Source organism: Cryptomeria japonica, chromosome 1, assembly GCF_030272615.1.
Source record: "Cryptomeria japonica chromosome 1, Sugi_1.0, whole genome shotgun sequence".
Taxonomy (NCBI): domain Eukaryota; kingdom Viridiplantae; phylum Streptophyta; class Pinopsida; order Cupressales; family Cupressaceae; genus Cryptomeria; species Cryptomeria japonica.
The window spans coordinates 596,049,642-596,121,730 of record NC_081405.1 but is presented as its reverse complement, the minus strand read 5'-3'; the positions used below and the strand labels follow the sequence as shown (position 1 = coordinate 596,121,730).

General features: G+C 34.4%; 2 protein-coding genes across 2 annotated transcripts in view; both read right to left on the bottom strand.

The window, feature by feature from the left end:
* Positions 1 to 176, bottom strand: part of LOC131856163 (extensin-2-like) — a 1,319-nt gene extending 1,143 nt beyond the window's left edge. The window contains exon 1 of the mRNA XM_059207593.1: positions 1 to 176. This exon is cut by the window's left edge and continues 1,143 nt beyond it. Within this exon, the coding sequence (XP_059063576.1) occupies positions 1 to 117 (117 nt within the window). The 5' untranslated portion in view covers positions 118 to 176.
* Positions 177 to 22,074: 21,898 nt separating this feature from the next.
* On the bottom strand, positions 22,075 to 30,300 carry LOC131028838 (extensin-2). Its single transcript, XM_057959202.2, has 3 exons — positions 29,716 to 30,300; positions 28,942 to 29,362; positions 22,075 to 23,171 (listed from the first exon to the last, which is right to left on the bottom strand). Exons 1-3 carry the CDS (start codon positions 30,298 to 30,300, stop codon positions 22,075 to 22,077), a joined length of 2,103 nt encoding a protein of 700 aa, XP_057815185.2.
* Positions 30,301 to 72,089: the final 41,789 nt, after the last annotated feature.

Below are 72,089 nucleotides of genomic sequence, written 5' to 3'. Positions count from 1 at the left end.
ATGCAAATGTTTAGGAATTGGAATTAAATGATGGTAATGAAGAGGTGGTAGGTAGTGATCGTCCTCAGCTGCTGCTAAGGCCATTAGAGATAGGACCAAAGCAATTAGAAAGGCCATAGTGTCTAATAGTGTAGCCTCCCAACACCCATCTGCTGCAGCACAGTGTAGTTTACTTATGGGTTTCTATTTATATATGTTGGTAGATCAACAAAGGCTTGCATTTCGGCTTGTGTGATCATCTCATCAATGTGGCCTGTACCTTTTATCTGTGGGCCATTATTAAACTTTTATATAAGATTAAATTTTATTGATCACCCATCTGCAGTTTTGAACAATTCTTTGAGAATGACTGAAGCAGTCTGTTCTGTTGGAGCTTCTGTACTGATTCATGTATTTCATGCAGTGAATTCCAGGTCATGTAAATTGAGTGGATGAAGGTACGGTAGAAGTATTCCTTACCATAACATGGACTAAAAATCACACTAGAAAAGCACCTCTATTGATTCTGGAATTGATAAATAGTGAGAAGATAATCTAAGAAAAACAAAATTATTGATTATAATGTCTTCATTATTGTCATCTGTTTGTTAACTGTATTGTTTTTTTAGGCTTGTGAGATTAGAATATTTCAGGGCAGGGACAACACATGCCTTATGAATGATACTACGACGACCAACTATAAGTAATATAACGTGAAAATATTCGTTCTACTTTGGGTGGACTGAAGGTGATAATATCGTGACAATGTTGATTTTATTTTGACATATTCTTTCTGCTTTCGTGTGGCCCTTGCTCTTATCTCATGAAATGACATCTTTATTGTCAACAAATTAATTATAAACAAAGCTTATTGTAAATACTATAACCATTACCAAATGGCTTTTAGTTTGTTGGTTAAATCGAATACTTTAAAACAAATATGTTTTCTATTTTAAAGGTATTTCATTAAAAAAAAAGGATATTATGATCGTGTTTATGGTAAATTTGGCAGAATCAATATTTTTATAGATTTAGCTTTAAGTTGGAGGAGGCAATATTTTGTGCATTCAATATCATAATTGAAAAATATATAGTTATCTTTATTTTATCATTATGTCGTTATACTCAAGTAACCTAAGCCCAATAATATATGAATTATATTATTTTTTTCATCTATATTTGGTAAATGGTTGAAAAAAATTTAGTCTTTTTATGTCTTGCTTTCTACAATTTTAATTTGCTGCCTCCATCTATAAAGACGACTTATCTACCTATGACTAGTTCACTATTTCTAGGTGCCTAAGCATGGACATTTAGGCTTCAGTGATGTTATTTGCTTACCTCTAAATGACCCTTATTTTTTTTTGGTGGGAAGGAACAAGTTATTAATATAATATTTTCACAAGCTTAATAGAATGTGTATTAAGAGAGTGCGATTGTAGATATTTTTGGAATAAAAGTTTAAGGTCTAGTATGTTTGTTAGAAGAATGTTAGGAATCAATAGAGAAAAGATGAATGTGAGGATAGTGACATCACTAGGAGACACCCACAGGGTGTTTTACAGGGTGATAGAAACACATGAACTATGATGCACAATATGCTCTAATGATTAAGTAGATGCTAAAGGTTTTAAAATTTCAAGGTCATCTTATTCTCTATTGGATGTATTAGAAATAAAACCAAAAATAGAAAATTAAACTTCTCTAGAGTGAAAAAATATCTTGACATATCTATTGTTAAAGAAAGAAACATTTACTAGTTTTAAACCTAAAATGATAAGATTCTAGTATTGAAAATATTTTACAATACTACAATTTAAGTGGGTGAATTACAAGAAAAACACTTGAATATAACAACTCTCAAACCCTCTTTTAATGCTACAACATTAATGATTCTTCTTGGTTCTAACAACATTAAGAGAGATAACATGCATATCACCTCTATGGCTAATTCTTTGGAGATGTATTTTGCTCATTCTCGCTTGTTGCATATTTCAAATTCTTCTTTCCTACCCCTCCCTCAGATGTTATTCTCTATTGCAGATCTTCCTAAGATTGATTTGGTGGTGGATATTTCATCTCCTAGTGGGGATTTCTCTTGGCCTAATGCTAGTCATTCAATGGCTATGGTTGGCGTTTTGTCTATTTCAATTTGCCCTAGTCAATTTCCTTCCTATGCAAATTTTCTCAAGAAAATCTTCTCTACTATTTTTAGTGCCAAGGTTGTTTCTTCTCATAAAATGAAGGGTTCTAACAAGTCGACAATACCATATGCTATTGTTGCTTCTATGATTCTTCTAGGGAAAACAGTACTAGATTGTGAGAACTATTTTGCCAAGCATGCGTTAATCTATAAGTTTTTCACTTTTGGCCTTCTTTTGCTGAATTGCACCACTAGGTTCAAGAGGTTTAGTCTCCTTTGGTTGAGGGTAAAAATATAGATTTACCCTTCTACTAGAGGTTTTTTTGTGGTGTGTTTTGATTTTAAGGATGATTGATAGGTTGTGCTTGATGATGGGCCTTGGTGGTGGGATTCTCATCCCCTTTCTATGCATCCTTGGATTTCTTCTTTCAATCCTTTAAAATATTCAGCTAACATTTTTCCTATGTGGGTAAGGTTGCCTTATCTTCCCCTTCATTTTTGGTGTGATGGAGCCTCTGAAGCTATGGACAATACTTAAGGTAGATTTTTGTAGGTGGACTATGTGATCAGTGTCTTTTGTCGTGCACTTGATTTTCTCGCATTCTTGTTAAAATGGATATTTCAAAAGCTTATCCTAGATAAGTTAATCTATCAGTTAATGATAGATGTTGGTGTTAGTTGTTGGACTATGAAGGGATTCCCTTCCATTGCAGGCGTTGTTTTTCTATGGGGTATTTGTCTTCTAAGTGCTCTTGTAGTGCTTCTAGGCATTCTTCCTCAACTTGGTGGAAGAATTCTATTTGTGACCATCCTACTATTTTTCCTTATGTTGCTGCTTCTAAGGATGATATTGTTTCAAAATATTCAAAACCACCAACTCTTGTTTCTTCTCCTCTTGGTTTTGCTGAGTTGTCTTTAGAGCTAGGGCCATCTCTTAATCCGGTTTCCTCTACTCCTTTCCATCTCACTACTAATTCTACTAAAAGTGTTTGCCAATCCAAATCTTATGTTAATGATAAAATGAGTGGTGTTGCATCTAGTGTCTTTCCAATCGATGTTGCTAATAATTATGCTATTTCTTCTTCTAGTATTGTTGTTGTCCCTAGTGTTCCTATTTCTACTGGTAATATTGTATCTCTATTGTTTTTTACCCACATTTTCTTGTGAGTCAAATGTGTGCTGTTTGTAACAATGGATCTACTCGAATAGTTATTCATTGTAATAAGTATCCTACCAACAAGTCTTTTCAGGGTAGTATGTTAAATAAGCAGTCTCAAAGCTCCATTTCAAATTAGGACATAACTTGTTTGGCTAGTTGCCTTGTTTTTCTATCTTTGCGACTGGTTTTGTTTTGTTTTTGGTTTTACATGGTTCATGCTAGATCTATAATGGGTTGAGGCCCTTCCTTACTTACTTTAATAAAAAACAACACTCATACCCTAAATGGATTTTATATCTATAGAAGGGTGAGAATAAGTTCTTAGAATCTAAATCCACACATCTTGGGCTTTAGTGTAAACCCAAATTAAGGGTAACGATGAAAAATATCCTACTTAACATTCACATAAGAATTTCTACAAAGTTACATAATCTAAACCTATTCAAAAGAAATAACTATAACATAAAATGTAACTAAAAGAAATTTGACACAAGTACCAAACCTCATGGTTGAAGTTTTATACTAATAATAGGAAATCATATTAATATAATAGAAGAATATTTATAAAACACAATGGAATTAAAATCTTATAATAGAGAAATAAATACATAACACAATATTTAATGTGGGAAATCCCTTTGCAAAGAACTTGCCAACAATAAAAACACACTACTTGCCTTTCACTTTTCATGATTTATTTGTTTACTTAGGATTGTGTGTTCTTTTTAGCAAAAGAGAGAAGATAAACTATATATATATATATATATATATATATATATATATTCTCTTTAAAGTTGTATTTATACCTTCTTTTTAAGGGGTAAGAAGAAGGTGATAACTTGCGAAATAAATTATAGATTAGTATAGTAGAATATGAACAAATAATTTGAATAATAGGTGCACACAAATTCATTATAGTCACATGGCATAAAACAATGATATAGAATCATTAGTATCTTAGTATATTTATATTTTATATAATATTATCTCAATTATATCATATGACGTGTCACATATATTTCATATCCACTTACATTTCCTTCTATGTTCTCCTATAAATATTTCCTCTCTTCTCTATGATCTATCCATGCTCCATACATGTGTTTTTGATTACCTAAGAAGGGAAAGGGCCCTGATCCCTCACAAAGAAAGATAATATGAGCAACAATAGAACAACAAATGACCTCACACAACCAGAGCCCAAACAAAAATCATGAAGCTAACTCACCACTAAGTAACCAAAAACACTAATTCCTAGACCCCAATCGACCCAGAAAGACCATCTGACCAAAATAACAACATATAAACATAAACAATCATAATACCATGCAGATTAAAGCTAAGATAAACACTACTAATAGTTACTGAATTAAAAAAAACCTTAGTCTTGGATGGATCATAGGCCTCATTAAATAAATTGTTTAGGGAAATTAACTTAGAAATACTATAGCTAATAAACCAAATCCCTAATAGGCTCCTAAAGCTATCAAAGATATCTATATCAACAAGCTTCAAAAAGACAACAAAAAGACCCATAAAATCTAGCACTCCATCATGAACCTTTTCATCATTTACTATTAAGGATGTCCAATTTCCTAGCAACTATCCTCATTTGGTCCTACCAATCCTCCTAGTTTGAGTATTCATCATTCTACTCCTTCTCTTGAGAGTTACCCCTTTCTGGCTATTTCTTGGACTTCCTCCTAAGTTTGATCTATCCAGAGATGAATCCCATTACACAACTTTCCACATGATACAATCAGTAATGGCATAGATAGAATTGAGAGCTTCACCCATTTGTCTTTTTCTTTCATGACATTCCTCAACTTTGGTTTCTAGTTTCATAACCTGAACCTATAGGTCAACAATTTGACCCTTTAATTTGGCAATGCTATCTTCTTACTTCATCAAGGGGAAATCATGAGAAACAAGCCCAATATCATCTTCCTCAGAATAAGTAAGGGATCGGGATCTTTGAGAAAACCTCTCACTATCTTCCTTAGGTTCATTAATGGCCTCTGAATTATCTTCACTCTTGTCTTGCTTCTCTTCAATATTCTGAAAAATCATCATCTTTTGAATCTTTAGAAGAGAGGTCCACATCCTCTTCTAATGCATAAACCTCAATAGAAACAAGGTTTTCCTCTTTAGTCTTTCCCTTTTTATACTTAGCAATTAGACACGTAGAGCATCTCTCACCCAAGCTACCATCCTATTTGTCAGTTTCTTTCTTGGCCTCTTCCTCATCTCTAGTCCTCAACTCATATAAATCAATTGTAATGCTTTTTTTCAAAGGTCCTTTAATGGTTTTCCTAGCCTTAGAAGGGATATTTTTGGGAGTAGCAATTTTCCTTTTATCTAGGGTAGTTTTAAGAAGCGCTACCTCCAGAGCTTCCATAACAAGGAATTTTTTTTAATCTTTTTACCTTTAACATTAGGAGTAGGTTTATTGCATTTAAAAGGAAGTGGTTTAGATTCTATTTAAGTACTATACGAGCCAAGTTGCGAGGAGCTTCCTCAAAGCCGCTAGGGTTTCCAGGGAAGGTTAACATGAAGCTTCAATGAGGGTAGTGATCAAAGCAAAATTGGTAGAGGGCATAAATTAACCCTTGATATAAAGGGGTAGAGGCCCCTTTAGAGATGCTAGCAGACAAAGAAGTGAACAGATAGAATGACAGGTCAATTTTTTCCCCATGATGAATATGATTTAAAATTGGGAAATGATACTCAATAATGATTGAATAATGAACTTCCGATGTAAAATATTTTATCACATGGAAACTCACCATTGCATATAGGTCTAGTAGGATGGAATGAATGTAGCTGTTATACAAAACCTTTTTCCTTTCACCTTTCTCAACGAATTTCATGAGAAATCCTTTATAAGCCACTAAAATTTTCTTCTCAACTTTCTATCCTTCACATTTCAAACTAGTGGCTTCCAAAATAATCTTTGTGGTGATTGTGAAATTGATGCTGCTATTGGTAACCACCCCCTTCTAGGAATTACAAAATTTAGTTGACAAAGCCCTATTATAGCCTTTCATGGAAAGAAAATAAGGAGTCATCCTCGTCTCATCAAAGAGATCCCACACTTCATCATTTTGTTGTATCTCATTACAATATTTGGGTTCCAAACATTTCAGGGCACCCCCCATTACAATATTTAACTCAACAACCATTGAAAGAGACAAATAGGTAGAGAGCAATTTAGGCCCACAAAGATTTCTATCATCGATATAAGAAAAAAATAGAAGTAATTAAGGTTTAAAGAGTGTCTAAAAAATTAGTCCAACTCACATATGCGAAGTGAACCTTTCATAAATAGCCATCCTTATGGGGATACAAATGCAAGGCACCGTCATCACCACAAATATTTTCACAACTGATGGAAATGAAAGATGAAGAAAAAAAAGGCTTGTTCGTAACATTCAACTCTTTAGAATCATTAACTCCCCTGTGCCAAGAAGAGTTTGTTGGCAAGAGACACTGCACAGGTCATCCGGTGTTGTCATTGATGGCAACCCAAGTCAGTTATCCCATCCAAACTTTGTGATTTGATCATACCGGAAGTCAGATTGGAGATTGGTTCGAGTCTGACAAGCTTGAACAGAGTATCCGACAAAGCTTAGGATTTTAATTGGTACATATTTTTAGGTTATCATTTTGTATTATGGATTTCAGGGAAGGTAGATGGATGTTTGGATTGCCCTATTCTAGATTTGTAGCCTTTGGTGGTGATTGGTTTGTGAGTTAGAAGCCTATGTGTATCAGTTTTCAGTTTGGCAGTGCAAAATGACAATCCTTATGCAGATTATGTGGATCGATTTTGGTGATGGTTTTTGTGATCTAGGTATTTTTTTTGAGGGTTGTGGTAGCGTGTGAATAATTTTTTTGTTCTGCATTGGTATTTGAGTTTGGATTGAGCTAACTATGTGGACACGTTTCAATAATGTTCTAAGTGTTCTTGAGCCGACTAGCGATGGATGTGATTTCTTGTTGCAGATATATAAGATTGATTATTCTGATCATTTTGGATATTGGTGGGTATGAAAAAGGTGTTGGTGGTCGATTGTGTGTAGTTTCACATGCGCAAGTCAGAGATTTGTGCTCCAGATTATTGCAGAATAGTGAATCAGAGCAGTATAAGGCAAAATATGAAATGTTTATAAAATATTCTTAACCGAAACTATAATAAAGTATTTGTAGATGCTATTATTTAGTTCATGTACTTCAGTGATCTATTGTAATTCATCTTTAGGTAGTGAGCCTCTCTTTCTTGAGTAGTGAGCTCTAGGCAGTGTGCCTGAATGCATGTTCATTCTCATTGTAAAAATTTATATTTGAGTATACTCATTTGTGGGTCTCATCCACACCATGTTTTTTCCCTTAACTGGTTTTCCACGTATAAAATATTTGTGTTATGATGTTGTAGTTTCTTGTATTGTGTTCTTGCATCTTTAATTTGATTAAATTCATTAAGTGGTTGAAAGATTAGGTTAAAATTAAAGTTTGCAGAACACTGATTGACCCTTCCTCTTAGTGTTCCTTGATTCCAACAATTGGTATCAGAGCCTAGTTCCTCAGAAGAAGTCTAACAACTTGAGGAGGATCCATGAAGGTGAGTCAATAGATTCCAATGGTCTTCAACATAAACTTCTTGTTGCACTAGAGATGATCTTGATCAGTCCAAAGCTGAAGTCCAGGAATTAAAAGCGAATCTTAAGGATGTTGAGAATTCCATTCAGTCATTGAAAGAGCAACTAAACAAGTCTAGGGAGAAGAGAAAGGAATTATACAATTAGATAAAGTAGAAATAAAGAAAAAATATGGATGGTGCTCACCTTAGTCAAGCCTTGAAAGAGAAGACAAAATAATGTGAGAAACTTGCAAAAGACAATGTAGTCCTGAAGCATGAGATGGAATCTATAGTGATGGGGTTGACCAAGGAGATTGAGGGAAGAAATAAAAATGAAGAGGATCTTACTCAATCCTTGAATGATAGATCTGATGAACGCTACAAACTTAATTGTGAGAATGATCAGTAAAATCTTGAATCACAACAATCCAAAAACAATGAGAAAGAGTTTGAAAGGTAGATTGCCATTCTTAGGGATGAAATTGCTACTGCAAATGAGTACAAGGAAAAGTTAAAGATTACCTCAGCTAAATTTGATGTGTTGCTGCAAAATCAAAAGAATGAGGATGACAAGCGAGGTCTTGGATTTGAGAAAGGTGAAAGTTTTGGATTTGGTCAAAGCAATCCTATGTCAGAAAATCAGAATCTAAAAAAAACTAAAAGGTCTCCGTTAAGACAACCTGATGCTCAAAATTTCAATGGCAATTGTTTTGTTTACAATTAATTTGGTCATAAAGTTAGTCAATGCAAAAGTAGAATGAATCAAAATAGTCCATCTTTCTTCGGTCAGTGTTTCAAATGCAATTAGTATGGACATAAATCAAGTGAATGCAAAAGTATGATGAATAACTCTTTCAATAAAAGGAATGTTAGATGCTATGCATGTGGTAGGTTTGGTCACATTGCTAATCAGAGCAGATCAAGAGGAAATCAAGGAAACAACAAATTTGGATAGAGAAATATTGTGTGCTATAACTGCAACAAATCCAGTCACATTGCAATATTTTGTAGAAGCAAGAATGTAGAGAGGAATGGTATGACAGACAAGAACAAGAATGTGTAGACAAATGATAAAAGAAAAGAGAAAGTGGATGGGATCAAGGATCAAATGAAGAAGACATGGGTAATGAAGAGTGATTCTGATTCAGGAAATGGATCCGCACTTGACTCTCGTGCTGGAAATTCCTTCAGGAATTAGTTTAAGGCCTTTGGCCTAGGGGGAGTTTTCAAGAAAATTTTATTCTCCCTTACCAGCAGTTGGTTCCGGAAGATCGACAAATTTTTAGTAGTTGTATTATGGTATTGCAAATATTTTGAAAGAATTTTCAAGAGAGATTGAGCATTATTGATGATCCGCATGAGAATTTTTGTGAGTAATCTGTGAAAGAAGGGTATCTGGAAGGTTTAGGGCAAATGCATTTATTATACCAAAAAGTTAGATATGTGAATGATAAAAAGCAACCTAGCCCTCCATTTGTCACTTTGCATTTGAAGAGAAAGAGGTTTAGAGAAATTTGCAAGAAGATTTCCCAATTATCAAAGTGTGAAGAAGATTTTTTCCTAAAAACCTAGTCCGACGAAGTAAGGTATTATTATGATCTTGTGAATTTGATATTTCTGGAAATGTATGTTCAACATTTATTGAGCAATTCCATTGATTCCTTTGAGGAGAGATTTGGCACTTTTGTTGAGAAGGATTTACAGTTGCATGCTCAGTTTAAGAAGCCAAAAATTATAAGGAAGGTGAGGAAGGAAGTGGATCATTATGCATAGAGAATTGGCAATACTGCTGAAGCAGTTCGAGAAGCTAGGAAGAGGAATATGCTAGCTACAAAGGAGACAATCAAGGTTAAGAAAGATAATCTGGAAGCCTCTTCCACAAAATCAAGACAATCTAGAAGCTTTGCACCCTCCTTCGATTCTCAAAAGCCAGCTAGCTCTGTAAAATTTGAAGCCAAATCATCTGGTAGAGAAGGGAAGAGAAAGAAAGATAAGGATACAAGGGTGTATATTGATATTCCTGATGATGAAGAGACCGAATTCAATGAAGATATGAAGAAGATGAAGTCCAAGGGCACCAAAGTATCAAAATTTTCTAAGAAAAAGCCCTTCGATGGAGAGAAAGCAAGTAAGAAGATGAAGACTAATTCTGACATGTCAGTTAGAGATGTGGAGAAAGCTATTATAGTGCAAGGTAACTTAAAACCACTCTTTGAATTCTATGGTAAGTCTGATGATGCTTGTCAAAGAACTCTAGAAGAAGCCATTATCAAATATTTTAACAAATTCAATAGAGCTCTTGTAGAGATAATGCCAAAAATTCCCAAAAGTTTATATGATGTCTTGGAGATGAGAAGAGTCAGTGCTTAAGTTGAGGACAATAGACTAAGAGAGTTTATCCTGGTCAATCCATGTCCAGTGATATCTGTGGAGGAAATAAATAAAATACTTAAAGAGGCCAAAAGGGAATTTAGAAGTAAGACAAGGATTAATAAGATTATGATTGGGCAATCATAGAAAGTGATCAAAGATATAGAGAAGATCTTAAGGTCAGTCCTGCTTAGGAATAATTTTGATGTTGTCTCAAAAGAAGTTCTTGTTGGTGGTGAGTCATCTGATCTGAAAGCTCATGGAGTGCAATCAAAAGATGAACATGTTGACGTGAATACTCATTCTATTCACGGAGAAGAAGAGTTGAATAAAGGTGGTAATGTATCGGTGAAAGCAGATACAATTGAGGATACTTAGAATCCTCCGATAGTGCAAGCTAAGAAATCTATGAAGAATGAAGTCTCAACAAAGGAAGAAGTAGAGAAGGTGTCTAAGGAAAAGAAGGTTGAGGCCAAAAAACTCGTTTCGGAAGCAAGAGACACTAAGGGGTAGTGAAGGAATTTTTGGAGAAGGATAAACATGAATTGTTCGATCTAGACTTAGCTCAAGGTCGTATAAATTTGGCCTCTCTATCCCCCACTCAAAAGATACAATTAGTATTATTTGCTCAGGATAAGGCAAATGAAGAGATTCTCAAATTCCACATTGAGGATAGTGAGCTGCTGAGTCTCACATCTGGTGTACTGGAAAAGATTATGCCTACATTTGTCAAGGATTCATTTGATACTTTCTTTGGCCAGCTAACAAACCTAATAAATGCTGTAAATACTCATTTTGAATCTTTTGAGAAATCGACAGAGGTCAAGGTCCAAAATGAGTTTGATGCAAAAAGATTCAATAAGTTAAAGGGAATGATTGCAAATGATAGATTTTTATTAGATACATATGTAAAGAGTATTCAAGATGCCTTATCTGAAAGAAGCAATGTCTATAAACCATGTTTGTCATTATCTAAGTTTATTGAGGATATTGAGATGCAGATTAAGGAGATGAAAAAAATTGGTAGGTATATCAAAATCTTTGATCCTTTGACTATCTCAGTGGCTAGTTGGGAAGGTCAAGCCATTTATTTGACAAAATTAAGAGTTTAATGCATGATAAGGATAAGGTTTTCAGTAGGATTGGTGAGCTCTTAAGTCTAATTGGTCCTAAGATGGAAACAATTCCTAATGCCTTAAAGGAAGCCCAAGATGCCATAACCACAAATGATCCCTCAGATCTTCAGTTAGCAGAGATGTAGACATGTCTTTTCAGTGGCCACATCTCAATTTTAGAGAATCTTAATAAAGGTTGGGATAATGATTTGAGCTTATACAAAAACATAAATTTGCAGATGCATTTAAGTTTTTGTAAATTGATGAAGTCTGTTTGTACATATGTGATCTGTTCATAAGCTTTTTGTACAAGTTTTGGTATGCGAAACCCCACCTTTGCCATTGATGTCAAAGGTGTAGTGTAGGGCAGTGAAAAATGTTATAATCATCTTAGGGGGAGCTTTGGAGTTTTGATTTTTGAGTTTTGCATTGTATGTTTATGTTGGTACCGATTCCGACACTTAGCCATTTTCACTAAGTGTTGCCATCAATGCCAAAGGGGGAGATTGTTGGCAAGAGACACTGCACAGGTCATCTGGTGTTGTCATTGATGTAAAACCGGGTCAGTTATCCCATCCACACTTTATGATTTGATCCTACTAAAATTTAGATTGGAGATTGGTTCAAGTCTGACAAGCTTGAACAAAGTATCCGATAGAGCTTAGTATTTTGATTGGTACATCTTTTCAGGTTATCATTTTGTATTGCATATTTCAGAGAAGGTATATGGATGTCTAGATTTCCCTATTCTAATTTTTATCCTCCAGTGGTGATTGGTTCATGAGTTAGAAGCCTCTATGTATTGGTTTTTAGTTTGGTAGTGCAAAATGACAATCTTGTGTTGATAATACTTATGCAAATTGTGTTGGTCAATTTTGGTGATGGTTTTTGTGATCTAGGTATTTTATACGAGGGTTGTGGTAGTTTGTGAACAATTTTTCTGGTTCACATTGGTATTTGAGTTCGGATTGAGCCGACTATGTGGACACATTTTAATAATGTTCTAAGTTTTCTTGAGTTGATTAGCAATGGATGTGATTTCTTGTTGTGGACATATAATATCAATTGTTATGATCATTTTGGATATTAGTGGGCATGAAAAAGGTGTTGGTGGTCGATTGTGCACAGTTTCACGTCCGCAAGTTAGGTATTTATGCTCCAAATTATTGCACAACAATGAATCAGAGCAGTATAAGGCAGAATATGAAATGTCTGTAAAATATGCTTAACCAGAACTATAATCAAGCATTTTAGATGATATTATTTAGTTCATGCACTTCATCGATCTGTTGTAATGCATCTGTAGGTAGTGAGCCTCTCTTTCTTGAGCAATGAGCTCTAAGCAGTGTGCCTGAATGCATGGACATTCTCATTGTAGAACTTTATATTTGAGTATAATCATTTGTGGGTCTCATCCCCACCATAGTTTTTCCCTTAATCAGGTTTTCCACGTATAAAATATTTGTGTTATGGTGTTGTGGTTTCTTGTATTGTGTTCTTGCATCTTTGTTTTGATTAAATTCATTAAGTGGTTGAAAGATCAAGTTAAAATTAAAGTTTTCAGAACACTGATTTACCCCCCCTCTTATTGTTCCTTGATTCCAACAATCACTAATATCATCCAACCTATCCCACAATCAAGAAGCCATGTCAACATCACATACTTCATCCAATTTTAAATTTGGAAAATGGTAGACCCTTTCCACCCCTTTATCTAATATTCATTTTGATCACCATGGTAAGTTTTATTAACGAAGGAAATAGAATCCTTTAGGTAACTTTGACCTCGAGGTCTCTAAAAATAAAATCTATTTAAGACTAGGACATTAAGAGAATGTTAGGAAGGTCTTTATAATCATCATACTTGAGGCCATGATCAGCCAAATGATCAACAACTCTATTACCTTCCCTATAAACATGCCTAACTTTAGATTGAGGGAAGCTATAAATCAAATCATTTTTGTCCTCCATATCTCTTTTCCACTTAAGTAGTCCACAATCAATTTGGAATCCCCTTTAATGATAATTTTTTGATAATTATTCTCCCTAATTCTTCTAAGACCCTGCCAAGTAGCAAAACCTTCCACTTGATTGTTGGAACCCTTGCCTAGATTAACACTATACCTTTCAATGAGGACTCCCCTGCTATCTCTAAGAACACCCCCAGCTCCAAGGATCCTTATATTTCCTTTAGAACAACCATAAAACTCACATTCCATCCACCTTTTCTTTGGAGGAGACCACTTGCATTCCTTTCCTAGGATCAAGTCATTCCAGTTAATCTTCATCAAATTATGATTGATCCCTCAAATTTGTTTCTCTAAGTTCTTGAACGTTAGGCATAGTCTTCGACAACCCAAAGGAAGAAACATTTACATTTTCCTTAATTTATTGTTTGATAACCTGGAATAACATATATCTCTTTCTTGAGGTTTCCCTAAAGATTTTGTTGTTTTTCTTCTTCTAGATATTCTACACCACGAATGGGGGAATTTGAGACCATAGATTTTTGATAATAGGATGTTTAAAAGGGAAACGACCCCAACGCTCCATTAAAATTATCATATGCTCAGGGAGGGGCAAAGAGATCATAAGAGACTATCAAGGTAGACAAAGCCTTAGACCAAACTTCATTGGTGTAGTGACAATGCAAAACAATATGATCAATATTCTCCGAGTTCATAAGAGAGAGGGAACATCTATTAACGAACAAAACATCCCCTTTTATTCAAATTATCTATGGTTAAAATATTGTTGTGAGTAGTGACCCACCAAAAATAATTAATTTTGGGAATGAAGCTAGTCACCCAAATATTGTGATGCAAGCGAATCCCCGGTTCATAGCAATCTTGCATCAACCAAAAATATTTCCTTTCTGTTTTGCTTTCTGTTTGAAGTTTCAACATTTCTTTCTGTGTGTCTCAGATTTGGCTCACCAGAACCTGTGGAGTTGTATTTTTCTTAAAGACTTGATCATCTTCCTTATTTACAAACCATAGAGCATTTGGGTCATTTTCTGGCAAGTTATCGCTACCGGTTTTTGAGACAATTTTTTGGTTACCGGTTGCCTAGACCTATTTGCATTAGTGATCTACCAGTTCACTTCCATACCTTGTGGAGCCCTGGGCATTGATTCCGATGTTCCTTGGCATGTGGCCGACCTTTTCCCTTGATCTACACTTCATCCTTTGGATTTTCTAGAGGAATTTCTTTGGCAGAGGCCGACCTTGTTGGTTTTGCATGTTAGGTCTTGTTCTTTAGGTTTTGATCCCTTTTTGGGATGACTGGATCCCCTTGGATCATATAAATCATTGTAACAGAGCATTAGAATGTAATCAAGAAGTTAGAATGAGCATAAAAGATAGATCTTAAGATTTCGGGTCCCGGTTGTGACTTGTTCTGTATTTTGAACATGTTTATTAAGCCTGTGAGCCGGTTTTTGTAACCTGGTTGTTATTGGTTGGTTGTAATCAGTTTTCATTATATAATCCAATCTATTTTGCATTGCCTTCATCATGTCCCCATGTTTCTGTTGTGTTTACTCTTGCCGACCGGTCTGGACTGATCTCTTTGAGGTCCCTCCTAGCCGGTGACTGCTTCAAGTGGTATCAGAGTGAGCTTTCATTTTGGAGATTGCATTGTTCTGAGAATTTTGTTGTAGAGTGGCAGACTCTGGATCCGACCTGCAGCTACAGAGGACTAGCGTAAAGATGACACGAAGAAGAACTAGAAATGGTGGAGCGCGTGGGAATGCAGTCCCTATTGTGATGGAAATTTTGCGAGGAATAACAGCCTGATTGGAAGTCATGGAGACAACCCACAGAAGAGGCCGACACATTGAAGATGTAAGTGAAGATGAAGGAGAAGAATCCCCGACAGAAAAAGTAAACCCACCGGCGGTTGATCCGGATGAGGAAAGGTTTTTGATGGTTTTGAGTAGGATGAATACTAAACCTCATTTTACCCCACTGGAATATGATGGAAAGTTGGATTCAGATGAATTGATGGATTGGATCTCGGAGATGAAGAAATATTTTGATTTTGAAAACACTGCAAAAGAAAGGAAGGTGAAATATGCCTGTATCCGGTAGAAAGGTCATGCATCTCTTTGGTTGGAGAATTCGTAGGTTGATAGACAAAGAAGAGGTAAAGAGAAGATCAAGACATGGGATCAGATGATTGCTAAGTTGAAATCAAAATTTATACTGATTATCAAGTGAATCTGTTCCAGAAGTTGCAGAATTTAAGACAAAAGGAATCTAGTTTGAAGGAATACACCGAAGCATTTTACAAGGTGAATATTAGATCCAGAACTGTTGATGATGAAGTTGAACAAGTTTCAAGATATTTGAATGGATTGTGGGTGTCTATACAAGATGAACTCAGTTTGATCAAATTGTAGAGTGTTGAAGAGGCTTACCAGTATGCCCTGAAGGAATAAGAGAAGCTAAACAAAAGACATGAGTAGAGGCAGAGAGATAGAGGTGTAAGGTTTTCCAGAGGAAGATTTCAAGGAGAAAGAGGATATATCGAAGGTAGAGGAACCTGTATAGATTAGAACAAGGACAAAGAAGTGAGCAAAGAAGGTAATTCATACCAGAAATGTGATAGAAATTTCTATCGAAGGAGAGAACTAGATGGCTACCGGAATGAGAATTTTGGAAGACAAGACATGAGAGTGTTTAGAGGAACTTTCTATAAGTGTGGAGGAGAAGGACATCATGCTTTCGAGTGTAAGAAGATAGAGAATACCAAAATCTATGTTCATGAGTATCCTTTAGTTACCATTGATGTTAGCTTATTTTGGCTTACATGTATATGATTGTGTAATTTGGATCATTATATTCTAGATGTTATGGTTAGGAATGCTTATGATTTTTTTTTCATGTTTTCATGCAATTTGTTATTTATAGTATGGAGGAACCTTTTGGAAGTAATTGAGGAATGGATCTAAATGTTTCCTTATGTAAAATGTTGTTATTTTTTTAAAAAAAAATCAGTACATATGAATGCAATGAATGCATAATTATCTAATTCCATGAGGCTCCTTGTGGGGGACATTACAAATATTTTTTTATCTTGATTTTTGTGGAGAGTTGGTAATTTTATTATTTTTAATTTTGGCTGTGATGAGAAATGATTTTTGGGTAATTTTAATATGGAGAATGTCATTACTAGGAGGTTCCTTCTAGTTGGAGAATTTTGGGATTTCTAGATTTTGATCTTGGAATGGATTTTTTTTGCGAATGCTTGAGAATTGAAGACTGGTTTTTGAAACTAGGATTTTGGTTGTGGTTGCGTTGGAAGGATTGGTTGGTTGTGGACTATTTTCTTGGCTATGCTTTCTCTTCCATGAATTTCCTTTGTCCATTTCTTCATTTACTAGGTTAGTGGTTCTGAACTATTCTTTATGCATTTTTCTTCAAGTAAAGATTGTTTGCAAAATATTGCTTGTTGTGTGGTTGGGGAAAATCCTTTGTATTCTGGATTTTTGTGGTATTATATTCTTCATATCTATTGTTGAAGGAGGGATTTGATTGCTATCTCCTAGAAGGGACTGTGTCTGAAATATTTTGGCTCTGAGTTTACCCTTCTTTGTATCTGTTGTTGGTGTTTCCTTTGGGGACTTTATTTGTATTACATTTCTATGTTTTGATTTTCAATCTTTGGATTGTTGGGAATGAAGTATTGTATGATGTCGGGAGATATTTGTCTTTATGCCTTTCTGTGTCTTTTTTGAAGTCAATATTTACATTCAAGTCTAACCTGAACTTAGTCAATTATTTTAATTTGCACCTATGTCATTTTTTGCTCTTTGTTGCATATGTGTCATTCTAGTGAATGAATGCACTATTTAATCATTTGTATGCACCATTTTAACTTGTATATGTGTTGTTCTGAGAGTCATAAACACTAGTCTGAGTGATATATGTGCTACTTTGTTCTGTGAATGTGCCATCTCATGTTTCATAAGTGCTAATTTGGGTTGTAGAAATGCCAAAAGTTTTGGTATAGGCACCATAATAATGTATGAAAGCACCAGAAGATTCTGTAAATGCACTAGAGTATATGGTAAATGCACAAGATAATTATGTAAAGGTGTTGTTCTATCATTTTGTCTTTCTAGTTGATTCTCTATATCAATTTTGCAATCTGTTCGACCAAAGGCTTGATTTTTAAGATTTTTGTATTTCCCTGTAATTATTTCCAACATTGATTTAATTGATTTTGAGGATTTTGGTTATGAGAAGCATTATGGCTTAATAGATGGATATTTTATGCTATTGAATGTTGGAATCTCATTGTGGATGTATTTTGATGTTGAGATTATTGGTTCCATGATTGAATTAATGAATGAGGTTGTTGGATATTGGCAATATGGATTCAATTGTGATTATGAATCAGTTTTGGATATGGAGCCTTTGGATGGATGTATTATGTGGTTCTTTAAGATTCTTGTATTTTATGCTTTATAAACTTAAGTTTAGGAACATGATAGGGGGAGTGGCTTCCAAGTGAGTGTCAGGGTCTAGGGAGGGACAGGTAGGAGAACCCTTATGGATGGGTGCCATGATCTAGAGACCACCAGGAAAACTCATTGGAAGTTGTTTATAAGAAAGTGATAACATTAATAAATTGATTTAGGGGTTTGGGTAGTTTTCATGTATTAAATAAGATAATGAAATTTGTTTGGAGCCCACTCATGGCTTAGAGTGCTAGTTCAGGCTTAGGATGAGTTGGGATGGTTTTGTTTGCATGACTATATTTCCTTGTCTTCATGAAAGGTTGAGTTGGTTCCACATGGGTATCACTTGGGATCAGGATCAAGAGAGAGTCCACTAGGAGATCCCTTGTTGATGGGTGCCAGGGTCTAGGACTACCAGGATAACCCTTGTTGATAGAATGTGATGACACTCTTTCCCTATATGTGTCCTACTACCTTAGCCTTTGTTTTGATGGTAGCCTCTGGTGGTTTTGTGCTTTATGGTTGAGCCTTGTTTGTGCATTATATTTATGTCATATGATGTTGATCCTATTGTGAGTTAGTCTATTGTTTATGATTCCTTAGATGTTAGGTGTCAGCCTAGGTTTAGAGTGTGTGTGAGACCTTATACATCATCCTCTAGAGCATAGGGGTGGAACTTTTGGTTCCACATAGTCAAAGGTTTGATGCCTCCTTCCATTGGGATCTTCTTTGCTGGATGTTTGTGGTTGAGGATTATTCATTCTTTTTAGTTCGTTTTGCTGTGGATTTATTGGAGTAGTTAATATTCTATTCTCTATGATTGAGAGACGCCATTGTAATATGTAATTTGGATAATTAATCTTGTTTCTAGATTTTATGATTTTTTTTTGAAGCAGATAATGTATACTTGTATTGATCATCCGAGTATTAGATGTAATATGTGACATGTAAACATGTAATGATGATTTATGTGGTTTCTTCTATCAAGAAATGGTTTATGATTATGATATAGAATTGTATGGAATATGTAGTTGTTGGGAATATTGACTAGGAACATTTGGAGTTGGTGCATTAAAATGAACCTACAGATTTAGGTGATAATGGGTTTCATTTCATGGCTGAGTAATGGTTTGGTTAATGATTAATTTCCTATGTTTCATGAGATGAAATGTATGTTAGGTTAAAGAAAAAGGGAAAATCAAGCATTAATATTATCTGATTATGTTCATATTTTATGTTATCTTTACCCTAGGGAATCTAGATTAAATGATTTGAGTTAATTCTGCTTGTGCATTTATGTTCATGTGATCATGTTTAAGTATGTGTTTATCTTGAAATGTATTTGTTGTAATAGTTATTTAAATTTTTTTTTATCTCTATTTTCTAGTTAGTTGGTTAGTTTCTCTAGGGTATTCTTGGCAAGTATTACAAATTGATTAGCATTCATCACATCTAAATAATTCCCACAAGGGTGAAGCATCAAGAATTCATTAGAGGTCACTCATCCTAGTACCATTCCAACTCAAATATGCTTAATCATGGAGTTTACCTAAGATGAAGGTCACTTAGCTTGCTACCCCATACTAAAAACCATCAATAAGTGATGTACCATATGAACCATTCATTATAAAATCTTCATTCATTATTAGATAGGTGTTTTTTTTTGTGTTTTTACAATGTTTCAAATTATAAGATATTGTATAAGATTGAGTTTCATAGATTTCGAGTTGGAACATGCTTCATTATTTCAAGGGGACCACATTTATGTAATGTTTTGGATGGCTGTGGTAGTGTGATGTTTAGGATTGGTTGTGGCATTTATGTTTTTTGGCGGTAGTTTCTTTAGTCGCTTGATGGAATCTTCCTTTGAGGATAGGTGTTGTGGGAATTATAGAAAGAGGCTACAAAGGTGAAAGAGCCTATGTGGGAGAAGGACTGGCTGGAGTAGGTTTGTGGAGAAGAAATGATAGAAAAAATTATGGCACTTGTGGAACAAGAAATTAAGAAAAAAAAGGCATTGGGTGGTGTCTATATTGGATCTAAATAAAAATCCCCATGTTGGTATTAGATCCACCACTCAAAAATTACTAATAGACCTATTAGCCACACATGAGGGCAATTTTTTTTTCTTTGACACTACTAAAACTCTTAGTTGTGCTTTTCAGGTTGTTGAATGTCACCAACTCTTTTCTTTTCCACATTGATATTGAAGAGGTTCTTCATCAAGCTAAAGTATATTTCAACTATATCTACAACATCATCCAACAATGTAGTGACAAATTTATTTGCAAAGGGTTGTGGAAGAAACAATAAAGAGGTAAAGATATTTTTTTATCGTGGAGGTAATTCTTGCATTCTTAACTATTGTGAAACTGATGAGCGAGATGAGGTGCCAAGGGTTCTTCTTTGAGTAAGGATACTTCATGTAAAAAATGTAATGAAATAATAAAAAATGGTGTGTTGAGGCCTACATATTTTTACCCAGCCCTTGTTCTAATTGATTAAAGCAAGATAGGCCTAATGACTATCTAAGACCTCTATATAATGAAGCAATTGTATTTTCATTATCAATTAATTTCACCCTTCATCATTTGATCAAAAAATTCTTATAATCTCTTGAATCATAAAATAATTTTCTTTTATTTCCCTTTTGTATTTCTTTCCCTATCTACTATTTTTCTTTTAATGTTTGGGGTGGGGGATGATATATTATGGGTTGGGGTTGATATACTATGGATTGGAATTTGGGTGTTTTTTGTTATGCTGGTATGGTCGCATTGAATGGACTGGTGCAGCATTGTATGGGCCGTGATGTGGCTTATGAAAGTTTATTTTGCTTTTTTTGTATGTTCTATTTTTATATACGTGGAGCCTGGAGGTGCTTATAGCCGTCAATTTTTCCTTGTAATAATATCTCATATGTCCCTGATGGCTGTCCACCATGAACGTCTGACAGTTAAAGCTTCTCTTTTTTGAACAGTTCCCAGATCCCAATTAGATTTATCAAAAAAAACCCTTGATAAAAACATCTCATAATTTAATACATTGCACACAACATCACCCACTTAATGAATGTCCATGTATGGGATAGATGTGACTCCCATGACTTCTATAATCTTCAATAACAATCCTATTAGAAAATCAGTACATCTGATTCTAAAGCAACTAGCTGTATCCCTGATTAACTCAAAGAATTGTTCAAATCCGTAAACGAGTGATCAATTAAAAACTATATTAATATTCGGTGTTATTAGGAAAAACTTTATATATAATAAAATATCTGTACATTTCATGATCTATTTTTTTGGTATAATAAGGGAGGAATGACATCCATATAATCGATTCTTTTAAGAAATTTAACCTATAAAATTTATATTGTCCATATGATAAACTATGAATGGTTTTCTTTGGGATTTTTAATTCTGTCTAAACTATAAAATAAATTAATCATTTATTTTCTATTTTTGTATTTAATATTAGCAATAACAATTATTATTTAGAGCGTGAAGTGTTCTTCCTTTGTGTAAGGATGTAATTTGCTCGCAGCCATAATACAAATAGTTATTCACATTCATTTTCTATCAATCAATCATCAGAAAACTGTCAACATTACTTCAATAGGAAATTATAATATAGTAATCTTATAATATGTGAGAGGCAATAAAGTAATTGGTTGACTCGTAGCCCTTCGTCAGGGAGCATATTCCAATGAACTATTCCTCTGAGATGAGAGAAGAAATCAGCAATGGCTTTCTCCTCATTACCTACACTGAGCACTCTTGAATATCTCAGATCATATGACTTAATTTCAGAGCACAACTTTTTACTTCTCTCACACTTTTATTGAAAACACATCTAATATTTCGAATTAAGCATACAAATTTATATAAAAATCCGCCTGTGCCTTTTATTGTAAACTTTTCCTAATCTTTATCTGATGATTGTCGTATCACTGATGCATATAATGGCTGATTGAGAACTACACAGCAGCACTACAGCAGTTCTGCATACACCAAAAGAAGAAAAGGATTTAAGCTGTATATAATATATTCTTGAGAACTCCAAGACAAGTTCAGATTGAATGAAATGACTGTTTAGACATTCTAGATTCCTACCAGAAATTTCTGGTAGAATAAAACTACTCAAACACAATGAGATATGTTAAAATCTTACCTCCTATCGTTGACTGCGGGAATGGTTGAATTAATAGGTGGGGGGTGGGGGTGGAGGTGAAGCATACACGTACTCTTTTGGTGGAGGAGGTGGTGGTGGGGATTTGTAATAGTATGGTGGAGGAGGAGATGGAGACGGTGGAGGTGGGGATATGTAGTAGTATGGTGGAGGAGGAGATGGGGATGGTGGTGGTGGAGATTTGTAATAATATGGTGGAGGAGGAGATGGAGATGGTGGAGGTGGAGATTTGTAGTAGTATGGGGGAGGAGGTGATGGTGATGGAGGTGGTGGAGACTTATAGTAGTATGGAGGTGGTGGAGGAGATGTGTAGTAGTATGGAGGAGGAGGAGATGTGTAGTAGTATGGAGGAGGAGGAGATGGGGAAGGTGGTGGTGGGGAATTATAGTAGTATGGTGGTGGTGGAGGGGAATTATAGTAGTACGGTGGTGGTGGAGGAGATTTGTAGTAGTACGGTGGTGGTGGTGGAGGCGAATTGTAGTAGTACGGTGGCGGTGGAGGGGAATTATAGTAGTATGGGGGTGGTGGAGGGGACTTGTAGTAGTATGGGGGTGGTGGAGGAGACTTGTAGTAGTATGGTGGAGGTGGAGGAGACGTATAGTAGTATGGTGGAGGAGGAGAAGGGGATGGAGGTGGAGGAGATTGGTAATAGTAAGGAGGAGGAGGAGATGAGTATGGTGGTGGTGGGGACATGTAATAGTATGGAGGAGGAGGAGATGAGGAAGGTGGTGGTGGGGACTTATAGTAGTATGGTGGTGGTGGAGGAGACTTGTAGTAGTATGGAGATGGTGGTGGTGGGGATGTATAGTAGTATGGTGGAGGAGGTGGAGATTTGTAGTAGTATGGAGGTGGAGGTGGAGGAGACTTGTAATAGTAAGGAGGAGGAGGAGATGGGGATGGTGGTGGTGGAGACGTATAATAATAAGGTGGTGGTGGTGGAGACTTATAGTAGTATGGTGGAGGAGGTGGTGGGGACTTATAGTAATATGGTGGTGGTGATGTGTAATAATAAGGAGGTGGAGGTGGGGACTTGTAATAATATGGAGGAGGAGGTGAGGGAGATGGTGGGGGAGGAGATGGATAGTCACCATATTCTGCTGCAACAAATACTACCATAGAAAGCAACAAAATATTTAGAAATGCCATTGTATCAAAATATTGTGTCCTCCCAGCAACCATTTCCATTGCTGCAGTGCACTGGATTCTGGTTATTTCATGATGTTGTAGATGAGTGTATTTATATGTGATGATGTATAAATAGAAGGGCGCGTGAGTGACCCAGTCAAGCTGTCGGTGTCCCCAAGATGCCGATCTAAAGTCAAATATAATTTTTAATTGATCACTCGTCTAGAGTTTGAATAATTCTCTGAGAATGAGAAACAGAGCTGATTCACGTTGATTGGTATGTATTAATTTTCACCGGGGTTAGTTGAGAAGATAATAGACGTACCGGTTTCATCTTTCCTCGCAATGAAGATAATTCTGATCAGCTTTTTGAATTCACTTGAGCTCATTTTAAGGTGGAGCAAAGCACATATAAAACATTATAGGAAAGACCAACTTGATTTTCTAATTCAAACTACAGCAAAGACTAACCATGTATTTTTCGAGTAATTCAAATTGATGTAGGATAAACACTAATATCATAATGTTAAATTTAATAGAAAGAAAATAATGATTTGTGTATAATATAATAATTTTTATTTTTATTTAAAATTGTATTTGTATTTAATTTGTATTCATATGAATATTCATAAATAAATATTATAAAAAAATAAATAATATAATTGATATATATTATGGTTTTAGAATTAAATATACTCATTTTTTATATTTGCATACATGAAATTTCATATTTATACAAATAATTCATCAAATTACATACATGACCTTCCTACTTCCTAGTTTGGTGAGACTAGAAATGGTCAGATGTAAAATATATAAAGAATGAACCTATATTTAACAAAGCCTTCATTTTTTGAAGAATTTGAATAGGGCTCTTGAATACATAGATCAGTTGTTAAAGACAACTATGCCCACATTTTTATTCCTTTCAAAACAATCATAAGTACTAATTGCATCAATAAATCTTTAATATTTTTCAAGGTATCAACCACTTCGAACAATACATTTTCGTCTTCAACCACATCTCTATAAAAACGATATTGCATACATCAATATAGTTTGTTCAAACATGATTAGTAAGGTTCTTTGCTAAATAGATTGCACATTGACTATTTTAGTATGTCACTGCAAGTTTTTATAAGATACAAATATTTTATCACAACCTTTGTAACTGGATATAACTTCCTTTTATAAATGAATGGTTTCCATATACTCAAATTTTGTTGTTTGCATTGCAATTTTTACCTTTCAATAGCTCATTAAATTAATGATTTTATTAAACAAAGTAAACATATAACCACTTGTAGATATTTGATAATCAATATCTCTAGCCTAGTCAACATCAACATATCCTTGTAAATCTACTAATTTTTCACCATAGATCTATTCTATTAAAAAAATACATAATTTGAAGTGATCCTCCTTATTGTAGTCCAAGGCACCTTCCATATATTTAACATATATACCTTCTAAATATTTTTGCTAGATGGATAATGTTGGGTCCAGTACATAACATTACATTAGAAATCAATCAACATGGATCATGAACACGTCCTCTGTATCATCACATGTCTTAAGACATTTCCTATAAATAATTTCACGTAAGTTACTTATTTTAGAAATTCCTTTAAAAGTTTAAATAACCAATATCTTTCCTATCAAATTGTGATGAGTTGAGATTTATAATCTTTAGTGTTTCCTTATTGTTACCAATTAGCAATGTATATCACTTGGTACGGATATTTTATACATATTTAAAAAATTTTGCACCCCTAATGGATTGTACACTTATATCCATAACTTTTTATTCAACCCTTTTTTAAATTAGTTATTGGATTCAAGGTTTCATATCCTTTATTTTTTATACCATTTACTCATTTTATATTATGGCATGCTTATAAATAAGTGTGGATGACAACATAATAATATATACTACTTTTCAACATTATTGGATCATCAAAATCAATATTTTTTAGAATTCAACACTTTGTTTTATTTATATCAACTTAATATTCAAGAACTTAAGAATGATTCAAAATAATGAGTTGTAGTATTTTGATTCAAAATAATGAGTTGTAGTATTTTCTATGTAGATTCAATTTGTAATTTAGAAATATATAATTTTTGTCACTTTTTTTTTCATATATTATTATTATTATATTTATTAAGTGATATTTTACCATAACTTTTAACATTCATTAAAAGTAAAATTTTTCTACGATTTAATGGAGTTAAATCATTAAGTCTTATGTCTAGTACTAACACAATTTTCAAACCTATTTTTTAGTCTAACACATTTTAGTTAATGTAATAATACAAAATTTAGTTTTCATTGAAACAAAATATTTATGCAAATTGTAGTGTATTTCATTTTTTTTAAACATAGTTTGTTATTTTGCCTAGTGTCTTGAATATCACTAATTGTTTCCCATAATGGACATACAACTGATATAAAATTGAAATAAAATAGAAAAAATATAATACATTTAAATTTTTAAAACCTAACATTAAGGGCTATATATCTCTAAAATAGAGTTTTTATGTAACTTTATTTATCCCTTAAAAGGTGAGAGAAAATTAATTTTTCATCAATCTTTTGATAATAGTTGAAAATAATTTTATAGAAGTTTTATTTAAGCCTAGTGTTCTATTTAATTGGTTTTTGTTTAACCCCGAGGATAGGGTTCAATCTAAGATACTTAATATTAAATGATCCCTAATAAACTTTAAAATAAAAATGTGATTTTCAAGCAAAAAAAAAGGTTGGCCCAAAAGTAGGCCATGGTATTATGCTTCATTCCATGCATGTGGATGGTGGTTATCATGGAAGAGGAAGTATCTTATTTCATATTGATTTTAAAGTAGGGTTAAACTGTTATATTGAATCTAAAAGATGATTTCACGTATCTCCTAATAAGATGTTTGATATTCTACATTGTATTATAGTATTGGTATTGATAATAACATAATGTATGTGCTTTGGAGGATGCTTTCTCTTAAAAGGAATTTCTTAGGGTAAATAAAAAAAATTAAAAAATAAAAGAAAAACATATTCATCTAATGGTTAAAACCACTCATAAAACTTGGGTAAGTATCATGATAAAAAATTAGCAAATATATGTCATGTGGAGCAAGAAAACATTCTAGTCTATGAGAATGTGTTATTCTATATTATCTCAGTCGTCAAAGTCCACCAGTACCATATTCTCCCTTATCTCATATCATTCACTCAAGTCTCATTTCCATCATTTTTTTCTCTTCTTCCATCATTCATACTATTTGTTTTAGTTGTCCCCTTTGTATGCATTACTTATTTGTGTGATCCTCTTTCATTGTATTTCTTGACCACCAATGCTTCAACTCATTTTTATCCTTATCCCCATTCATATATTAGGACACTTATTAACAACCATTTATATTACACACACTTTCATTGATTTTGTATTTAAATGGGGACATCCTATTGCTTACATTTCTTACGGAATGACTACTACATTAACTTTACTAGGGCATGAACTTTACACCTCCATCTATCATCAAACTCCTTTACCAAAAATTTAGTCCTATTTTGTAATCCTTTCCATCCCACCCTTCATTCCCCTATCCTTTGGTCCCCACTCATCAACCCATACACCTTATCTTCAATATTTTTCATCTAATACTATTTCCTTTTTTTTTTGCTTGTTTTTGATTGATTGTTAATATTTTTTCACTTCTATTTATTCATTTTTTTTTCTTTTTTCTTTTGCGTACATATTTTATTTTATGTGTTTATTGTTGTCATAGTTCTCCATGCACCACACTTGATGGAATCAATGAACAATGAGAGGGGGGGCGGGGGTGAATCCATGTTTTATAATTAGCAAACTTATCAAGTTGATTCTTTAAGAAATTGATGCATGATAAGTAATCAAAATGTAGAAATATAAAATGGACAACCACACAATCATAACACTGATATTTTACGTGGAAACCCGAAAAGGGAAAAACCACGATGGGATTGAGTACCCACAATATTATTATACTATGGCCAGTAGTAGAACAATATTACAAAAGTGGAATGCACTTGCATTCAGGCTCATTTCCTAGAGCTCATTGCTCAATTACAAAAGGGATACAACCTGGAGGAAGGCTCACTACCTTACAGGATAATACAAAATGATTACAATAATAACTAAACTGAAGTATAGTATCTAACTATGCCAAAATATAGTTCCTGTTAGGCTCTGATTGTCTCCTACAATTAATCTGTCATTTTGTTCTATAAAAATGCTTTGTCACATAATAGAGAAACAAAATCTTCGACAAACATACAAAATCGCTCACACAGACTTCCTTCACTCAACGCACACTCCAAATTTTTTCAATCAAATTAATCTTATATATCCGCATCATAAAAAATAATCATTTACTAAGTCAGCTTCCAAAGACTGCATAACACACAACATGAAACGTGTTCCACCAAGTTGGCTCAATCTGATCATAGATCCAAATGCGAACCAAAACAAGATGGCAAAGTGATTCCTATAAGTTGGCACAATCACCTCAAACACAAAACTAATCCCCAGAATTATTCGAACATATCCACAACACACATTACTCTAAAGTAGCTTTGCCCTAACTGAATTACTAGATACTAGAGCTCTAAACTTGTACACAATTCAACACCATATATCAGGATCACGAGATAATGTATCTCGAACCTTGAACCATCTGCCTTGATTACTACAACCAAAAATACATCACCAAAATCATGATCTCATGCTCTATCGACAACTGTTTACCACCTTCCAGACTTATGCCTAAGAACAAAATGACTTCTGGTAAACCAATTCTATGTACACTATATGTGATTTGCAAACTAAGTTTCCATCAATGACAACCCCTAAACATCTATCATGCACCAATCATCACCGAAACAATGTCTCTTGCCAACAATCTACCCCTTTGGCAATGATGGTAACACTGTGAAAAATAAACTGTACACTCAATATTGCAAGACTCCAAAATTTTCAAATTTACAAAGAATATACAAGCTCCTCCTAAGAATTTACACTATTTTTCACTCTTCTCTCTCCCCCTTTGACAACAATGCCAAAGATGAATGATCCGCTAAAATTGATATGTACAAAGGTATGCACAACTACTTCATAGAAAAATGAAGATGTCTTCAAAAATTGTTCTAAGGGAAAACAAATGTTTATCCCATGCTTTCCTCAAGCTCTCCAAAATGTTGATCATCCCACTAAAAAGATAAGCAAGCATTTCAGCTCCCTTCTATAGGTCGGAACATTGGAATCTTGAGCATCCTTAATATCTTAAATACTACTCCTTAAATATTCTATCCGAGGAGTGATAAGACTCCTTAACTCAAACACTATACCTAAAACTCTATCCTTCTCATGGTTTAGACTCTTGATTTTATTCAGTATACTCAAAACTTTGGGTTCAAAATTTCTAGCTAGAGTAGATTGTGGTGCGTATGACTGTGATATGATTGCTAGTTAATCTTCACATTCCCTTATTTTCTTGTTAATGCCTATAGTGAATTTGGGCAAAATAAAAAATGACTTGTATATATTACCTCCTTCATCAATTGCATCCAAAATATTCTTTAGTGCAGTAACTAGACTATATCATCTTCAATCATTTTTAAAAATGTTTTCAACCTCATAGCATTAAATTGATTCAAAACTTTAAAATCTACTGCCTTCTCCAAAGATTCAAAATGAGAACCAATAATACTTAACAAACCCTTGAGCTTAACAGAGGGATCAGATGTATCTGGTTTGAAAGATGGCATAATCTTCTCCAACATATCCCCCGCCAATGATATTAATTCCTTGTCTACAAAATGGGACTTAAGTAGGTCCTCATTGGCTTTGGCTTGAGATAGAGTTGTTAATTTAAGTGCTTGAATGGGAGATAAGGAACTCAAGTCAATCGATCCTTGAAAAAAATCATTTGGATCAACAACAACTTGTTTCCCTTTAACAACACCAATGTCTCTTGCCACTGTTGTAGGAGCCTGATCTTCCTTTTCCTCTCCTTTCTCCTTATCTATAACTTCAACACTCTTACCTTTTCCATCTTTCTCACCATCACCCTTATCCTTCTCCACATTCAATTTCTCTTCAACTGCTTTTTTTGATACAACTTCTATAATTGGAGGATCCTATACAACATCACTAGAGATATCATTTGCACCATCAACATCATTTTTAACTGGGGTCTGATGATTAGATTTTCCTTCTAGAGTGGATTTCTTAGGTGACTAATCCTTTTGCTTACCCGGGGGAGCTATATTTACTTCCAGAATGGATGTGTCTTGAATGGGTTCTTTCAGATTCACATAAACTCTCTGATCTATCAAAAATTATCTCAAAAAATTATTTTAGTTTCCTTTATCACTTCATCTTTCTTCCCTACCATAAGCTTATTCACCCTCTTCTTGCTTCAAAATCTATCCTTGGAAAGTTTTAATAATCCGCTAACTTCATCCCTAGAAATAATAGAAGATATACTTACTAGCATACACTCTTTGATTTTATCATCCTCTTGACTAGTTGTAAGATTTCTTGCATCTAAAATTTCATATAGATGTTTAGGGATCATAGATGCAAGTTCTATCAATGTCTTACTATATACATCCATATATTCTACAACTGCTTCTTCAACTTCCCTCTGATCCTTATCATCAATTTTTTTATAATATGTAGATACATTATTCAGACTCCCATCCTTAAGAATTTCATCAATTAACTCCTTCAAAGTCAATGTGGGCACTGTTTCAAATGTTCCTTCAATCTTACCTGATTTCAGAGCGACATCAATCTTAGATTTTTGCTTCTTGCTAGCCCTAGCCTTACCAGATGATTTAGGTTGTGCCCTTGGTTTCTTGGATTGCTGAGCTCCACTCGATTGTAGTTTCTTCACCACTCTAGCATAGTTGGCTGTCTTTTTCACCTCTCTTACAACTTCATCAGACTTAGTCTCTATGTCCTCAGTAGTGGCGGCAATGTATACTCTTTGAGGTTTCTCCTTTTTCCTCTTCTCCACCCCACCATTTGATGATGCAGCTTGTGATTTGGGTGGATGAATGGGCTTTTGCATACCAAAAGTAGGTGCAAACTTAGACTATTTTGGCTTGACCTACTTTGGAGGGGTGGGAATAGGTTTAGTCTTCTTGGGCTTCGCCATATCTTCCTTGTTCAAAATGTACTTTTCCCTTTCCCTTTGTACAACCTCCTTGGTTATACCCATTTGTTCTGCTAGCTCCTCTACCTCTTTCCTTACTTTCCTTTTCCTAGCAAGTCCGATAAACTTCTTGTGCAAATCAAGGTATTTTTATTGACAAGTATCGAACCTCTCCTCCTTATCATCTACCGATTGACTCAAAAAATTTTGAGCATATGCATCAAGTGTGATAGCATCCACCTCATACCCCATGGGCATGATCTAGAGAGTTCTTGGCTTAGCTGCCTCCATATGACATTGGTCCTTGTCAACCATAAAATAGATAGTTTTCTCATACTTCTCTACAATTTCTTTAGGGATCCTTTCCCCACCGTGCATTGATGCCTAAAAGAATTTGAAGTATCCCCACAAGGTGGATTTATGAGAAATAATATTAGCTAATCCCTGGAATCCTTCCTTAATCTGAAAAACCACCGATTTATCATATCCCCATTGAATCTTTTCAATATCGAGGATTTCATTCAAGAAATACAATGCCGGGCAAACAATCAAGGAACCAAACCTAAATAGATGCTTCGTGTCTTTCATAATATTCTTTAGGTTGCTTAATAAATCACTAAGAAGCACTGAGCAAAGATCATACCTCTTGCCTTCCTTCAGAATCTCATAAGCTGCAAATATAGCCATGCTAGATACAAAATTTTGCCTATTGGATTGATATACCTTATATCCAGTCACCATCGAGGAAATTCTAACATCGTGCTCTATAATATCATTGACAGTCATCGAGTAATTATCAAAATGAGATCCAGTAATCTTTATTAGTGTTGTATTCTCTATTTTCCTCAATCTGGGGACCTCATTGGTTGCACTCAAATAGGTAACTAGTTCACTAACTTGCTTGGTGTTCTTGTGAGGTCAGTCTAGCCAGATGAATTCATCATGGATTCAGATCAGAATTTAATGGACCCATTCAGGTTCATCGAACACTGAGAAATGAATAAATTAGATGAAACCCTTGTTGTGTAGTACCTTAAATTCTGACTTCAAATTTCCCAGACTATCCATCATGTGCTTGGTGTAAAGTGAGAGAATATATGCATTCCCAAGCTCCTTAATGTTGGAATGGATATATACCCTAGTATCTTCATTGTGAAGTACACCATATAGGATAGAAGAAAATGCACCTTGCGGATCATCCTTAGTGGATTTGAGTGGGTGCCTCTTGAACACGAGCCTTGCTCTCTCAGAAATTTTGACCATCAATGGAGTCAAAATAACAAATGCAGATGCAAATGCCATTTCAAAATATGGATATGAAAAGATAGATTTGCAAATGGAAAATATGTTTTGATTCTCAACCAGGTGCAAGAAATTTCTGATAGATTGCTTCAAGCTTGGATTTGACTGCTAAAACTCTCTCGCTCTGCTACTCTTCTCTTCTCTCTTTTTCGCATTGTGAAGAATGAGCTATTTATATGCCTTTTTATTCACCAAAAACCTAGTTTTAAATTGTAATAAATGCACAACCCTAATGATTTCCAAATACGCAATTTTTCATGAATTCATTCACTATATTATCAAACCACCATAGAATCTGCCATATAACATTAGGACAACTAATATTTATCACGTGCAACCATCCTCAACTGGTTACAGATCTATGAAAGGAGATTTTAAAGATCTGCATGATAATCTTTCCCCTAAAGCCAAAATGCCTTAGTTACCAAATGAGGTTCCTACATTGGTATCAGGTGTGGAGCCATTTTGAATAGTAGAATCTTCTTTCGTTACCCACATCTTCTTATGCTAATCTCTGATCCCTTCCACCTTAGATTTTCCTTTTTCATCTGATTTATTCTTGTCTACCGGAGCATGCCTGTTTCTATAGCATCTTGCAATATGACCACATTTGTTCCTTGCATGACAAACAACACTTATTTGCATAGGCCTGAAGTTCATTTGATTTAATCTCATCCTGCATTGGTTAGAAATATGACCAAACACACCACAAGCATAGAATCTCTTATTCTGAAAGTTGTTTATCACTGATCTGCACATGTTTGACTTGTGACCAAAATTGTTGCATACCATTGATCGGTGAAGGTAGGACCATTATTCATCACTTTATTCATCATTCCATTATTCATCCTACTTCTGCATTGACTTGCCATATGACTGAATTTACCACAAACTAAATATTTACCATTGAATTTATAGGCACTAGGTTGTCTTACTAGAGGTTTCTTATTCTTTTTTTGATGTCTGCTTTGACCAGAGCCAAAGGATTCTCCTTTCTTAAATCCAAGTCCTCGCATGTCTTTGGCATGTCTCTGATTCTCAAGCATCTCATCCAATCGGGTTGAGCTAGATTTGAATTTTTCTTTTTACTCATTAGCAGTAGTCAGCTCATCTCTCAGAAATATGATCTGTCTTTCAAGTTCTTATCCATCATTCTTTGTTTGCACCAGTTCAAGCTTCAACTGATAATTCTCATATGTCAATCTACAACACTCATCAAATCTATCCTTTAGCGATTGAGTCAGGGTTTCTTCATTCTTTTTCCAGTCTTCAATCTGCTTAGTTAGCTTCATTACAATAGATTGCATTTCATTCTTAAAAACTACATTCTCTCTAGCTAGATTCTCACATTCATCTGTCTTGTCTTGTAAGGCTTGATTATCAATGCTTTGTTCTTCTTTCTCTTTTAGCTTATCCATTAATTCTTTTCTCTTCTCTCTTGAAGTGCTTACTTGATGTTTTAGTGTCTCAGTGACATCTTCAACTACATTCAGGTTTCTTTTCAAGGAACTTACTTATTTCCTTGTTGCATCAAGATCTTCAAGTGCCACACTAAGCTGTCTCTACAAACCAAAGTCCATTGATTCAATCTTTTGGATATTCTTCAAGATGTTAGGATTCTTCTGAGGCACAAAGCTCTGATACCAATTATTGGAATCAATGAACACTGAGAGGGGGGGTTGAATTATTATTTTATAATGAACAAACTTATCAAGCTGATTCTTTAGTCACCAGATGCATGAGAAAGTAATCAACGTCCAGAAACATAAAATGGACAACCACACAACCATAACACCAAGATTTTTATGTGGAAACACGGAAAGGAAAAAACCATTATGGGATTGAGTACCCACAATATTATTATACTATGGCCAATAGTAGAACAATATAACAAAAGTGGAATGGACTTGCATTCAGGCTCAATACTCAATTACAAAAGGGCTACAACCCAAAGGAAGGCTCACTGCCTTATAGGATAATACAAAATGATTACAATAATAAATGAACTAAAGTATAGCATCTAACTATGCCAAAATATAGTTCTGATTAGGCTCTGATTTTCTCCTACAACTGATCTATCATTGTGCTCTGTAAAACTGCTCTGTCACATATCAGAGAAACAAAATATTCACCAAACTTACAAACTCCCTCATACAGACTCCCTTTGCTCAGCACACACTCTAAAATGCTCAACCAAATGAACATTATATATCCGCATCATCAAAAAGAATCATTTACTAAGTTGTCTTAAAAAAATGGCATAACACGCAACATGAAACATTTTCCACCAAGTTGGCTCAATTCGATCATAGATCCAAATGCAAACCAAAACAAGATGATAAAGTGCTTCCTATATGTTGGCCCAATCACCTCATAGACAAAACTAATCATTGGAATTATCCTAACAGATTTGTAACACACGTTACTCCAAAGTATCTCTACTCTAACTGAATTACCAGATACTAGAGCTCTAAACTTGTACACAATTCAACATCGAATATCAGGATCACGAGGTAATATGTCTCGAACCTCAAACTAGATGCCTTGATCACCACAACCAAAAATACATCACTAAAATCATGATCTCATGCTTTACCGGTAACTATGTTCCACTTTCCTGACTTATGTTTGGGAACAAAATGACTCGGTAAACTAATTATATGTACACCAGATGTGATATGTGAACTGAGTTGCCATCAATGATAACCCTTAAGAATCTATCATGCACCAATTATCACCGGAACAATGTCTCTCACCAACAACACCACCTTAGTCACTCTCATCCTTTATATGATGTCATGCATCAACAATGTATCTCTTGGATCCCTACATTATTTGCAAATTCTTTTCTTTATTATGTCTTTTTATTGAGTTTCTATTTTTTTCCATATAATCTTAGTGTTCCATCTAAAAAACCATCATATTCATCCTCATCCCTCATATGGTGGTGTACCTTGACAAGTGTCTCTTGGATCACTACATTATAAAGGCAACTTATTTATTTGCATGCTTGACAATATGCAAATATTTATCATGATCCATTATATCATGGCACAAAATTCTAGTGCTACAACAAATAATTTTTCTCTTTTCAAATGAATTTTTTTTGACAACACTCATCCTTCAACTATTTTTCCCATCCATATCCCATTTATTTGTTCTCTTTTCATAAAATTATATGATTAATTATCATTTCATTACATCCTTTAGAGGTATCATCACTCAACATGAACAACCATTCAATTTAATATTATATTATGAAAATCATCTAAGTGACATAAATCAATAAGTCCAATCCTCATTAATCATCAAATATATATCAATAACATATACATCATCCTTATATGATTCCTCCCAAGCTAACTTTTATCACTTATTCTATATTTTCTTATCATTCCTTTTATTTTCAAGAGACATCTAAGATTATTTCTTACCAAACAACTCTCTTGAGGGGTCATGAATTCCATCATAATCCTCATGCATTAGGGAAAACCATCACTAACACTTCCACCAATTCCAGGAGTAAACAAGTCTTAGGTACACTTGTGCCTCATGTCTCTCATGATTACAATCACTTACTGAATTTAGTAAATGCAACCTACCCCTTTATATTCTGACAACTTCCATTTCAACCATCCATCCTCTCCTCAATCCAAAGAAAATCCTCTCATTCATCCTCCTCTATTGATCTCTCTATCATGTATCAACCATCCATTGCCTCTCACAAAAAAATATAAATTAAGGCATACTCACATATATTTCATTCATCACATTTTGAGCTATCTACTTGCTATGAAAATAGGCAATCTTTAGGAAAAGAGAATTACCATTCAAACATTTTTTTGACAAAATAAAGTCACATTAGAGATTTTGGCAACTTTTTACTTTTTAGTAATTTATTTTATTTCTTTGTTTGAAATTCATTATGAACTTTATTTGAGATTTTGTTTTGATTTTGAATAGGATTTTTATTTTATTTTATTTATTTCATTTACATTTCAAATTATGGAATTACAATACTTATTAGCAAATGAAAGAGTGAAATGATAGTAGTACTTATATATACCACTACATCTAACCACATGAGAAATATGGAGAACTAGGTTGACTTATACATAAGCTAAGAGACATTATTATCATAAGGGATATGCCCCTAATGTAATAGAATATGTACATAATACACATATAATAGAATATGTATAGTACACATGTAATTGAAATGTAGTAGATGGATGCTATGGAATAGGAAATATAAGATATATAGAGAACTTGATGATTTGATAATGTAATTCATTTATATACTATATAACCCAACATACCATGTATCAATATTTTCTATATATTTATTTACTCTTATAAATAATATAGGTTATGTTATGTATGCTAAGAAAGATTTAGGTAGATATTGATGTTCATATGATTCCTTAGTAGAACATCTTTATGAATAAAAATCATTTATTATAACAATGATTGAACTATTAGTTATTGTGAATGAAATGATTATTTAGTAGAGCATCTTCGTAGATTGATTTTTTCTTAATGTAAATGAGAATTGTAATATGTTCAAAATTTTACCTATAAATACTAAAATTAAATTTTTACCATAGTTATTTTATAGATCATAGATGAAAAGTACTCTTAAGCATAGATTTAATGAAATATGGTTACAAAGAGCTAAATTGGACATTTATATTAAATAATCAACATTTGTAAATTTTTTATTCATTCATACATTTAATTTTCTTTATATTTCTTGATAAATTTTATAGAATTATTGAGGGGACATAATAAGTATCAAGGTATTCCCTCATGAAGTTGATGGCAATGTAGAGATAAATTTCACTCTTAAAGGTTACTAGCTTCAGGAATGAGAGAATTGAATCTCTTAATTTTATCTTATATGGTAATGTAGAGATAAATTTCACTCTTAAAGGTTACTAGCTTCAAGAATGAGAGAATTGAATCTCCTAAATTTCACTCTTATTTCTTATATCTTAAAAAAAATAGTTTTAACTCCCATGTCTCAGAATATTCATTATAAAGACCTAAAATTATAGTGGTGGAAAGTGAAAATGTGCAATTTATGATTTATTTTTCATATATTACGAGAAAGAACTATGATGAGAAATACATTAAGATAATGAATTTATCCATGTTTTGGCTATAAAAATATATGATACACATTCACAACATTTGATTTTTTTTCGATCATTTAATTGATGCCATGGTCAATATTTTTATTAATTGCAGTGTCACACCAAATGATATATATAAATTTATAGGGATCGTTAATAGAATTAAAAATGGAGACTAACTAAAATATCATAATAATATTTTTATTGCATTTCAAAATATTTAACCAATGATAATGTACAAATTTGATTTTTCAAAATAATATGACTAACACTTTATGTAAAAGTGGGCATGTTTCAAAAGAAGTATGGATTTCAAATTAAGACAGCTTAAGAATTTGTTAATTTAGAATTTCAAATATTATCTATTAGTATTTATTTACTATTAGATGTTAGAACGTTTGGTTGAGCATACAAATAAATATCTAACTAAGTTCTATTCAAGTGAAAAAAAAATTCTTATTATATTGGAAAATTTAAGAAGAGATACAATACAATTAGAGGATTTGATTTTGATAATTTTTATCTTTTAAATGATAAGGAAAAAAGAATTTCATATGAGACATTAATATTTATTTAATTTTCTTAAATACATGATAACAAAATATAAATTACATTAAATAATTTTTAACATAGATCCTTAATGTTCCCTTTCTCAATTACATTAATACATTTTATTTACTATACAATTGATTACCATCATTATATTCTAATTATATTATCATATTTGATTTTCTTAATTTTAATTTCATTATTAATTTTTTAAAAGTGAAATTGATGCTTCTACCAAAGTTATTTAAAAGTAATAAATATAATTTGTAAGAGGTTCAAATTTCTTGTTAAGTCTTTCGTATATTGTGGGTCATATGCACAACAAGCTTTGTGTGGAATGCATTTCAAGTTCCATAAAAATGAATATATGTCTTACATATCTTGGAAATTGAGTTCCATTAGTGAAATGCCTAAGCAATTGTAAAAATTAAAAGTAAAAGATAAATTAATATAAATTTTAATAAAAATAGATGATGATAATGGTGATGTCTACCAAATCTAACATGACATGCCCCCTCATACTTTTTTCTATGGGTAGGTATATGTAATATCTATCATGATTTTTTAGATGGTGTACCATGTGTGGACTTATTCAAATTGATTATATTAATCATTTCTCACACTACTATAATTACATTTTTTATTGAAATTTTATCAATTACATTAATGTTCCCTTTCTCAATTACATTAATACATTTTATTTACTATACAATTGATTATCATCATTATATTTTAATTATATTATCATGTTTGATTTTCTTAATTTTAATTTCATTATTAATTTTTTAAAAGTGAAATTGATGCTTCTACCAAAGTTATTTAAAAGTAATAAATATAATTTGTAAGAGGTTCAAATTTCTTGTTAAGTCTTTCGTATATTGTGGGTCATATGCACAACAAGCTTTGTGTGGAATGCATTTCAAGTTCCATAAAAATGAATATATGTCTTACATATCTTGGAATTTGAGTTCCATTAGTGAAATGCCTAAGCAATTGTAAAAATTAAAAGTAAAAGATAAATTAATATAAATTTTAATAAAAATAGATGATGATAATGGTGATGTCTACCAAACCTAACATGACATGCCCCCTCATACTTTTTTCTATGGATAGGTATATGTAATATCTATCATGATTTTTTAGATGATGTACCATGTGTGGACTTATTCAAATTGATTATATTAATCATTTCTCACACTACTATAATTACATTTTTTATTGAAATTTTATCAAATATATATTATGAATATTACATTATGTTTAATTTTCACATTTATTGAATAATTACTATCTTGTAAATACTCAATAAATCAATAATATAATCTAAATAATTAAATGTTAATGTAATATTATATCAATTCTATCCTAAACTAATTTGACATTATAATCTTCATGGAAATGAGTAAAAATCTGACACAAGATATTGCTAACAGAACTGGTCTGTAAGTACAGTGGGGAATACAATGACGATTGTACACTGCATTGATAAGACACCCGCTTAAATAATGTCATTTTCTTGTGTTTTTATACAAACTTATGTCAACTCCTTCGAATAGACAACTGATAATGCCTCACACCTATCCCACAGTGACTTGCATATATAATTAAAAGGAGATGGAGTATACTCTTTCTCCCATGACAAAAATTGACTAAGTAAATTGGATGTTTGGTTTGTTTATTCTTAGAAAGATCATTTTATAGTGAAGAAAAGTCTGAAGAGGGACACTTGCCGTATCAAAAGTCTACTGAATGTATAATATGAATAACGAATCCAGGAGGACAATGTCCAGAAGAATTCTTGGGGTGACATGGGCAAGAATGCTTCAAAATAATATCAATTTCGATTCTACCTAATTCAAAGCTATATTTCTTATCATAATTTTTTTATCTTATTCCAAATATGAACAAAATCTATCACGTAAATTGCAATTGCATATTTTATTGTTTCCATTTATTATAATACAAGTCTAATTGTTAAGATTGTGATTTATTGTTGAGAATGTGATTTATGACAACGATAGATTAGTCTAAGTTGTAGAACATATCAACTGGTGACTCTGATTGCTGTAAAACGATTGTTGTGATGACATTGGCAAGAATTCTTCAAAAATAATGACGACATGTAAACTTGATTATTGTGTCGGCCTTCGTCGTAGCTCAGTTGTTTAATTTTATATAATTACGTATTAAATAGGTGTTAACTTAGCACAATCAAGATAAGAAATGAGAAACGTTCCAACAACGATAACACAGCCTAAAATATTTTTTTTAAAAAGTTGATAGAACAAACATGTGTATATATGCATATACAGTCACGCTTAATAATTTTTTTATATATTTTAATTCTGGGTAATTGTTAGTTTTTGAAAGGGTTCAATTGTTTTTATTCAAATGGGTCATAGATTAAAAGATCTAATGTGAAATATCCAAACAATATGGTCTCATAGTAAGCTCACAATTACACATGATAGAATATAAAATAAACTATTATTAGAACACATATTGGTAAATAACTGTATTGTCCCTAACTCAAATCGAAAATTCATCTCCCTAAAACCTCAAGATGTAAAAGATTAAATATAATTTGGAGCACCTTAACAATAATCAAAGAGACCTCGTCATAGTTGATAATAATATTAGTTGTTAAGGGAGGGATAACAATCACCCTATTCCCTACAATCATTGAGTGAAATGAAGAAAAACCTATAGGACAACCAAGAATAGAGGTGGCCTACACTAGAAGCCATGATCAATTAAGGGTGATAATTTGGGATCCAACATGCTAACCTCACAAGTTAGAACCCCGAACAACACAAGCCTAGTTAGTCTAGGATTAAGCTCATCTAACATAAAATAAAAATCATCAATAAGAGAATAAAAGTCACTGAAGATAGTTCCCCACTTCAAGAATGATACCTATTAGAAGGGCCTTAGAGAGGTCAATGTCCACCAAGATACATATTGTAAAGTGGAAAATTGAGAATCCTAGCCAATTCTCCACATGGAGGAAAAAGATGGGAACTTAACTAAAGCTCAATTTTCACATGGGGAGACTTTACATTCACAAGAGGGGGATGAATCCACTAGATCCAATCCCAAAGGATGCAAGAATTGAATACTAAGTAGATTGGAATGGAGCTAACCCTCTTTTGTAAGTTGATTGATTGAATTGAGACAAAGTATTAAAATGGGAGACAAAGTATGCAAAAATAGTGAGCTATAGATTCGGGATTCAACTATGCACCTCGATCTGAGAAGTTTGAGATGATTCGGGGCTACTCTTCAAATTATGGCAAAAGTTACAGGGACCGTATGTTCGGACAGGGGCGCCCTTCTATCTGTCCTCCAAACTTTTTTGCACGTCGAAAAGGGTTTTTTTCGTCTCTGCGAGTAAAACTTAATTCTAGAAGTATAGTTGCGCATCTATTTCCTGCACACAGAAAGAAAGGGAAATGTGTTGGTAATAGGTGTTTGCCTTCAGATCAAACCCCAGTTTTGGAATTAACCAAGTGGTTGAAATAATGTAAATGAAATGACTGAAAGTAGAAATCCTCCTCTTTGAGGGGATGTTGAATTGAATGAAATTGAAATGCATATACCTCCTTGTGAAGTTTTATTTGCCTCCACATAGAATTAGGGTTTCATGAAGTAGAATGTTGATCTCATATTCAATGCTTTAAATCTTGTCTCTATTGCTTCTCCAAATCTTGAAGGAAGACTGAAAAATGCTCAATTAATCTTGAATGCTTGAATGTTTGATCTCTTGGATGCTTAGATTCTTGATTGAATGTCATTCATGTTTAAATGAGAGGGGAAATCCCTCTTATATACTTGCCAGTGGGTTTAATTGATTGATTTTTAGACTTGGGCCAACATAGGAGGGAATTCCCACTTCAAATTTGAGTTAGGTCCAAGGGGAGAGGATCAAGGGAGGTCCCAAATAGGGGATCCCAGGGCACCACACCTTGGTCCTAGTGGATCCTAGAGCACCACACCCTGGTCCTACCCTATTTTGGGGTAGGATCAAGGTGGAGGTAGAGTGCAAAGTTTATTTACAATGTATTTTTGATGTGCATGAGAATATTCATGTCTCCGATTAGGCCGAGGGGAACAATCACTAAGGCAAAGACCCAAATGAAATAAAAAATTACAAGGGGTGCAATTTTAGGATGTTACATTTAGCCCCCACTTTAGTGGGAGTATGAGCTTATGCAAATATTATCGGTAAAGTACAAGGAATTCAGATTGAAGGACTTTCACCACATCAAGGAGGCAAGATTCACCAAGCCCCTAGTGGACTTTAGGATCTTAAGACTTCAATGGTAAGGTAAAAGGGAAGATCACAAGAGAGAGAGAACCATGAATACAACTAGTAAGGTTCTCGTACTATGAGTCATGAAAAGAATACCAAAAATTACAAAGCAAAGATAAAGGTCACTTAGTAACTTTAAGTATCTAAAGAGAGAATTATGAGCACGGTGTATGCCCCCAAGTTTAAGTGATTGCGTATGATTTATCGGGAGCAATTTCTTTAAGGTAGGACACACCTAAAGAAGACAAGTATGTTATCTCAATAATTTATCCCCCAAGAAAGGACATATCAAAGGATAATGAATACAAAACACAAAGCATGAGGTGGTTACACCTAACTTTGATGTCAATATTCTTTTTATGATAACTCATATATATCGTGTATATGTATATATGCATAGAGTCGTCCTCATCCCCCAAAGACAGGAAACCACCATGGAAGAAGGGAACACATTTGAATTTTGATTCAATATGGGAGAGCTCAAAAGAGATCTCAATGCTTTGCATCATCCTCAAGTAGACAACACTAGGGAAAAAAAAAAGAAGAATAGGTAGAACAAATAGAAGAATGTCACAAACAAGCAAGAGAGGGGAGAGAGAGAGAGTCTACAACACGCTAATGAAGATAATCAAGCATGTCGTCCTTCCCTCGATCTTGCTGATCATTATTTGAGGAAGGTGGACAACACACAAGAGGATCCACATCAAGAACACTAGATGGAGCTATCACAAGTTCCAAACAAGGACCATACTCTAATGATAAGTCACTTTGTTCATTGCTAGGAGCTAGGATTAATGCTTTTGAAAATTTTGTAGATAAGTCATTGTCAACATCAACATATTCATATTCATCATCAGAAATATTAGGATCAACATATTCATCATTAAGAGCATTTTCAACTATTTCTTCATCAAGATTAATAAAAATAGGAGCTCTAATAGGAATAGAACTTGAACCATCATTTGTTTTAAGCATTTTGCATCTTGGAGAATTAGGTTGAACATCCTGTTTAGGAGAAAATGGAATCATGTCAATTGTTGATGTTTTTGGAGAAGAAATAGTTTGGAAAGCAACTTCCTGAGCTCTAGCATGATGCCTCCATCGGTGTTCTCTTGCACAACATTTTCATCTGTTCTTGGTTGAAGTTGAGGAGGGTTAGGCTCATTAGTTATATGCGTCATCTCTTCTTCTAAGGAAGGATGAGTGGATTGAGGTTTTTTAAGGTTGGACAATAGGAGAGGCTGATTTTTTTTTTGTATAAGATGAAGGAGGAGGAACTTCACCATATAAAGGAGAAATGGGAGGTGTAGGAAGGATACCGGGTCCATCATGAGGAGGAGAGATAGGTCTAATGTTAGGAGGCATAGTTTGTTTTTTAGGAGGAAGAGTTTTTCTACCTTAGGGAGGAAGAGGAGATTAATCCATAGGAGAAGGAATGGATTCTTTGTTAGGAAGAGGGATATCTCTTTCCTTGGGTGAAAGGATAGTCTTCTCTTTAGGAGAAGGAATATATGCCTCCCTGGGAAGAAGATTATTTCTTTCCTTAGGAGGAAGAAAAATCTTATCCTCAAGGAGGGGTATATGATCTTCAAGAGGAATTCTAAGTGTTGGATTTCTAGTTTTACTCAAGGATAAAATCATTTCATTTTTCTAGTTTTGATATGATCTAAAAAGAGCATCACTTCTAGGTTCAAGAGGCTTGAATTGTTTGGACAAAAAATAATCAAGATAAACATCTCCATGCCTTAATGTAGGTTGAATTATGCTATGATTAACAATTATGATTTCATCATTATGAGGAAATTTCAAACACGTGAATAGTAGAGGTGATTGCTTTCATGGAAGATAGCCAAGGATGTCCCAAATTTACATGGAATTAATCAGATGTAGGAATGATAGAAAATTGAACATCTAAGTATTTAGTGCCAACATCAATAGGAAGTGTTATAGAACCAATAGAAGGTTAAGAGAAGCCATCAAAAACTTTAACTATCACATCAATATCATCATATATCACTTGATGCAACTGCAAAGTATAAATAAATTCTGTAGTTATCAAATTAACCATGCAAGAAGGATCAATAAGGACTCCTCTAGTGGGTATACCTTTGAATTTTGTACTAACGTATAATGGGCCATCAGGTGCCTTAATGGTCTCACTAGGATCAAATGTTATGCACAAATGCTTAGGAGGTTCTTGTTGATCTACAAGGTTCAACATGTTATTAGATTCAACGCTAACATCATTGGGAGAGAAAGCAAGATGATCAGTTTCAATCACATTAGTGGAATGGGATGGTAAAGGATCAGTGAAAATTTGAAGGTTTTGATAGGAGGAGCTACAAATTTGTTTCCTTTATCATTCACACCTGCCACAGATATGGTATTGTTATCAATCAATTCTTGAATCTTACTTCTCAATGAAAAACATTTTTTCAGTATCATGACCAAGTTGGCGATGATATTGACAAAAATATTTAGCATCAAAGTATGGCGAAGTTGTTTTAGATGGATCAATTGGTTTGATTTGAGGAATTTATAACACATTCTTTTGTATTAATTAAGAGATAATTCTATGCAAAGATTCATTCAAAGGAGTAACTCTTTTTCTCTTTTAAAGAATTTAGACAAAGGAGGCACACCTGTAGCATGTATGAATTGACTGTTGTTATTGTTGTTGTTGTTGTCATTAAATTTGTTGAATCCTTTTTTTGGTTTGAACTTCACAAATGGTTGTTGAGCACTGTCACCCTTATCACTCAGAGTCATGGAAGGAGATGATTGTTCCAAGTGACTCACAGTTAGTTGATAATTATGAAGTACTACACACAATTACACAATGGAAGTAAATTGAGTTAAGAGAAGTTTATCGCTAATGTCTTTTTGTAAATTAGCAATGACAATATTTTGAATGTCTTGATTAGGCACAGGAAAACAAATCCGAGAATACAAATTTGCTTAAATCTGCCAATAAAATCAGTCACTTTTCCTTTAACACCTTGTTTACAATGCATTAAATCAGTCAAAGTAACTTTAGGACCATTGTTATTTTGAAATTGTTGAATAGAAGCATTATCCAATTGTTGAAAAGTAGAGTAATAGAATAAGGAGGCAAAGAACAATACCATTGCAAAACTCTATCCCTTAATGTTCTAGTAAACAATTTTGCTAACAACCTTTGATCATGAGCAAAGTCATTACACAAAGTTTAGAATGTTTTAACATGAGTTAAGGGATCACCTCTTCTATTATAAAATTCCAATTGAGGGACTTCTACATGTTTGGGAGGGATGAATCTAACAATGTCATTGGATAATGGGCTCGCTACATCAAATGTGGGCACATTATACTTGGATTGATTCATAGAAGCTATTTGTTGTTGTAAGTAAGATACTGTTTGGGAAAGACTATTGATTGTAGCTTCGGTAGAAGGATTGATTCAAGTGTGTCTCACTCCAATGAGACACATTGGAGTGAGAGGGTGGAGTAATATTATTGAATGAATGAAGAGATTGAGAATAAGGAGGTGGAACACTATGATAAGTGGGTAATGGAGAAGATTGGGTAGCACATGGAAGAGTCATGAGAGGAATGAAGGAATTGTGATTGAAGGAGTTTCCCCCTTGACTAACATTTATAGGTGGTGAATGTGATTGGGTGACAAAGGGAACACTCATGGTAGGAGGAATGAAAGAAGAGGTATTGCCCCCATGACTAACATTTATAGGTATTACGTTTTGTGTGGAAGTAGCCATGATGTTTGATGTGAATGTAGGAACACTAGTCATAAAAGTTCTCAAAGGAATAGAAAGATTAACTTGACTAGGAGGTTGTGTATAACCTAGGTTTTTGGTACAACTCTTCATAGGAATGATATTAGAATCAACAATATGAGCAATACCACACAAGATATCAAGATATCAACACCATTTTATCACTTTGAAATATTCTTTTTAATCTTTCAATCAATTGGAGAGCTTCACTTTCTGAGTATTCTTGACTCATCCATTGTTGAAGATTGTCAAATTGATTGTCCATCTTTGCCAATTGGTCAACATATACCCTAGTTAGTGATTCCTCCTCATTGTGAGAATTATCAAGAGGATAAACACGAATATCTGAAGGATGTGAAGAAACAACAATATTCTCATTGAAAAAGCTAGCCAAATTAGGCTCCATTTCCTTGGTAATTAAACCTCAGGTAGCCTTAATTCTATAACTTCTTCTAACAGGGATACTATATGTAGGACAAATAGTAGTAAAACTCATGCACTGAGAAAAGAAATTAGAATACAATTTGAAATTTAAAATTAGGGCTTTTCTTAAATAACCTCTTAATTTTAAAAGATTAAAAGGAGGAAATATCAAAATTAAAATTAGGGTTGTCCAAATTTAACCTCTTTAATTAAAATTTTGAGATTTTGGAATGTTGAAATCAATTTAATTTTAAAAATTAGGGTATGTGTAGTGAACAACTTAATTTTAAAATTTAAATTGACAATGGAAATTGGAATTCAATTTTATTTTTGACTTTAGGGTGACCTAAAATTAATTAAATTTCACAAATCTCTATAATTGTGCAATAAAATGCAATCAAAACAAGCTCCCAAAATTTGAGCAAAAAAAGTCAGGACCAAGTAGGTAGCGACTTGGTTCGAACACACAGTCCGACCAAATTTTTTTCAGAGAAGCAAGATATTATGATTTTAATGCGAATTCCAACATGATATGGAAATTGGAGATGTCTAGATATGTGAAATTAAGCCTTGAAGTTTGAAATAGGACACACTTAGAATGTTTGATAAAAGGGCCAATTGAAAGGACAACAAAAAGGGCACACTTAAGGGCCACCTTTTATGATGTTTAAAAACACAATGCGAAGCTTTAGATTTATTGAGCCAATTAAATTATTAAAGAGAAATTTGAGTTTGCATAAGATTAATTTAATTTTAAAAATTAGGATTTATTGCATAAACCGCTTAAATTTAAAAAAATTAAATTTGAAAATTTGAGTGTTGGAAGGAGGGAAAATGAATTTGGAAATTGAAGCAAAGACCCAAATCTAAAAATTAATTCAAGATCTCTATAATCAACAAGATCAATTTTAAAATTAAAAATTAAGGTTTTATGATTTAACCACTTAATTTTTAAATATTTAAAAATTGAAAGTGTAAATGAAAACTTGAATTGTAAAATTGAAGAATTCTCAAATCTGAAACAATTAATCCAATTTAGACAAATAACAAGCTCAATTTTAAATCCAAAATTTAGGGGTTTTTTGTGCATTCAACCTGTAAATTTTTAAAAATTGCAAGGAAATTAAACTTGTGAATGAAAATTTGAATAGTAAATTGCATACACAGATCTGAAAACAAAAATCAGAAGGAAGCATAAGACATGTCGGGTTCACCAAAATGTAAAGGTGAACACTAGCTATGAAATTGATGTAACAATTAAGTGCATAAGCTATTTTTTTCAAAAATGATTGCAAATATGAATTAATTAATTGCATATGAATCAAATCTAAAAATAAAAATAAGAAGCAAGCATAAGACACATTGGGTTCAACAAAATGTAAAGTAGCAAATTGGGAACCTTAGCCAATTCTCCAATTAGAGGAAAAAGGCGGGAACTTAACTAAGGTTAAATTTTCACTTGGTGAGACTTTAAATTCAAAAGAGGGGCATGAATCCACTAGATCCAATCCCAAAGGATGCAAGGATTGAATACTAAGTAGATTGGAAGGGAATTAACCCTCTTTTGTAAGTTGATTGATTGAATTGAGACAAAGTACTGAAAATGAAGTCAAAATATGCGAAAACAGTGAGCTACAGATTCAAGATTCAACCGTGCACTTGGATCTGAAAAGTTTGAGATTATTTGAGCCTTCTCTATGAAATCCAGAAAAAGTTGCAGGGACTATGTGTCCAGATAGGGGTGCCCTCCTATCGGTCCTCTGAACTTTCTACGCATCGAAAAGGGTTTTTCCATCTTTGCGAATAAAACTTAATTCTAGAACTACAACTGCACACCTATTTCCTGCACACAAAAAGAAAGGGAAATGTGTTGTAAATAGGGTTTTGTCTTCAAATCAAACCCTGGTTTTGGAATTAACCAGGTGGTTGAAATAATGTAATTGAAATTATTGAAAGTAGAAATTGATAGGGAGATTGAGTGAGAAGTTGCTCAATAGGTCTAAATCAGTTTAATCTAGCAAGTGGACCCAAAGGATATGCTTTTATTTTGAGTTCAATTTGTGTTTGTAAGATCAACCTTCAACACCCACACCTCTTCTCAACCAATCACCCTATTGTGTTGCTACACTCCCTTGCTCAAGCTTATATTCCACAATGTTGCTCAAATCCTCCACCATAGGTCCACACCCCAAAATTTTGTCTTAACTATCAAAATTGATTGAAATAGGCCCATTGTGTGTCTTTCAATTTTTTTTCACAAGTTTAGAAGGTTCATACACCCTTGGGGCAATCGGGTTCAACTTTTGGTGAAAACAGGGAAAAGGGCTGCTAGCTCGTGGAGGCCTAAATGGGTGAATTTTTCTTGCATAGGGCAACGGTGACCATAAACATCAAGAAACCTAACTTGGAAGGTGTAAACAATGTCCAAGATAAACTATTTTTATGGTTTTGGCTCCTGAGAAGGTGGTTTAATGACTGTCCACATTTTTAGGCAAGAAAGGAGGGTTTTGAGAGGGTTTTGCTCAAGCAACATAGGAACTAACTCTTACACCACAAACCAAGCCTCCAAAATCTTGTATAACCTTTCCCATATCATTTTGAACTATAATCCAACTCTACCCTGCATGACATTACACCAAACACTTACTATACAACAATAAAATGACTGCTAAAAGCACTATTAGTGTCAAATCACTATCTTATCTACACTTTGCAAGGTTATATCTTCATGGAAAACTTCACCAATGCATATATCAAACTACAAGAAACTTTCTTAGCACTTGTCACAAGATTCCAAAGCATTAATATGTTCATAAAGCAAACTTGGATTCAAAAAGACATTAAATTCCCAAAATTGGGTGCTTGCTGCCAGCCACAACTCAACACATTTTCAAGATGAAATACACACTATTTGGAGCTCTAAATACATCTACAACTCCAAAAATACTAGTGTATACCTCTACCTCAAGTTTTCTCACTCAAATTTGTCTTTGAGCACAAACAAGTTTGGCCTTATTCACATTGCTAGCCAAATCCATCTCCAACTTGCCTAGCATATGCTCAAGAGAACTTCCTTTGCACAACCCTCGTGAAAATATTGAATATTTACACTATACATGTGCAATAAAACTTTTCTAATTCCACCCATGGGAGCCTAAACCTGGATTTAGACAAGTTGATGCATTTTGGAGGCCAAAACCCTTGACAGGGTAGCCAAGGAGCAAAAATGAAACTTTTTTGTACAACCAACTTCCAAACACAAAACTTATAAACTAATTACATAAAGAGAATTGAATATACAATAAAATCACTATCCAAAAGGTATGGTACGGAAATGAGAAGTTCTATTATGGACTGCTATACAAATGGAGTGCAAAATATGAGAAAAGGCATAAAATTGCTGCTCTTTCAATTGATTTATGTTAGAAAGTACAAAATGCAACCCTATACCAAGAAGAGGGAGGAATATAAATATAATTTGGAGGTGGTTATCAAGTCCTATATGTATGTAAGGAATTTATGTCTTCTTTTTACAAAAATTGTCCAAAATGACAACTTTTACAAGCAAGAATGACAACGTTTGTTGCTCCAAGTGGCAATTTGAGCAACCTAACTCAACCAACCTTTCAAAATCACCTAGGAATGACTAAAAGAACTTTCTAAACATGTTTCAATTCTTTCCAAATCATGGCTAATCCTATAAGGCAATTTTCCACTTTTTAGCCTTATTTGGCCTAGGAGCACAAGACTGACAACTCAAACCTTAAGAAGCAAAAATTGATCTCCCAAGCACAAAATGAGATAAAAAACTTATGAAATAACTAAAAAAAACCTATAAAAACATTCAAAAACTATTACAAGACCCACAAACACTTAAGCATGAAAAATACCAACAAATGGAGAGTATAAACAAAACTAGGTACTCCTGCACCATAATCCCCTAAAGACAAATAAGTCATGTGACTCTGTGAGGCAGAAAAGAAGAAAGAATTATAGACATAGAGAACTCAGTATCATGTACCCAAGTGGCTTCTAAAAATGGTTTATCTTCCCACTTAATGAGATGTTCGATGTACACTTGATGGCGAGTCCTCTTGTACACTCTTGAGTCCAACACCTTTTCAGCTTGAGGAATGGATGGAGGAGGGAAAGGAAGGTTTGAAAGTGACTTGTGAACATCTAAAACTCTATCATCCTCCTTAGGAATCTGACCTTTGAATGCCACCAAATTTGAAACATTGAAAATAGGAGACAAAGAAAGATCAGTAGGCAAATCAATTTTATATGCATTAGAACAATACTTAGCCAATATCTTGCAAGGACCTATCCGCCTCAATTGGAGCTTGATGGAATCTCCCTTTTGAAATATAGACTTGTTCAAATGCACCATCACAAAGTCCCCAATTGAAAATTGAACATCCCTCTTTGATACATCCACTCTAGCTTTCACTTTTTGTGAGGTATCTTGAAGAGTCTTTCTCACTTGCTCATGAACTTCCTTCATTGATTGAGCCATGTCATCTTTTGTACCACTCTTTTGCTGCATTTTATCAAGATCCCTTAACTCCATGACACCCCTTAGGTGCATACTATAAACAATCTCAAAAGGACTCTTGCTAGTTGACCTGTTAACACTATCATTATATACAAATTTTGCTTGATGGATGAGTTGATCCCAACTTTGGCCATATTCCTTTGTCAAACACCTTAAGAGGTTTCCAAGAGTCCTATTGACCACCTTAATTTGGTCATTAGTCTGTGGGTGATAAGCTGAACCAAAAGAAATATTAGTAAACAATCTTTTCCACAATGTCTTCAAAAAATGGCCAAGAACCTTAACATCTCTATTAGAAACAATGATAGAAGGTAAACCATGGGATTCTAATCACTTCGTTGAAAAAAAATAGGCGATATGGCTAGAATCACGGGTAGTTTTGCAAGGAATAAAGTGTGCCATTTTACTAAATCTATCCATAATCACAAAAATGCTATCAAACCAACGTGAGTCTTAGGTAAGCCTACCATAAAATCTATGCTAACACATTCCCAAGGCCTTGTAGGAATTGGAAGAGGCTGATAAAGACCAGCATTAGAAGTATTACCTTTTTCTTTCTGACAAATCATACATTGTTCCACACACCTCCTGACATCTCGTTGCATTTTAGGCCAATAATAGAAACGTTGCACCAACTACAATGTCTTGTTGAGTCCAAAATGGCCACTCAAACACCCATTGTGCTTTTCTTGAATCAGATTATCCCTCATTGAGCTTTTTGGAACACATAGCTTCCCACCTTTAAACAACAAACCATTTTGCAAAGTATAATCAACATATTCATTATGAAAAGAATTATCAAATGCTTGGCAAACCTTGTAGATGGCTGCAAAATCTTCATCATCAGGATACAATCCTTTGAAACACTCTATGCCAATACTCTAAACCTGTACCTCCTACACTGTTAGAAGCCTTCTACTCAAAGCATCTGTTACCTTATGCATTGTCCTTTCTTTTTCTTAAGAGTAAAAGTGTATGATTGTAAGTACTCAACCCATTTGACATGTCTATGATTTAACTTATCTTGTGAATTCAAGAAACTCAAAGCCTGATTATCTATATAAACAACAAACTCCTTTGGAAGCAAATAATGTCTCCACTTTCTAAGTGCTTGAACTAAAGCATAGAGTTCCAAATCATAGGAAGAGTAATTCTTTTTAGCATCATTCAACTTTTCACTAAAGAAAGATATAGGTCAATTATCCTGACTCAACACTACACCTACTGCAATATTACTAGCATCACATTCAATAGTAAATAACTTGTCAAAAATAGGAAGTATAAGCAATGGTTGAGAAGCAACCTTGGTTTTCAAAAGTTCAAACCCCTTATTTGCTGCATCTGTCCATTGAAACTTTACCTTAGCTCCACCTTTTATAGTATCAAGCATTGGTGCACAAATTTCACTAAAACCCCCGATGAACTTCCTGTAGAACTGTTCTAAGACATGAAAAATTCGGACATCACTTGTTGACTTGGGTGTAGGCCAATTTGTGATGGCTTCCACCTTGGTTTTATCCATTTTTAAATCTCCACCTGAGATCACAAAGCCAAGATAAACCAATTCCTATTTCAGAAAATCACACTTTTCCAAATTGATTGTCAACTGTTCATCATATAATTTGTTCAAAACAATTTTAAGATGCTTCAAATGCTCTTCTTTAGCTTTACTAGAATATTAGTATGTCATCTAAGTACACCACTATAAATTTACCAATAAAATCATGCATCACTTCATTCATGAGTCTCATGAATGTACCTGGGGCATTAGAAAGACCAAATGGCATAACTAGCCACTCATAAAGACCCTCATTTGTTTTGAAGGCTGTTTTCCATTCATCACCTTCTTTTATCCTGATCTGGTGGTAACCACTCTTGAGGTCATTTTTTTTGAAATACTTTGCACCTCCCAAACAATCCATCAAATCCTCAATCCTTGGAATAGGAAATCTATACCTGATAGTGATTCTATTAATGTCTCTTGAATCTATGGATAATCTACATGTACCTCCTTTCTTAGGTGCTAAAACGGTAGGTACTGCACAAGTACTTATAATTTTTCTTATCAGATTTTGATCTAGGAGTTCTTGCACTTGTCTTGCCACTTCTTTGTTCTGTTCAGGTGTCATCTTATAGGCTTCTTTATTTGGTAAAGAGGCTCCTGGTATGAAGTCTATCCGATGACTAATGGCTCTAGGAGGTGGTAAGGTTGCAGGTGTTCCATCCCTTATAATTTCTTTAAAGTTATCAAGTATTTTCTGCACATCTTGTGGTATTTCAACCTTCTTCTCCTTCTTTTCTTCCTTGGGTGTCACTATGAGTGCAAATCCCACTCCTTTACCCTCTTCAAGTGTGTTAATAAACTCTTTCTCATTCACTATTAAAACATTATGATTCTTTGAATTGATGTCCTCTTTCTCTCCATTTATACATTGAATTTTGTATGTAACACCATCCTTCTGAAATGAGTAGGAGTTCTTTTCACCATTGTGTATGGCTTTCCTGTCAAATTGCCAAGGTCTACCAAGAAGTAGATGACAAGCATCCATTAGAATAATATCACATAAGATCTTATCTTGATACCCTCCTATAGTGAATTCTACCCATGTTTGTTCATTGACAAAAACATGTTGCTCCCTATTCAACCATGTGACTCTATAGGGATGTGCGTGAGGGATTATTTCTAGTTTGAGCTTCCTCACTGCTTCTTCTGAAACTATGTTATCTATGGATCCTGAATCAATGACCACTTTGCATACCTTTCCCATGATCTTGTACTTAATTATAAACAATGACCTTCATTGAATAGGTTTCTCCTTGAGTGGCTCCTTTATCAAGACTCTTCTCATCATCAAACTCTCACCATCTTCTGATGTTAATCTCACTTAATGAGCTTTGCTGCTTGCTGCACTTTCTTGCACATAATTCACTTTTCTTTCACCTCCTTGTGATGAAGTGGGTTTCTCTAGACATCAGTACGTAGGGTGCTCTAACTTCTGACAGTTGTAGCATTTCATGGTGGAGAAGTAGGATCCTCTTCCTGGTCCACTAGATCTACCTCTACCTAGGTCGCTAGATCCCCTTCCTCTATAGCTGCTCTTGCTATATGAATCCCCACTTTGCTCAATAAGTTTGGATTCTCCTTGGGACCTTTGATCTCCTCTTACACTAAAAATTCCTCTATGGCCTCTACCATCTCTACCCCTACCTCTACCTCTATTTCTTTGTTCTTGCTTTTTCTTATTCTTCTCTTCCACTTTGAGTGCTAGTTGATAACACTTGTGAACTGTTTGTGGACATAGAAAACTCATCTCTTCTTGTATGTTCCATCTTAGTCCATTCAAATACCTTAATACTTTTATACTCTCATCCTCTACTACCTTGGATCTCATGCATAGGTTTTGAAATTCCTCAGTGTAGCTACTGACATCTAAGTCTTTTTGTCTCAAGTTTTGTCTTTTCCAATGTAGTTGGATTTCATAGTCTTTAGGAAGATAGGTTTCTCTAATTTTGGTTACCATTGCTTTTCAGGTGGCTATTGATTGCTTACACTCTTTCACCCTTTCCTCTTGGATGAACTTCCACCAAGTTAAGACTGCCCCTCTCAACCTTGATTTTTCTACTTTAACCTTTTGTGCTTCAGTTATTCCATCACATTCAAAATGGTTTTCTAGGCCTTCAATCCATTCTATAAGAGCGCCAGGATCCATCTTTCCACTGAAAAGAGCCACTTCCTCTAGGGTTCTACCACTCATGGCTCTCAAAGCCTTCAAGAATGGTTCTTGCTCAAGAATAGGGTCATGTATGAGAACCTCATCTTCTATTGCCACCATTTTCCCCTTATCTCTAACCTTATCATGGACTTCTTCAGTCTTAACTTCAACTTCAACTGGTTTTGTTGCTAGCTGCTCCAACCTCTCTCTGAGTGCTTTATTTTCTTCTTCTTGGTCTTCGACCTTCTTGGCTAACTCAGCATTAGTCACCATGTTTTCTTCTAAGGATTCTATTGATCCTAAGTCAATTTGTTTTCTCTTTTCACCTGAATCTTTCTCAGTCTCTGATACCACTATGATAGGGAGATTGAGTGAGAAGTTGTGTTGGCATTTTTGATGTTTATGTTGTGATTGTCATTGATGGACACACACTTGTATTGAGATCCCCTTTATATGTATAAGCTTGTGCTCAACCGGTATTTGTTGCAACTAGTATGTTGTATACTAGTCTCTAGACTAGTGATTTTGCAGAATGTGTTTCTCGGTATGAAGCGGCATGTTGACCCCAAGCGGTTCGTAGATCCCAAGTGGTACGAGGGAGCAAAGTGGCACAGCACATTCTTACCAGTCTTATTTTTGACAAACCGGCAACCGGTATTTTGTAGGAACCGGTAATACTCTGTGATGAGTTATCAACTGGGATTTTGTGATGAGTTACCAATCCACCGATTGTTTGACAGTGCCGACACATTGACAGTGATTCTTGTGTCGTGTTACTGAGTATGTCTAGATTCATTGAACCTAGGAAATTGTAATATAATCCTATTGGACCGACATGAAATCAGATTCCTTTAAAAAGGACATCATGTCTAGGGTTTTAAGTTGTTGCTGAAAGGGTTAATGTTGAGCTAGGGTTTGAGGTGGAAGTTGAGTTGTTGTGAGAATGATCTTATCTGAGAAGATCAAGTTGTAACTATGTGTGAGAGAGAGAAGACTAAAGTAATGCTTGAATGCATTAGCTGTGAGCAATACTAGATCTAACCAAGCAGTTTGTGCTATTAGATAGATCAAACACTTGTTGATTACTCACATCTTTGACAAGTCTGTAGCCCTTAACCGGGTAGGCCTCAAAGCCTTTGTAAAATCCTCTAACAAGGTGGTTCACACATGTGAATCGAAAATCCTCTAACAAGGTAGTCTTTAATCAGACTTATCTCCTAACAAAGATTGAGATTCCTAACAGGATCTATTCTGGTGAAGAACATTGTAAGACCTTAACCGGTATGACCTTAACTAGTCTGACCTTAACCGGTCTGGTTTCTATTCTGCAGATAGTGACTTGTGAGCTCCATCTCACCGTGGTTTTTCCCAGTTGGGTTTCCACGTCAAATATCTTGTGTTATGGTTGTATTGCTTTTGTGGGTGAATGCTTTATTTGCATTTTGGTTTGCATGTGTGGTAGCTGGTTTGACTGTCAGACTACTTTACCAGTTTATCTTTAGACTATGTAAGTGTTTTAGTGCAGTAATTTTTGACATAATAATTCACCCCCCCCTCTTAGTATTCATCATTTGGTATCAGAGCCTACCTTTCTATAAGTTTAACCACTTGGAAAGAGATATGGGGGTATACACCTTGAGGGAACTTACTCAACGACTCACTAAGTCTGAGCAAGCCTATGATGATCTTATGGTCAAATACAAGGCATCTCAAGCAAAAAGGAGAGAACATGCAGAGAAGCTGATGGAACTATCTGAAAGTAGTTATGAAGATGAAGCTAACATGGAAGCCATGATTGCTGAAGTGAATAAGTTGAATGACTCAAACTCCAATCTAAGAAAGGAGTTGGAAGGACTGACTATTTGGTTTAGTCAAGAGCTTGAGAACCAGAGAAAAGCTGAAGATCTGGTAAAAGACAGAGATCATGAAATCTCCAAGTTGAAACATGAGATTAGTGCACTGACTGCTCACCTTCATGAGAGTAGAATGGAAAAAGAAGACATGCAAGGAGAACTGAACATTGCCATCTCTGAAAATGCAAGTCTAATGGAGACAAACATTGCTATTTCCAAAGAACTCTTTGAGTCAAAGGAAATACTTGCTAAGTTTGGCAAAAGTACTGTCAAGCTAGAGCAAAAGCTTGAGTCATCTAGACTGGCAAAGAATACCAATGGTCTTGGTATTTCTGGACATGAGGAAGGAGAATCCTCAGGAACAAATGCTGAAGCATCAAAGAAGCAACCGGTACTCAAAGGAAAAGGTAAGCAAAAATTCAAACCTATTTGCTTTAATTGTCTTAAAGAAGGACACACTGCCAATGTATGTAGGAGCAAAGCCTACAATTATTTTCCTTATTTTATCAACAATGTACCTAGATCCAACAAGTTCAATGGTCATTGTTATGCATGCAACAAGTTTGGGCATAGAGCATTTGAATGCAGGTCTGTAATGGATAACACTAGAAGATATCCTCAGAGGACCCAAGGAACTGGTCCAGAACCTTTTATGAATCGAAACCACAACCGGTTTAATGTCTTCAATCATCAGTCAAGAAGGGGTGGCCATCAAGCGACAACTAGATGGAGAGAAAGTTGTATGATCTATCATGGTCATGGTCACACTACTGCAACGTGCAAAAGGAAGAATGGAAACATGTACAATGGACCTTGGAGAGCACCTGGACTTGTTTGCTATCACTGTAACAAACTAGGTCACATTGCAAGATTCTGCAGAAGCAGAAAAAGTATATCTGATGATATACCGGTCACTCAGGAAGGAGAAATAGATGTTGAAAAAGTTCAAGGAGACATGAAGAAAATATGGAAGAAGAAACCAATATTGTCAGAAGAGGAACCAGTTTCTACACCTAGTGTGGAAATATTAGAACCGGCAAACTAAGCCTCAAAGGCTTAGGGGGAGAAAATGGCGAAATGCTTTCAAACCCCCGGTTGACACCGGTAAAAGTCCTTAACTATTATGCGATACCTATTGCTTGGCAGAAGACCAGAAATGGTAAAAAGGCAAATTAGGGTTTATGCCCTAATAGAGGAGCATTAATGACGGTAGGTGAGAGACATGTATAAATGCATTTTTCAAATCATTTCTCACTATCTGTTTTCGAGCGAAGAAAAGTTTTCAAGTGCAGAGCGAAGAAAAGGCGATTTGAGCTTAGATTTCAAGAAATTGGATAACCTTGAAAGAGATTCAAATCTAGTTTGCAAGCGGTAGTGGAGAACACAAAGTGGTGATTTGGCATCCGATGGAGAGTGAAGTGAAGCAGAATCAGGAAGCCCTAAATTCACGTTTGAAAGGTATTTTTCATGTTCTTGAAATATTCTTCAATGGCTTCCGCATCTCATACCAGTTCAAGTACATCCATTGAGTCAGAAAGTTTCATTCAAAGGAAGTCCAAGTATAATGCTTTATCACAAGTTCTAGCTGGAGTCATAGTCGAAGAAGGAATTTCCGATTATATTGATTGCAAAATAAAAGACCTAGGGTCTTTAGCTATTCATACTCAGTTAGGTCTATTTTGCAAAAAGGACAAAAGGATCAAACCAGAATTTAGTGTCATAGAGAAGAAGAAATTCCACAACGCAGTATATTTCCTAGAAGACTTCACAGAGGATCACATCAGGATCATCTTGAGCAGAGTCCATGGTGACAAGATGTACTTGGAGAGGACGCACGATATCACACCTCAGGCAATTCATGCAGTCACCGGTTTCTACAACACAGGGGAAGTGCCAACCCTAAGAAAAGTGAGCAAAACAAAAATGACCAAGCTCACCGGTTCAACAAGTGATTCACGGGGCATGATAGTCAATCCTATCAAGGATTATCTGGTGAAATACGCATGCATGGTGATTGGATACAGAACATTCTTAGCCAGCAGGATTAATTTTGTATCTGCTGCAACGGTAAATGCTGCTTATCGAATGATAAAAGAGGATGCATCTTTTGACTTATGCACCGACATGCAGAGGCAACTCCTGCTAAATCTTAAGGCAATCAAGCAGGACAACTCACTGAGGTTTAAGTTTGGACAACTACTGGTAGGGTTGTTCTTTTATTTCCAAGGCTACTTTCCGGGTGTAGGAGATGTCCAGTGGTCACCTAACCAACCGGTAACCAAGAAGATAAAGGAAAGCGTGCAAGCCATTGGAACTGGCTACCCTGAGGTACTGAACAAATATTTTGATGAGTTCAGAAGAAAGATGAGTCAGAGGGTAAGAATCTCAGGTGACATAGTGAAGAAATACGAAGATGACATCTATTTCACTATTCAGGTGGACAAATGTCTAATGGAGGCTGTTGAGCCTAGAATGGAGGAAGTGGAGCCTATGGGCTATGAAGTCATGTTTGACATGATGGAAGGGTATGCTTCAACCCTTATTGCCTCACCTCTTGATCCAAAGGCTAAGAGGACTGGAGCCTACTTGGAGAGGATTGCACCGATTGAAGAACCATCGGTAAAGAAAAGAAAAGAACTGGCAGCTAAGAAAGCTAAGGCAGTGCCAACAACATCGACACCGACTACCACTGCAACTCCAAGAGTGACCAAGAGGTCACTGGCAAAGAAGAAACCGGAGGTAACACCGGCAAAAGTCTTCGAAAGAAAGAGGAAGACTAAGGAAAATGAACCAGACTCTGAAGAAACCGAGTCTGATGAGTAGCCAAAGAAGGCAAGACAGACAAAGAAGATGAAGAAGAATGAACCGACAACATCCACATCGGTAAATATAAACATCTCATACAAACCTTTGACACATTGTCAAAGAATAGTAAAAAATATTAGGAGAAAGTTACTTCATGATTTAATAGATTATTATGATGAATTCAATAGTGAGGAAAAAGATGAAGTACTATAGGAAATCATTCTTTATTTATGTAAAAATGACCGGTCACCATCAGAGATTAAATCTCAAACACTGGATTCATTATTTAAAGCATTGGATAATAAATGGCGCATTGCCATTGAAAAGGAACAGGAGATTAGGGAGAAAGTTTTTGCATAGTACTTCCCCAAACTCTCAAATTCAGAATTGTTTGATGCCTTGGATCAAAATAAAGGTCTCTTCTTCACAAGGAGAAGAAGACTCTGGTTGTTGGAGGGGAGAGTTGATAATGTAGAAAAAGATGCACATCAACACATGGCCCATGCTATCAGCTCTCACACAGCATGAATGGCCAACCTCCAAGCGGAAAAGGAACTAGTTATTTCCAAATTGGATGAGGTCTTTGATGAGGAAGGAAACCTGGTGGAAGAACCAATTGACACCATCGATGTCGATGCCCTGGATGTAGAAGATGTCACTGAGGACATACCTTCTGAGGGAACAGAACAGGGGCAACAGGCCGATCAGGGTGGTGAACAAGCTGAGGACACACAACAAGTGACAAAGGAATAGGAAGAGAAAAAGAAGAAGGATGAAGATGAGAAATAGAAGAAAGAGGAAGAGAAGAGAAGAGAGGAAGAGGAGAAACGGAAAGATGAAGAAAAGAAGAAGCAAGAAGATGACAGGAAAAAGAAAGAAGAAGAGGATAAGGAAGAAAAGAGAAAGAAGGAAGAAGAAGAAAAGAGAAAGAAGGAAGAAGAGGAAAAGAAAAAGAAGGGAGGAAGAGAAGAAGAAGAAGGAAGCGGAAGAGAAGAAGAAGAAGGAAGAGGAAGAATAGAAGAAGAAGGAAGTGGAAGAGAAGAAGAAGAAGGAAGAGGAAGAACAAAAGAAGAAGGTAGAAGTAGAGCAGAAGTAGAAAGAAGAAGAAGACAAGAAGAAGATGGAAGAGGAAGAGAAGAAAAAGAGAGAAGAGAAAGAGAAGGAAGAGAAGGAGAAGAAAAAGAATGAAGAAGCAGACAAGACAATTGAAGCAATGAAGACCACACATATGGAAACTCCTAAGGCAATCGGTAGCCAAGCCAAACCGGCTGCTATCTCGAGCCCCATTGATCTCTAATCTGCAAGTGAGTCTAAGCTTATGCAGAGAATCAAGGTTGCCCAAGAGCGCCTTGAAGGCATTCGCAGGAAAAGAGAACAAGATATTATTCAGGCGGCTGTAGACACGCTTACCGGTTTAATCCCCAGTAATAATCTTCCTGACACTGAATCATCACTAGCACAACTCAAACTTCTATGTACTGTAGTGGATGATTAGGTGCAGAGTCTAGAAGAAGCAGCAGAGGCCAATGTAAAGAAAGAGCACCAAAAGGCTCTTAATGTTTCTCTAGTGAAGAAGTTAAATGAGCTTAGGATTGAACTGCTAAAGGATCAAAAGGACATAAGGAATGCCTTGGATGAGGGAAACTTGCTACTCAACAAAATCTGTCAACCTCATCTATTCTGTGATGATGTGCTAGCCAAGAAGCAATAGCTTCAAACGGACTTACAGTCCTACTTGGGCACATTCAAGATTCCTTATGATTCCTTTGCAACATATGGGCAAACCGTTCATCGGTTCCAGGTCTAGTCAGCCAAGATGGAGCAAGAGATTAGTACACGGTCTAGGGATTTGCAGGAGCTTCAACTATTATTACTTCCATGACTGCAAATTCTTCAGAAGTGTTATCTGAACCTGGATGCCCTGAAAATCACACAAGAACTGAGCACAATAGATGCCATGGAGGAACAGGTATCCCAAATGCAGACAGAGAAGGAAGTGGCAACCTCCCTACTTGAGTCCTGGTCCCTATCCATGAAACAATTTTTGCAGGACCATAAAGTGGTTTTTGACAAGTATTATTCATTATTGTCATAAACTCTTTTATATATATGGAAATAGGGTTTTTCAGTGGTACTTTGTCATTGTTGGCAAAGGGGGAGAAGTATATCTGGTTTTTGGTTTTTGGTTTTAAAATTTTGATCTTCTGTCATATGGGGGAGAAGTATATTAGGGGGAGATGTATCTATTTTGAAATTTTGATATATGCTGTGATATATGTTAGATGCTCTGATGATTATGCTCTGTATGCAAAATTGCTATACACTGTGTTGATTAAGGAATAGTGTATATGCTTAGGGGGAGCAATTTTGTTAATGGCAAGTTTTTGTTGTAAAACACTTAGATGTCAAAATTTTATTTTCCTAAGTGTTGACATCAATGCCAAAGGGGGAGATTGTTGGCATTTTTGATGTTTATGTTGTGATTGTCATTGATGGACACACACTTGTATTGAGATCCCCATTATATGTATGAGCTTTTGCTCAACCGGTATTTGTTGCAACTGGTATGTTGTATACTAGTCTCTAGACTAGTGAATTTACAGAATGTGTTTCCCAGTTTGAAGCGGCATGTCGACCCCAAGCGGTTCGTAGATCCCAAGCGGTACGAGGGAGCAAAGCAGCACAACACATTCTTACCAGTCTTCATTTTTGACAAATCGGCAACCGGTATTTTGTAGGAACTGGTAATACTCTGCGATGAGTTATCAACTGGCATTTTGTGATGAGTTACCAATCCACTGATTGTTTGATGGTGCCGACACATTGACAGTGATTCTTGTGTCGTGTTACTAAGTATGTCTAGATTCATTGAACCTAGGAAATTGTAATATAATCCTATTGGACCGACATGAAATCAGATTCCTTTAAAAAGGACATCATGTCTAGGGTTTTAAGTTGTTGCTGAAAGGGTTAATGTTGAGCTAGGGTTTGAGGTGGAAGTTGAGCTGTCCTGAGAACGATCTTATCTAAGAAGATCAAGTTGCAACTGTGTGAGAGAGAGAGAAGACTGAAGTAATGCTGGAATGCATTAGCTGTGAGCAATACTAGATCTAACCAAGCAGTTTGTGCTATTAGATAGATCAAACACTTGTTGATTACTCACATCTTTGACAAGTCTGTAGCCCTTAACCGGGTAGGCCTCAAAGCCTTTGTAAAATCCTCTAACAAGGTGGTTCACACATGTGAATAAAAAATCCTCTAACAAGGTAGTCTTTAATCGGACTTATCTCCTAACAGAGATTGAGATTCCTAATAGGATCTATTCTGGTGAAGAACATTGTAAGACCTTAACCGGTCTGACCTTAACCAGTCTAGTTTCTATTCTGCAGATAGTGACTTGTGAGTTCCATCTCACCGTGGTTTTTCCCAGTTCGGTTTCCACATCAAATATCTTGTGTTATGGTTGTATTTCTTTTGTGGGTGAATGCTTTATTTGCATTTTGGTTTGCATGTGTGGTAACCGGTTTGACTGTCAGACTGCTTTACCGGTTTATCTTTAGACTGTGTAAGTGTTTTAGTGTAGTAATTTTTGGCATACTAATTCACCCCCCCCTCTTAGTATTCATCAAGTTGCTCAATAGGTCTAAATCGGTTTAATCTAGCAAGTGGACCCAAAGGATATGCTTTTATTTTGTGTTCAATTTGTGTTTGTAAGATCAACCTTCAACACCCACACCTCTTCTCAACCAATCACCCTATTGTGTTGCTACACTCCCTTGCTCAAGCTTATATTCCACAATGTTGCTCAAATCCTGCACCATAGGTCCACACCCCAAAATTTTGTCTTAACTATCAAAATTTATTGAAATAGGCCCATTATGTGTCTTTCAACTATTTTTCACAAGTTTAGAAGGTTCATACACCCTTGGGGCAATCGGCTTCAACTTTTGGTGAATACAAGGCTAAAAGGCTACTAGCCCATGGAGCCCTAATTGGGTGAATTTTGCTTGCACAGGGAAATGATGACCATAAACATCATGAAACCTAACTTGGAAGGTGTAAACAATGTCCAAGCTTAAATATTTTTATGGTTTTGGCTCCTGAGAAGGTGGTTTAATGACTGTCCACATTTTTAGGCAAGAAAGGAGGGTTTTGCTCAAACAACATAAGAAATCACTCTTACACCACAAACCAAGCCTCCAAACTCTTGTAGAACCTCTACCACATCATTTTGAACTATTCTCCAACTCTTCCCTGTATGACATTAAACCAAACACTTGCCATACAACAATAAAATGATTGTTAAAAGCACTATCACTATCAAATCATTGTCTTATCTGCTCTTTGCAAGGTTAGATCTTCATGGAAAACTTCACAAATGCATATATCAACCTCGAAGTAACATTTTTAGCACTTTTCACAAGATTCCAAAGCATTAATATGTTCATAAAGCAAACTTGGATTCAAAAAGACATTAAATTCCCAAAACTGGGTACTTGCTGCTAGCCACAACTCAACACATTTTCAAGATGAAATACACACTGTTTGGAGCTCTAAATACATATACAACTCCAAGAATACTAGTGCATACCTCTACCTCAAGTTTTCTCACTCAAATTCATCTTTGAGCACAAACAAGTTTGGTCTTATTCACATTGCTAGCCAAATCCATCTCCAACTTTCCTAGCATATTCTCAAGAGAGCTTCCTTTGCACAACCCTGGCCAAAATATTGAATATTTACACTATAAATGTGCAATAAAACTTGTCTAAGTCCACCCATGGGAGCCCAAACTTGGATTTAGACAAGTTGATGCATTTTGGAGGCCAAAACCCTTGACAAGGCAACCAAGGAGCAAAAATGAAACTTTTTTTGTACAACCAACTTCCAAACACAAAAACTGCAAAATAATTACACAAAGAGCATTGAATATACAATAAAATCACTATCCAAAAGGTACAGTATGGAAATGAGAAGTCCCAGTATGGACTGCTATACAAATGGAGTGCAAAACATGAGAAAAGACATTAAATTGCTGCTCTTTCAATTGATTTATGTTAGAAAGTACAAAATCAAACCCTATACCAAGAAGAGGAAGGCATATACATAGAATTTGGAGGTGCTTATCAAGTCCTATATAGACATAAGGCATTTTTGTCTTCTTTTTACAAAAAGTGTCTAAAATGACAACTTTTACAAGCGAGAATGACAACTTTTGTTGCTCCAAGTTGCAATTTGAGCAACCTAACTCAACCAACCTTCCAAAATCACCTAGGAATTACTCAAAAACTTTATAAACATGTTTCATTTCTTTCCAAAGCATGGCTAAGCCAATAAGGCAATTTTCCACTTTTTAGCCTTATTTGGCCTAAGAGCACAAAAATGACATCTCAAACATTAAGAAGAAAAACTTGATCTCTGAATGACAAAATGAGATAAAAAACTTACGAAATAACTAAAAACAACCTATAACAATATTCAAAACCTATTATAAGACTCACAAACACTTAAGCATGAAAAATACCAAAAAATGGAGAGTATAAAGCAAAACTAGGTGCTCCTGCACCAGAAATCCTCCTCTTTGAGGGGATTTATAATTAAATGAAATTGAAAAGCTTATACTTCCTTGTGAAGTTTTGTTTTCCTCCACATGGAATTAGGGTTTCATGAAGTATAATGTTGATCTCCTCTTCAATGCTTGAAATCTTGTCTCTATTGCTGCTCCAAAGCTTGAAGGAAGACTGAAAATGCTCAATTGCTCTTGAATTCTTGAATGTTTGATCTGTTGGATGATCAAATGCTTTATTTAATTTCATGTATGTTCAAATGAGAGGGAAAATCCCTCTTATATACTTTCTAGTGGGTTTAACTAACTGATTTTTTGACTTGGGCCCCACATAGGAGGGAATTCTCACTTCAAATTTGAGTTAGGTCCAAGGGGAGAGGATCAAGGGAGGTCCCCAATAGGGGATCCCAGGGCATCACACCCTAGTACTAGTGGATCCTAGGGTGCCATGCCCTAGTCCTGCCCTATTTTAGGGCAAGATCAAGGTGCAGGGTTGATTTGAAATGTATGTTTGATGTGCATGAGCATATTCAGGTCTCCGATCAGACCGAGGGGCGCAATCACTGGTCTCCGATCAGACCGAGGGGCGCAATCACTAAGGCGAAGACCCAAATGCAATCAGAAATTTCAAGTAGTGCAATTTTAGGATGTTACACAAACAAAGATCACACAAGAAAAATAAGGTTTTTATATTAGTCATAATTTTTTTTTGTCAAATTGTTACCAACAATCCTAGAATATGAATCCAACCAAAACTAAAGAAGAAAATTGGGCAACCATACATAGATAGGGAGAATTTATAAGGGTACAAAAGTAAAGTAGAATGCTATGAAACATGGTTATAGTATTGATTAAGTGATATGGGATCATTCCAAAGCTTACTAGTAAGACGAATGGGAACATTGCAAAATAAAGGATGTGAGAGTTTAGCTTTCAAGAAGGTAGTTTCAAAGAAGGACTTTGACCAAGATTCATTTTGTAGTTTAATAATATATAATTCAAGAATGATAATGGCAACTAGAAGGCAATAATTCAATGCCACAACCAAGGAAAGAAGGTTTTTGAAAAGAAAAGAAGGTGACAAAGAGGCATATAGGAGATATAAAGATTTCCATAGTGGGTGTATAACCTGCTAGAAGCATAGGTGAATAAAGATTGATGTAGTTTAATAAATGTAGATGCTATGTGTGAAAAAAGAGAGAAGCACCAAAATAGATTAGGGATGAGGATGTAAGCTAGCAAGAGTAAGTTTTGTGCAACATAGAATCAAGATGAAGATGTTTTCTTGAATTAATAAACTACATAACCATTTGAGATATTTTTAAAATATGCTTGGGAATCAAAAAGAATAACATAGAGTGTGTGACAATGAGTTGTAAGGAATTAGAGAGAAATGTGTAGGGATTGAAAATTAAAAGAGAAGGAACATAGAAGAGTTAAAGTGATTTAAATTTGTAGGTTTTAAAGCCTTAATATTGGAAAATATATGGAGGTATATATAAACTATGAGAAGTGTAGAGGTTAAATTGAAGAGAATTAAGGTTGTGTGAGTAAATAAGAAGACCACATAGCCACGCATGATGGGAAATAGTGGAAGGGTCAATTGGTATGATGTGGGTGTGTGGAAAAATAGGGTGAAAATATGTCTCTGAAGTGGGTGCATATGAGAGAAAAAGAAAAAGAATATGTAGAAGAGTATTAGAATATGTAGTGTAGAAGGCTTTGGCAAGAGAAGAAGACTATAAGGAAATATTAAATGCCGCTTTGGAGGCCCTGTAAAGTGGATACAAATTAATTTCAAGAATGAAAAGAAAAAACAAAGCTAGTGGAGTGTATGGGAGGCAAGGGGATGGATAGCGAGAGTTTGACATTACAGAGAGAAACAAAAGTGAGGAATTTTACATAAATAGAGTTGCATAATTAATGAAGAGGAAATAAAGAAATAGAGAAGTCATTAAGTTGCTACAATATTGGAACAAAGATGACTATTCCAATAGATGTGTGGGAAGAGAGAATATATTTGTAGCTGAGAGACAATAGAGAATTGTAGAGATAAAGAAGAGAATTGGTTGGTTTACATTAAGAAAAGGAAAATTTGTTTTATTATTCATGTTCTAGAATAGCTGGAAATTGTCTTTCAATTTAAGTTGAAACTTTGTAAATAACTGAGTGCAATAGGATTTGATAAGTGAAAGAAAGTAGTTAAGGGGCTAGGAGTGGAATTTAAATTCTCATATGCTATTTTATGTATTTGTGCTTTCATGGTGATATTTGATTGTGAGATTGGATTGTTTGGTAATACCCCTTAATGTCATCTACATTAGATGGTATCAAAGAAAAATATAGCTGGCATAAAATAGAATAAAAGAGTTGAGTAAAAAGATGTTTCTATGAAACAAGTGATCAGTTGGTTGGGAAATGATAAAGATATTTTCTTGGAAGAGTAGAGAAGGAAAGATTAAGATAATCCTTTATAAGTAAAAATAGGTTAAAGGTGATTGTAGTGTGTAAGTGTTTTTCCTCCAATAGAGGTTGAGGTTATGTAGAAGGTACACAATAGAGGAGTGTGTGTTTTAGGAATTGGTTTACTAGACAAAAGATAAGGAAAGTTATCTTGTTGCAAGAAAAATGTGTGACTGTAGAGGGAAGAGTGAGTCTCTAAGTGAGAAAATATGAGTTCGGAAAGGAGGGTGAATTGGATTATGAAGAGATATTTGATAATCCCATTTTGGGAAATGTATTGGGAAGAAATGGAGAGCACAAAGCTTTGTGAAGAATTAGGAAAGCTCTAGATTAGTTTAGATGAAATGGAAAGGAAGATTGAAGTGAAAGAAAGAATATTGGAAGAGAAAAACCCCAAGTGAAGAAAGATAGTTGCAACCCTTAGATATTTTTGTACTTATTGTTGTACTAGTGAAATTGGTAGATGTCTATGCAACATGTTGTAGTCTATTTGAACAAAAATTTAAAAACTCAAAAAAAGGAAAAAACCTAACTATGTGTTTTGATTAACTTGCAAAATATAGAAGTAAAAAACATAGCAACAAATAATTATTTATGAGTTATCTTGTATGAGCTTTAATCTTGCTTTAATTGGCTTTACTTATAATTATGAAGTACCATGATTATCTCGGTTCACGTTTTTGGTGGCGACTGGTCTTTAAAAGCCAATTTTGTTCTCAATACAATAGTAAATACTTGAATTATTCTTGTTCGAGCTTTGTTTCATATGTCGAGTGCTTTTTCTCTTTCAAGATATAGGGTCATTGTTGAATGCCCGATTGAGAGGGAAAATGAGGCTCCTAGTAATAATTCTGAAATGCTTGGGGAAGTGTTCTATTTGCTTACTCCTTAGGTGGATTTTGAGGTTCGCAGGTTGCTGGGATCTCTCTGGTTGCAGTCTGGTCTTTCCTTTTTTGGCTCTGAGATTTTGTCTCGATTTCTTACTATTTGCTATGACATTTTGCTTGATAAGGATTTACTCCATCTCTTGGTTCATATGTTTATCTCTCCCTCGATTTTCTCCTGGGAGCTTGTTAGTTCTGCATTGGATAATTATCATTTTGAGCTGGGCTCTTTTATTATGGGGGTTTTCTTCCTCACTCTGATCTGCTGGATAATGGGAATTGTGGAGTTTTATTGTTCGAGTTGAGAATGGGGTTATTATGTGATAGATTTGGGGACACCTTGCATGCTTTTGAATCCTTGCTAGAATTGGTTCCCTCATAGTTTGTGGATAAAGCCTTAGTGGTTCTTATGGGTTTACATTCTCTGCTCTCTTTTGGTTTTTTGGCCTTAGCTCCTCCACAGTTAGAATCTCCCTTGCAGATCATTCCTCCTTTGATCATGGATAGAGAGCCCCCTGTTGAGAGCTCAAGTTCTTGGTTTCAGAATTAACTATGTGTGCAGATATATTGATGTCTTTTTGATGCAAGGTTCTGATAAGTTGATATATCTTTTTGGCAAGCTTGGGAAGCCTTGTGGCTGTGTACCTCCTCTACAGATTACTCCTCATAATTTTTTGGGTCATATGGATAATGATATGTAAATCTTCGAAAAGCCATGTAATGGGAGGGTGATCAATATCAAATATGTAATTGGGTTTATGGGTTTTTTTGGATAATGATATGTATATCTTTGAAAGCTATGTAATGGGAGGGTCATCAAAATCAGATATGTAATTGGGTATATGGGGTTTTAAATTTACTTTTTTATTTTTTTGCCACAATCGGAGGTTTTCTTGCGGGTTCTTTCTTACCGGTATGCCCTTTGAACCCGTTTGTATTTTCAAAATTCAAAATTAATAAAATATAAGTTTAGTGGCTTGCCCGCTTTTATTAAAAAAAAACAAAAACAAATAATAGATAATAAATACAAATAGAAATTAATATAAACTATATAAATAAAAAATAAAAAAACCTCTTGCGTTCAAATGCTTCCAATAAACCTACACACAAGAAGAAGATGAAAAATGTTTGGGGACTTGCCTCAGTCAAATCCTTGTTTTGGTGTTTCCACCTCCTCAACAGCTATATAGATAGATAAAAAGGATAAATAGATAAAATGATGAAATTATCAAATATATAAGGGATGTGATAAATCCACAAGATGCTTAAAGATGTGAGAAAGGTATTACTAGATAGGCTTGAGAAAGAAGAGAGAGCTAGAGAGATTATTATGAGTGCATGAAAGTGTTGTAGCAACTTAGAGACTATTGTTGCAAGAAAGAAAAAACTAAGGAAATTAGAGAGACTTCTTGAGACAGTTAGGAGATCTTGCATGAACAAAAGAGATAGATTTAAAAGAGAGAGGAGGGAAAAAGAGGGTTGTCAAGCCGTTTCCACTGACCTAGGTGGATGACAAGTATCAAAACTCTCATAAAAATTTGAACATTAAGATGTCATATGGCATTTATTGGTTGCGTGGATGTCCATGCGGCATGCTAGTTTCCAATGAAATCATGCTAAAAAATGATGGGTGGCAAGAGAAACACATAGTTAATGCACACTTGATGTTGAAAGATAGCCACTGAAAAGGTGTCCAGAGCATCTTGAGAGGAAAAAGGCTGATGCAAGGGCTAAAATGAGCCTATTCAAATTCTAGTGGAATGGACACTAAAGTGAATACAAAAGTGTAGGTGTAGATGAAATTACAAAAGGGGTATGCAATTTTTGACTCTACAAATTTTTTTTTTTAAATGTCTATTTTAAATATTTTATTTATTTATTAATGATATTATAAATAAAGTGATTTTTCTATATAGATATTTTTAATAATATTTTTTATTTCTCAAAATATAGGTAATAAAATCATTTAGCTATTTTATTGGTATTTTATTCACACTATTTAAACAAAATTAAATTAAAAGTTAAATAAAAATTAAACTATTTCATTATAAGCATTACACAAAAATATTTTGATAAAAAAAATAAACCCAACTTTTATATGTATTCCTTATAATTATAATTTTTTATATTTTTTTTTCGAAATCATTATATTTTTTATATTTTTTAAAATCACAATTTTTAAATTATTTTAATATATATAAAATAATTTAATAAATTTTAATCATAAATTTAAATATTTTTCATTTAGTCATTAAAAGATTCCTATTTTCACTGTATTGTTTATATTATATAATTTTATAATGATTAAATGTGGTTTTATTAAGATCACTTACAATTAATATTATATACATTTTTTAATTAAATTGGGATTATGTTTTTTAAAAAAATGTATATTTTCAATATATTGTTTATATTATATTACAATAATTAATTTTTTTTTTTGATAGGTAATAGGTCGTAGCCGCAATATTTTGAATTATTATTATTATTATTATGTTTGATTAGATTGACCCAAGACCTTCCCCATCCTATGGAAGGCCAAGAGTCACAACTTAGAATTCCAGTTTAGATGTCCTTATTGGGAATTGAACTTGGGTCTCCACAGTGAGAACCCAATGTTTTAACTAGTTAAGCCCAATCCCTTGGACAATTAATTCTATTTTATTAAAGTGAGAGTTATAGTTAATATTACATAAACATACTTAAAATAACAAGAATTTAATATTATTTACCTTAATAAACAAAAATAATTTAAAATTATAATGATTACGAGGTACAAATTTTTTATTGTAAAGATGGTTATTTAATATGTGTGTCCTAGATATTTGTGTTACATATCTATGTTTAAAAATTTATAATCGTATCCTTCATATAAATAAAGTCATGTCATGTTGTAGAAATGTCACTTTAAAAAAATTGTTAACTATAAAGTAAGATATTAATACTTACATAAAAAAATCGTAAATTATTTCTTAATTTTGTTTAAAATATATTTATAAATCACTAGTTCACATCATCTACATATGCTTGAAAAATTGGTGAAAATTGTTGATTTCAATGTCCTACTTTGGCCAAAAAAATAGGACACAATATAATGGGTTTACCCTCAATTTATAGTATTCCCCAATTTATCTATCACTTAGTACTTATATGTTAGTTTTCTAATGCAAAATTATGGACCTTTATAGAGCATATGAACTACTATCTAAATTGTCTAAGGATTTGGTTATAATGCACATCTAGACATGGTACTGATTGGAATTCAATCAATACAATATTAAATGAAACTTAATTTTAGTTATTTTGAGTGTGTTAGTGTGATGGGAGGTTGACCATGAAGTAGATGAGTTCCTATATCTAGTTAGGCACACAAAGTTTGAGATTTTCATATACCAAAAGATGGCATAGCTAAAATGCACTTTGTAATACTGTGATCTAGATATTAGTGAAAACTATATGTTTTTAATTTCATACATAAGCTACACACTATACATGTAGGTGAACAAATAAATGAAATTGCAAGATGTCAAAGTTAACATGACTTATTAATACATGAATAAACCCATATATTTCTTATGTAAATTTTAAAATATACCTTACAAAAGCTTTATAGGGATTTTACAATCTTTTAGATGACAAAATAATCAAAGTTGAAAAGACCTATGGGTTGGCATTACAATAAGTTGGGAGATTGTTGGCATTACAATAAGTTTGATGGTTGATGATATTGAGAAGGTTGTTGGAGATAAATGATATAATTGATAAAGGATGATTACTATCTTAATATTATTATTTTGTCATTGATGTCAACAATTGATTTTCTAATTCAGTATGATGTTGCCATATCTTAAAAAGTATGTTTTGATAAGTATAAAGTTATCGGTAAAAGACACAAAAAGAATGTGAAAATAAAGGGGAGTAATAAAGTTATTCAATGGGCAACTATTACCGAGTTAGAAAGTGATGAGATTTGATGTTTTGATTGTTTTGATATCCTATATATGTGTATTCAAAGACTGAACAAGAAGGAGAAAATATTTCATGCAATAGAATGAGTAAAGGTTTGATACTATTCTATTTTACCGAGCAAAGAGCTAGTCGGTAAACTCCAAGGTTATCGATGTTGGTTAAAGAAGAAAAAAGTCACCGAGAAGAGAATGACTACCGAGTAAAGTTCAATATTAACCGAGTATCAATCGAGTAGTAACAAAATGCATTAAATGAGTGAATACATTATTAAATGAAGGATGCCAATGAGCTGGAGATTTATTGAAGATTGGAATATTGTGCAAGAAATTTGTTAAGGATCTACGACAATGAAAATTCAAGAGTTAGATCTACAGCACAGATTGAACGGTCATAACCGAGCACA

What these genes read in the sequence shown, in the direction of transcription:
- LOC131028838 (XM_057959202.2), bottom strand. Translation starts at nt 30,300, where the DNA reads ATGCAAAAGCCCATTCATCCACCCAAATCACAAGCTGCATCATCAAAT. An exon ending in AAATCAAAGAGTGTATGCTA is followed by an intron (nt 29,363 to 29,715) that starts GTAAGTATATCT and finishes GATGTTGTATAG; the next exon opens with GATCCTCCAATTATAGAAGT. An exon ending in TCCCTCTGTTAAGCTCAAGG is followed by an intron (nt 23,172 to 28,941) that starts GTTTGTTAAGTA and finishes TTTCTATGGTAG; the next exon opens with TATTTGTTGCAGCAGAATAT.